Source organism: Rhinolophus sinicus, chromosome 1, assembly GCF_057876585.1.
Source record: "Rhinolophus sinicus isolate RSI-liver-muscle chromosome 1, RSI-T2T, whole genome shotgun sequence".
NCBI lineage: Eukaryota > Metazoa > Chordata > Mammalia > Chiroptera > Rhinolophidae > Rhinolophus > Rhinolophus sinicus.
Window position 1 is genome coordinate 205,569,622 of NC_142501.1, and position 72,089 is coordinate 205,641,710.

Consider the following 72,089-nt stretch of genomic DNA (forward strand, 5'->3'; position numbering starts at 1 on the left):
GGAGATTTCATTTTTTCCAGCTCCTACTATAGAATAGATATTGCCCCATTTACCAGTGAAAGACACTGAGGGCTAGAGTCTATAAGCTTCATACGATAATTTTCTGGAGGTTGAATCCATGGTTCATACACAATGAGTTCAATGTATTTTGTTTGGTTACCAAATCATAATTATCAAATCTTTACTAAAATATGAAGTTATTCAATTTATTTTTTTAAATTGTGTATACTACTCACCAAATTTTCATACTTTTAAAAAATATTTGGTGCTTTGCTATTTTCAAAACACATGTTAGATATTACAATCAAAAGGTACAAGAATATACTTAATTAAGAATACATGTCGTAATTTTACAAACTTAGTTGAATTTATATAATCATATTTATTATATTTCTATATTAAAATATAATTTTGAATATATGAATACCTTAACAAAACTTTCTTAACGCATTGAATTTTGTTTTTTGTTCTATGTTGTTTACACATAAGACTCTCATTCTCCTTCATCACTTTTCTCTATTGAAACTATTTCCCACCCATGGAGTATTTCTTTCAGTAGAAGCTAGTACAGTGACAGGCTGACAGCACACCACTCACTATTTGCTGAATTAATGTTTAAGTTGAATTACTATTAGCTCATTGTCATCTAAATCCTGTTTTTATCTTATAACTTAACTCAGAATGTTATTTGATGTCTCTTTAATGGTGAGGTTTGTTATGTTTTTGAAATATTCCTACTATTTCCTAATGGTGGTATTATAAATCTATGCCTCTACCTTTCTTTTTACAACTGATGTAAAGAACATTGTATCTTAACGGCTATTCATTTTCCTCAGAGAACTGCTGGTTCGTCTATGCTGTGTAACTCTTTCTTACCTTAAGATTATTTGGCACCTAATATTTTGAGGATTTCGAATATGGTAATTCCTCACTATCCACTAGGGATGGGTTCCAGGACCCCCTTGGATACCAAAATCCAAGGATGCTCAGTCACAAAATGGTGCAGGATTTGCATATAAACTACACACATCCTCCTGTGTACTTTAAATCATCTCTAGATTACTTGTGATACTTAATACAATGTAAATGCCATGTAAACAATTGTAATACTGTGCCATTTAGGAATCAATATTTCTGGATTTTTTTCAGTATTTTCAGTCTGAGGTTGGTTGAATCTGGGGATGCAGAACTGGTGGATATGAAGGGCCAACTTATTTGAAAATAATCTTTCCTAGATTCTGAATAACTTGCAATAGGTTGAATTAACTCAAAAGAAAACAACTTTTCACATCCAATAAGCAATCTGATGATCTAATCATCAATACCTATACAAGGGAATAGTGTTAATTGAAAAAAATTACTTATGTTAACATGTTTTAAAAATGTTTTCAGCATGTTGACTTCGTTATGGGTTTGTTTCATTGAATTGTTTCACCAAGTGTCATATAAAGTAATGTAGCTCCAGTGAAAAGACCCAGTTGACGAGAAACTACGAGCCCCTCAGCTTTCCCATGTCCACTTTGCTCCTCTTGCTCCCCGATACCTTCAGTAGCTGGCCTGGACCCCGCTGCTATCTTTCTCTCTTTGCAAATTATTTAAAAGGATAGACACAGCCTTTGGAACACAATGTCTTTCCACGGGCCTGACGTAGAAAATGAAGAAATCCATTCCTACAACTGGATGCCTGAAGAAACAGAAAGTCTGTTTTTTTTCCCTTCCAGATCCTGTGGCGTTAAAGGCAGGGGCAATAAGCCAATAAACTTGGTAAGACAGTAAATGGGAACTGACATAAATAAGCAATAAAACCCTACTTCCCTCTGGACAAACAATAAATAACAGAATGGGGGTGGTTTTACACTATAAAAGATTAGAGCATAGAATTTGAGCTGTAAGCAATGTTACAGGCCATAAAGTTGTCGGTGCCATTTGATTTTCAAAATAATACTTAAGATTTGCCCAGAGCATTTGTTTTTGATGGATTAAGGTTCAGTTTTGACCAAGTATAACCCACACAGAGAATTTCATGGAGGAGGTTGGTGACAGGAATGTTTGGAAACGTAATCCTGTGAAACGTTCCGTTTTATGAAGGATGAGGATTTTCCAAAGGTATGGTTCCTTTTTTCAAGGGCTAGTTGAGGGTTAGTTCCCAGCTGTGGGGCTCAGTCCATCTTGGTCCCTCACCACTGCTTCCTGCCCTGTGGTCAGACTGTCAGGTGGCTGTTCTCAGCATGCTGCCCAAACAGCCACTGATTTAAACTTGCTGCCAGTTTGCAACCGTATACTCACTAGTGTCAAGAAACACTCAGGGTCTTTTAATGAATCAACACGAGCTCGGTTTTGCCTTATGCAGCTTCTTCACATCTGGTTCTCAAGTTTAGGTCTAGGGAAGTTTCTAGGGAGGAATTACAGTTTTCCTTTTGTTAATCAAAAGGGCAACAGAGGGACAGGTGAGTTCTGAAGTTGGCATTCGAGAAACTGACATGCCACGGTTCGCCTAACTGGAGCACGCAGCAAATACGTGGAAAGCAGGTGACAAAGGTCCCGGGGCCGTCCCCATCACTTCTGCTATACCAGTGGCAAGCGGTCTCGACACCGCGCTCGGTGCCTGTGCCGGTGCCGGTGCCGGTGCCGAGTCACACGCCAGAGCTGCAAAGGATAGTCCGCCCCAAGGAAAGTGGACGCCCAGCTGATGGAGCAAGGGCCGCGACGGCCAAGAGCCTTATCCTAACTCTAAATCCGAAGGGCAGTCTAATTATGTCCGCTGGTGCGTTAAAAGCATAAAGCATCCTGCCTCTTGGGCTGGGTCCCTGAGGCCTGTAGCTTCCCTCCGCGCCCCCACCTGTTGGGGAGCATCCCCGAGATCATTCTTGCCCAAGTGCTTGGGAAACAGTCAGCGGAAACCCAGAGGCCAGGGAATGTGACAGGCGACCATAAACATGCAGAAGAGATGGAGCCCAAATAGCGGACATATGGGGCCGGGCCTGGCGGGGGTCGGGGATCTGGAGCCCGGCCCTCGCCGCCGCGGCCGCGCGGGCGGTGCCAAGGCCGAGCCGGCGGCGCCGACGCACTCCGGGCACCGAGCCTGCAAAAAGGGCCCCGGGCGGGCGGCTGGACAGCTCGCAGACCGCGGGCAGCAGGCGCAGCGGCCGCCTCCCCAGGGCTCCTTCGGCGACCCTCCGCCCGCCGCAGCTGCCGCGCCCGGCCAGCTCCCGCCCGGCCCCGGCCCCGAGCCCCGGAGGCGCGCGCTCTCCCCAGCCGCGCGGCCCGACTGCATGGAGCCCGGCGCGGGGCCCCGACCCGCGGAGCCCGCCTTGGTGCGGGAAGCCGCCGCGCGCCACGGCGAGGTCAGGAAGAAGATGGCGGCGGCCGCGGCGGCCTCTCACGCGCCGCTGACGCCAATGGCGCGCGCCGGCCGACGGGCCGCGGACGGCAGCGGCGGCGGCGGCAGCGGCGGCCTGGGCTCCGGGGAGGGGCGGGGCGAAGCCGGGAGGGGGCCGGCCGGAGGCGGAGGCCGCGCCGGAGTCTGGAGGGAGGCGGCGGCGATAGTTTGTTCTGCTCGGAACATGGCGGGCGTCGGCGACGCGGCCGCCCCGGGAGAAGGCAGCGGGGGCGGCGCGGACGGCCGGGAGCGGGACGGCCGTGGCCAGGCGGAGCAGCCGGGCGGCAGCGGTCACGGGTCCCCGCCGACACCTCAGCACACGGAGACGCTGGGCTTCTACGAGAGCGACCGGCGGCGGGAGCGGCGCTGCAGCCGCGCAGGTGAGGCGGGCGGGCGGCGCTAGGCCGCGGCTTGGCGGCGGGGGCCGTGGGACTGCGGGCAGCCCGGGCTGCGGGCGCGCGGGGGGGTTGCGGCTCCGGAGGCTCCCGCGACTCCGCGGGCGCTGACAGTTCCTCGGGCGGCGTCTGCGCGGGCACCGAGATCCCCGCGGCGCACAGCCGGCTGGGTGGGTCTCCGAGCGAGGGCTGCGGCCCGGGAAGTTCCTCCCCAGGTCCCTGCACTGCTGTCGAGAGGTCCTTTAAAAAGCCCCCGGGCGCATCCTACGCCCCGGTAACGTGGGCGAGCATCTGCCCTGTCTCAGGGAGCTCACAATTGACACGCTCAAGGCTGATTTCATTATCTTCATGCCAAGGTGACTTTTGTTGTGCATTTTAAGCGAACTTGAGCGGTAGAAACCTGTTAACTTGCTCTGCACAGTGTTTTCCGCTGCCGCAGCTAACAATGTGGTCATGACCGTGAAGTTCAGTACTTTTGCCCAGAACAGAAATATTTAGCACTCTTCAAAATGTTACCTGTGAACTTTTCCCATACTGGAACTTATGCCCCTTAAAAAAAGAAAAATGGCTGCAGAAGGAAACATGCACTTGTGAAACCTTTCAATGACTGGTTTTAAGCGTATTGTTATAATACCGTTTCTTTCAGCTATAGGATTTTTTGTTTTTAAAGCAGTTTTTAAAATTGCATTTGTGTTTATGTTGCAGTTGTATATTAGGCTTAAAAGAAAAAGGAAGCGTTTTCGTTGAATACAGAGTGATCGCAACATTTTAATTCTTACATAATTCTAAGTTTTGAAAAACAACCAAAGCATAATCCCAGTAAATTTCTAACCCCCCAAAATTGCTTCTGGTGCACAGTTAAGGGCTGTATTAGCCGTTGTTTTCTGCAGTTCATGCAAATGTTTAAGTCATGAGGTTTACTGCATCATTGATCATGCTGGGCTATTGAAAATGTAGAAGTGCTTCAGTGCCCCAGTGCTGATCAGGTGAGATCCTGAGTGATTTGCTAATTCACAAAACTAGACATAGTTTGGTTTTAACAAAGTCCGTATCTTTGAAAAAAGTACAGACTGTGCCTCGTTCTTTTGCAATTAACCACTTAAAAATTCTCAACTCTGGTTTAGTTGTCAGTTAAACGCTTGCAAGAGTATTTACTTTCTGAATTGGCAAAGTATTAAATCACTGAGCTGTCTGTTTGCTCACTTTAGACTTGAATATTAAAAGCACTGTGTTGCAAATAGAAACAAATGTGGCCAGATGTCACTGTAATTTCTTTAAAATATTGTTATTTCTTTAAAATATTTCTTGAGTTTCAGGAAAGCCAACATTTTTATCAAAAGCTGTTTGTTTGTTTGTTTGTTTGTTTTGCATGCACAGAGAATGAAGTTGTCAGGAGCCTTTTGATGAGCTCGGTTGTTGGCTCCTGGGGTAATCCTTAACACCCTTTCCCTGACCCTTCCCAGAGGGGTCTGGATCCCCGGTACTGTGGACTTAACCCAGACTTCATCACACCACTCATGCATTCTTTTCTTCATCAACATGGGTTACTGAGCAGGCTTTACTTAACATATTCGAAGCTGGACTTTTAACCTATAGTTGCAAAAAGTCGTTATCAGGGAGACAGACTCGTCCAGCTCTGATTGTCAGCTCTGATTGTCGGAGTAGTCCTCATTGTTTCCCCAGTTCCATCAGTTATCTATGAGGAGAGATGACAGTGTCGCACTTGGGGATCAGGACTTAGGTGAGAATCCCAGGAACAAGCTGGAGTTACCAGCCAGTGTTGTTCCATCTGGGCCTTTACCAGGTATCTGTCTCTGCTCCGCTCGTCACACGACTCTTGCCACTGCTGGTGCCCACTCTCCACCTGATGCCTCGCTGGTCAGAGACGTCCTCCCTGGAGATTAGAATTCTGTTGGCCCTTAAGCTCCCCTGCTGCTCAGTGACTTCTGTGTTCACCCTGACCCTCCAGCACTGCTCCCCTCCACTGCTCTCTGACCTTTCCTTCCTCTTCTGTCCAGAATTTAGAAAACTGTCCTTGGGGCTGGCCTAGGGGATTCAGAGGACCTTTGAGTGGCACCACCTAGGGTCATGTGAGAAGCATTTCTCCCTGAATCAACTGTCTTACCAGACTAGGTACTTGCACTTACAGTGTTACTAGTTGTTTTTTATGTTCTGGTACTGCCTCTGATACTCTAGTCCCCTTCCCCAAATTAGGGCAGCCTATGTCTTTCCTTTAGTGTCATGGTGGCCTAATCATCAGTTAGTTCCATTGTTCTCGATATCATTTCTCCCAAGGAATTTAGGGCTCTGATACATGTTTGTTGGCTTCTTGTAAGAGCCTAGGATTCTGTGAATGGATATGCAGATTAGGTGCTTATCCAAACCCTCCCCACCAGAGTGAATAATTCAAAACATAGTGTTTGAGGTTCATGTTTTTGTTCGTACTTGTCCTTGTGCATTTATATGTTTAGCAAATATATATGAATATTAGTTTGTGTACATACAGCTGTCTATACCATACACATGTATCTACATCAAGCGTCAGCTTTCCTTTTGTTTCTCTTTTCAAATTCTTCTAAGCATTCGGTTCTCTGAACTTCCTTTTTGACTTATATGTTGCCTGGCAGTGGACTGAAACTTTTCTCACGTGCTAGTACTTACACCATAACGTAGTTAGAAGTTTTTACCCCGCTCATCATTCTTGTTGTCGTTCTCTCTCTCAGAATGGTCAGTGTGCATTCCTCTGTTTCTTTTGTGGTCACTGGTCCTGGATTCTGGTTGTAGTGGTCATCAGGAACTGCGGATTCTTCTCATCTGTCTCTATCCCTACTCTTAATTAAAAATACTACCGACTTCTTTTGTAGTATTTTTGACATAAGACCAGATAATAAGTACATCTTACCATGTTTTTGTGCTTGTTCCCCACTTGGACTCATCTGGAAAAGTTCTCAGTGGGAGAGTGTCTGTGGAGCCATAGTCCCGTTTAGGATCTAGGTCTAGCAAGTCAACCTTGGACTGAGAATTAGGCAATCTGTTCTTGGCTCAGTTCGGTTGTTGATTTGCTTTGTAGACTCTGTTTGCTTAGACTGCTTGCCTAATCCACTTGGCTCTGTTTCATAACTCCAAGACCAGATACGTAGTATCTGAAGTATCTAAGTTGGCTGTCGGGACTCTGGAGACCTAACAGTAGAAGACTTGGTGTAAAATACGAGTAAGGGTAACACCTACTGGTGAGGACGAAACAATACCTGTATAATTCGTACATATATTGGAGTATGCCTAGGGGAGGGGAGTGCTTGGAAAACAAGAGCCTGAGTAAGGTATGGCTCGACAGGTTATTTCTGGCTGTAGCCATACCCTGGGCCCATTTTTTCCCTCAAGAAGTGTAGACTTCACTTCTACAGCGTAAGCTTGTTATCCATCTCTTTTGCTTCTCTTCTCTTCCTTTACCCATTTTAGACCTCTTGTTTACCTCCGATAAGAGTGAGCAGAGGCAGGGAGAAAGACTGAAACCCAGAAAAACCAACGGATCTCTTTTTTATCAATTCCCACAAAAGATTTCGAGTGAGGGAAAGGTTTTAACTGTTCGTGTTCTCTATGTCCTATATTTTGTGTAATTGAAAACTTAAGTTCTTCTTACAAATAAAGTGTTTTTATTAAAATATGTTTTCATTTAACCAGTTCTCATTCTCCATAGGATCTCTTACATGGTTACCCCTGTGGACCCGAACTTAACCTAATGGGTGATTAGAGGCTGTGATTCTGAAATTAATGCTAAAGGGTCCATAATTAACTTCTCATTTATAAAGAAAAATAAGAATAAAACTGGCTGGGAAATTACTTGGAGTAACCACAACCCTGATACAGATAAAGTAAAATTAGATTCTCTTCTGAAAACTTTTAAAATTCTCACTTGCTTTACCCAACTAGTACATGTAACCTAAACAAGCAGTGAAAAGGTATTCATTTTGATCTTTGACCAGTTCAATATCTTGGCTTTTTTAAATGTTTAACTTCAGCCTAATCTACCCTCCAAACTTCTGCCCGAGCAGCTCATTTGTGGCCCGGTTTGGGGAATGCTTGCATAAAAGAGAGCTTGGAAAAGACTATATAACATTGACTGTCAGAATAATGATATTATAAATTTATGACTATTTTAGCTACTCTGCTAAAGTAATGAGTCCGTAAATGAGATTATTTGTAAATAATTTGAGGGTCTTAAAAACTTGAATGGTACCTTTACTACATTTGAGTTGAGAAGGCAGAATTGTTGCATTGATTCCTGGTTGGCTTTGTATAAGGGTTTGCCTCTATATTGTGTCATAAACTTACAGTTAGTGTTTTAGCATAACCTTAGTAAAGTTTGTTAAAAATTTTATGTCATTTAAGACCATGGAGATTTGCTTGTTTCTTTATATTTTCCTAACAGTTAACCAATATTACTTTCCAATTTTTTTAATGGTCAGTGCTATTTTAAGAAAGATATATTTAGACATACTACTGAACATATAAATATATTTGTGATTACTCATTACTTTTAATTAATTCTTTTTTGTCCTGGCTTCTTATTTCTAAAGCAAGCTATCTTAGTAGGTAATTAAACATGATATTTCTTCTTTTAGGGATGAGGAAGAAACAATTTATTCTATACTTTTTCTCAATTTAAGATGCTGGATCACAGAGCATTTCTCGTAGGAGATGAATATTGATTAAAAATACTGTGGAGGAATTGATTTGGATTTATGATTGGTATTATCTTCCTTATATTAAATATTCACAATTGGCAGAACTTAGTTCTTCTAATGTAGAAACACTTGTTTATATTATAATTAAATAGTAAAATATTTTTGTTTTCAAAAGACTTACTGAATGATATTTCTTTTTGGTGAGAATTGGATAAATGAACTAAAATTGGTTGACATCTAAAAAGTCAATGTTTAGAAAATAAAAATTTTAATTATTTTATTTTGGAAAAGAATTTGCTCTTTAAATATAAAGACACATGTTTGGCATAACCAATGGGAGAGACTCATTTGCTCAGAAGGAATGGAAAAGTTAAGGTACACTTAGCTAGCAGAATTCTCGAAGAATTGTACCCATGGGTAAAAGAACAGTAGCCTTCCTAAATAATTGGTCAGGCAGCTATACCCAGTGTCACAGGACAAGTAAGTTCAGGTAAGTCTGTAGAATGCTGGCGAACAGTGTTTAAAACAACAAAAGCAAACACACACACTGAAACAGCTGCACTTTGGGACAGAAGATTAAGGAGCATCCTGCAAAATGTATCCGCAGTCCCGGAAAGGTGGGCGTGGAAATGACAAAGCAGCAGGGGAGGCAGCCCACTCCCCTAACTCAGTGTGACCCAGAGGGCTGTGTCTGTGTCATGGGTTGAAGCCAGAGTAGCGCTAGGTAATCTCTGTAAGATTGTCAGGTGATGGATGATAATTATGGTGTAGAGGAGAGCACGCTGGACTTGGAGTTCAGAGATCTGGGTTCTACTCCCAGTGTACCCCTTTTCAGTGACATTGGACCAGGCTCTTAACCTCTGTGAGCCTCAGTTTCTTCACTTGCGAAATGTGTACACCATTATCTGCTCTCTTTATCTCTCAGAATTGTGAGAATTTTATGAAGTAGTGTGTGCAAGACCTTTGTAAACGGTCTCTTACCCTAAAGGGAGAGGATCCTAATTCCTTAAGCAAGGCAAGTCTCCAGGAGGGTGGAAGGAGGAAGGAAGACAAAGCTTTGGAAATATTTCACCCCATGAAGCTTGGTTCTTTTGTTAGTATTGCTTTCCTGTATCTTCTAAACCATTCCCTAGCCCATTTCTGTGGTGTTAATTGTAGGCACACACTACCCTTAGACTGAGAACTCTGGGGGCTGGACATTGAGAGGATTTGGATGCGTTATACCTGCTTTCAGAAAGCTCAGGCTGGTGAGGGAGCCAACTAGAGTTAAAGTGTAACTTCAAGCAAACCCAGGGTGCCATGGGAGCACACAGAAGGGAGGTGGGGAGGGTTCCAGTTTTCCAGAAAGAGCAGTGGCCGGTTTACAAAAGCACTTGATGTAATGATAGTCAAAATAATCTAGTGCCAAAAGCACACACTGCATCGTGGCACCCCCGCCCTCTTAGGGGTGCAGGTTCAGGTGCCTGTTGGGTCACCCTTTACCGTCTCAGACACACACACTTGAGGGGTAGACTGCTGGATTTTGAATTCTGGCTCTACTGCTTGCCTCCTCTGTGACCTTGGAGGCCTTAACCTGTCTGTGCCTTGGTGTCTTCATCTACAGAACGGGCGTAACAGTAGAACCTGTCGCACAGTTACGAGAGCTGTGCACTCAAAACATGTTTTTATCATTTGATTTTTAAGTGCTTGCTTTTAAACTCTCTGTTGTGGAATGTAAACTGGTGTTTATAACTACTGCATATTTAGAGGTGGAATCCTAACACCCCCGTTTTTTATTTATAATATAGTTAAAACACCTTCGTAGGTTTATAGTGTAAAACTTTTTCTTTTAATAGAAAGTGAGTTACTTAGGTCATATAGTTTGTGAAACATACTTATTTGTCGTGTTAGCTGTCATCCATGGAAACAGGATACAGAAGTAGCATCAATAAATGTTAGGTAACCACCCACAGAACTGGTTAATACTACAGATCTTGTGAAATTAATAGTAAGTTGTTCAAGACATGGTGTCTCGGTTCGCGGTCTTCCCCTGCTTTCATGTAAATCCCCTCAGTCCCTCAGCCATCCTATGTGGAAGGCAAGCAGGGAGCAGGCGGGACAAACCGCGCTAAGCCTCGGTTTCTCTTCTGTGAAACAGATCTGTGGCTTGAGAAGGTCCTAGGGCTGATGTGTGCCTGCTGGTGCCAGGGCCCCTTCTGATGGCTGATCCCGTGCTTGTCTTGTGGGTCATAACAAAACTCTTATTATGATAAAAGCTCGGTCATCTGCTGTCATCAGGGAAAACACCATTGTGGAGGATACTTTCTAAATAAACAAGAGTATAGCTATCTTAACCTTTGGATTATGCTTTTTTAGATTTAAAATTGTGTGATAACCTGTTTCTGTATCTCCGTAACATGGCTGACATACTAGCAGGCTGCCCAAGTCCTCTGCCACACTTCCTGGGGGCAGTGCGAGCGTCCCCTCCCTGCACCCCAGGGCACTCCCAGGCTGTGACTTTATCATGCACCCCACTCTCTTAGGGGTGCAGATTCAGGTGCCTGTTGGGTCACCCTTGACAGTCTCTTAAACACACACACAGAGAAGAGGCCCCTTGTCTTCAATGGCTGGTGAACCCAGCGAGGCACCAGGAGCTTTTCACTCTCTCCGCTGGCTCCCCAGTCTCGGACAATTCTCTCTGTCTCTGTTCTTGAGAATCTGGTATTTTCTGCCTTTGCTACTTCTGACTTCTGATTTTATTTTTGTTCTCTCTCTGCCACACTCTTCTCTATGATTATTCTTCCTCTTCTCTGATCCGCACATTATTTTAGCAAACATTTGTTGAGCACTTATTATGTACTATGCCCCTAAGACGCAAAAGTAAAGGCGAAAACGAGACAAGAAAATGGGTGCAGTAGGACGCAGGGAAGCACGGGCGAGGGTGAGGCTGTGGGAACCGAGTCGGGGAGGATGGGTTTGCCTGGAACAGGTGGGGACGTCTTCGCAGAGCAGGCCGTGTCTGTGCATGTTCACCTGTGGAAAACTGGAACGGAATTCTCGGGCCCACGAACAGTGTGAACCGACTGGCATGTTTGCAGGAAATGAAAAGTAGTGTAACAAGAGGTTTGTGATCTAGAGCTTCAGAAGAGGCAGGTGTGGCGCGACCGGAAAGGTGGCCAGGGGCCGAGCTCTAGGGGATGTGGTCCTCACTGCTGAGGTGTACGGCCTGCCCTGGAGCTAACGAGGAGTCCTGCAGGCTGTCCATGGCTGGTGTGTGGGCGTGCTGACTCTGCCAGGCCAGGCCAGGACCGAGGGGGGAAGACTGGGAGAAGGCCACCAGGCAGGAAGCTGCAGAGAGAGGGTGAGGGCCCCATGAAGGTGGAGTATAGACAGGAGAGGGAAACTTTCAGTGTCGCAGAGCAAGAATCAGTAGGGCTTGGTGAGAGGACAGAGGCATCGTCAGAATCCGCCCTGAGCTGCTAGTGTAGAACTTTCTGGTGATGCTGTGAGCTAGTCAGGGCTGCAGGGAGTGGGGAAGTTAGTGCGTTTAGTTTTGCACATTAAAAGCATCTGGGATTTCCAGGTGGAGTTGCCCAGGAGTCCGAGCTGAAGATACGGTGACTTTCAGATTTTGATGATGGTTAAAAACTTAGACTGTCCAAGGAGAGTATGTGTAGAAAAATAAAGGAAAGAAAAAGAAGGTAACTGAGGACACCTCAGAGAATGCCGCCTGAAGGGACAGCCAGCACGCTCGCTGCTGGAACTATGTTCCTTAGGGCTTGGTGTATAGAGCACCAAACCCGCAACAGCTTCAGGGTCAGGCGGAGGAGCAGGAGCTGCCAGAGACTTCGCACAGAAAAGTCGGCCACTGGAGAGAGAAGTGCCACTGGTGGAGGGGTGGCGGGAGGAATGGGGAAGCCGCGGGGCCAGATGCTGCTCAGGTTCTGGTGAGGTGACATTTGGGGCTCATGACTCAACTAGCGCCCTGGCATCGGTGAAAATGTGTGTGAGTGCGTCTTTTCTGCTTTCTGAGTGTCCCGTTACTTCTCAGCGGTTACATGAAGAATTGGTATTTATGGATCTCAGCGAATCAGAACATCCTTTCCTTTCTCACTGGAAACCTGACTGAACGGAGTATGAGTATAATGTTTGCGCCTTCACGGGTTTTGGCTGTTCTTGTTTGCTGCTCAAAAGGCTTTTCTTTCTCCCCTTCTAACAGCAGGTCTTGTCCTAGTTCTAGCCAGCCTACAACGCATTAGAAAGTTCCCCCCCAAGATGTGCCTCAGTGGTATGCTGATTATTTTGAGCTAAAGCAACCAAGACTCTCTGGGCTTGAGAGAAACTTCTGCACCTCCCACTCCCCTCCCCCCAACTATCTAGAAGAATTTAAATTAGGGGCCTGGCCTATGATAAGAGTTACTCAGAAATAACTTCTTATCTACCTACATCGCAGGGCAAACTAATAATTCCTGAACAGGTGCTCTTTCTGCAGCGACCTTCTGAAGCCTCAAGGTGCCTAACCTCGTCCCTTGCTCAGAATGTCATGTATCCCTCATTTTCCCTTTCTGTCTCTGAACCTCTCATGTATGTGGGGTCTCTGACTCCATATGTGCACTGTCCCCAAACATATGTAGGGATTTGAGTTCGGTCATTTTCTCTAGTGACTGTCTTATGCGCGTTTGATTATTAGACTAGCCCGAAGGAGAACCTCGAGGGTAGAGGAAAGTTTCTTCCCCCACCCACACGATTATTAGCATCATGTTGGTAGTCCTTCATCTAAGGAAATGGCGTGATTTAGACACCTTTGCAGAGCTTCTGTGAGGCTGAAGATGTTGCACAGTATCCTTGTATGTACTTCACCCAGGATAGTTCTTAGACTGAAGCAATGCCTGTTAGGTGACTTGGCTGCCTTTAAAAAAAAAATTATACACACACACTAAACACTCTCTCAAACACACACCCGTTTTATGTATCCTTGCTACATACCCTTCTTACCTGCATTCGTGGTCCTGTATCACCTGTAAGACCCAGTACTAGGCTCTCACTAAACACTTTTCTGACTACTCTGGCTCATAGTAATTGTCCTTTCTGTATTCCTCTGGAATTTTCAGTTTATACCACACACACAGAGCAGCAATTTTCTCAAGAGTCTTTGGTGATGATTTGCGTGTCGTCACTTCTGGGCACAGAATTATAGATTACTTTGTTTTACTGTTGTTTTATATATGTGTTACCTGTGGCCCCAGCTAGCATGGAAGTTCCTTGATAAATACTGTTCTTTTTGTTTTGTGTCATTTTCTTTTCCTGTAGAGCTTTCATTGTTGAGGTTCCTCAGTGCTGAACTAACAAGAGGGTACTTCCTTGAACATAATGAGGCCAAGTATACAGAAAGAAGAGAAAGAGTATACACTTGTATGCGAATACCAAGAGAATTGGAAAAGGTACTTTTTTTTTTCTATTACCAGACATTATTTTAAAAGTTATGTCAATGTGTTAATTATTTAAAAAAAAAAAAGTATGAAAAGCCTGAGTTGAGCTTTTAAAATATTGGAAATAATGTGATCATAAATAAATACGTTGGTAAAGTAGGAATTCCCATACAGGAATAGACTTTAAAGAGTATATTTTTAGTGTAAGATCCAATGGTTCTGAACTTTGCTTATTATTAAACTTAACGTATTTCCTTTTATGTCCCATCCAAATAATTTTTTCCAAGGACTTAATCTCCACTTACTCCTTTAGTTCTCTTCAGTTTTGTTTTACCAAATGCAGTTTCTTTGTCCATTCAGCATGATAAATTATTTAATTTTAGCTTCTTTTAAGGTTTCAGTTTCTCAGAAAGCTCTCATATTTAAAAACATAAATGACAATCTCTTCAAAGAAAAAAAAACTCACTTTACCTTCATCACAGAAAACGTTACATTATAGGGTAAGCATAGTTATAACAGCACTAAAATTTTTACACGCCGTATTCCGTGATTGTCTCACTCTGTCAAGGCCAGTCAGGTAGGACAGGAAGGCCGCTCTTTTTCCTTTGCATTGCTAGGGTTTGTGACTAAGCAATACCAAAATTTCTTCCTAGACAGAAATAATTAAGAAATAATTCAGGTTTAGCTATATTAAACTATGTCTTCATACTTTTATAGTAACATGAAACAATATTTCTATCACTTCCTTGGAATTGTACTTTCTATCAGAGTGGCTTTCAGAAGAGTTGTTGGTTTGCTTTATCAGTGTATTATAATGACAAGAGGTGTGGAAGACAGAAGTAAGGATCTAGCTGGTTTGGCTGGTGTGCTTCCTTTTTTTGACAATCCATCAGTTTGGTAGGAGAAAGAGAGTTGGATTTAGAGTGACAACTTGAAAAATGTTGCATTACATAGGTTATTGGTGGCGTGCCCCGTGCTGAAGTTTTAGGAAGTTGGGTGTAGTAATTTATGTGGTAGGGTGAGGTGTAGAGAGCTGGGGAGCAAGCAAGGATTCTGGGAGAGAACAAATGTGAGGGGGCAGCCATTTGTCGCCTTTGTCAGGATCACTGAATATGCTGGGTTCTCACTGCGTTGTTGCTTTTCTTGCTTTTCTAGCGAGTTCTAGGGTTCTGAGGAGCCAGGGGCCTGGTAGATGAGAAGGGAGGAGGAGGAGGAGGAGGAGTGTGTGTGGCGCCCTCTGCAGCAACCCTCCTCCAATGCAGCACTGCCTTCGTTTTGTGTGTTGGAATGTATTTAAGATTTTGTTGCGGGGTTGGGTCATGTTTCTTCTGCTTGAAAAAAAAAATAATAATAATAATTCTTGTGTCTTTCTTAAAACACTTTTAACTTGCTTTGCAAAGTTCACTTTTTCTTCCAATAATAAGCCATGAGATGGATGTGTGGCCTGTGTTCCTGGATAGGACAATGCCAGCCACATGCAGTTTTTACTTACCTGGTCTGTACAGAGGAATTTTTTTCTTCCACCTGTCTGAGCAGTTCTGGACTCCCATTTTTCTCTAGGGAGAACACAGAGGGATTTGCCTGCAGCGCACAGCCAGACTAGGGACACACCCAGGGGACTGCTTCAAAGCGGGGAGGTGTCTGTGTGACCCCTTTTATTACTCCTCTTGTGGCAGAAATAATGAGCCTGGCATCCCCTCATAATTCCGTCACCTCATCACAGGCAGGTTCAATACGCATGTCCTTCTCTTTATTAGTCACATCGAAATAACAAGCAAGCTTCTGAGTAGATTTCTCACAGAAACTTGTAAGCATTTTATGTTTGTTATGGTGAGTATTAAGTTGTCTTCTGGGGAAAATGGCCACAGGTCTTGATAAGACTTAAGTATAAATTCATGTTTTTCAAATGATGGTCCATTATGGGACCATTGATGGGTAACCCGTAAGGTAAGTTGCCAAGTAAGACGTCTTTTTCAAAGAAAAGAATAGAGAAAGTATTAGAGAGCGTTGCCTGTACTAAGGGTAAGTGTTTTTTCATGGAACTTCGGTTTCATTTGTACGTATGTAAAATGTGTAATGTCAGAAAACTTGCATTAACACTGCTCACACGCAGTTGTAATAATTTTCTAATTCTGTTGCCCTTAAGAGAGGCTTTTGGCTTTAGGCCTATTTAGGGAAATTTGATTTAGTCTCTTAGAACAGTACTTTCAGAAGCTTTATTGCTTAAAATGTGTGACAGGATTTGGAGCAATTTCTTCTAAACTTCTAAGACTAAGTGCAACATAGAGGAAAGGAGAGGTAGATTTCAGTTGAATTATAGGCTTACATGTCTCTGATAACAGCATGAATTCACTCTGATACTCGGAGGCCTTTATTTCATATGCGTGGGGTTTTGCTCTCATTGTCAGAGTTGGGGGGCCAGAGATTCATCGAAATTGTTCTTGTAGGTTTGCTTTGTGTTTACACTGTCTATTCTATTAGATGGTACCTTACTCGTTGTTCTTGTGTTTTGGTGAACGTTATATTTTCACCTACCCTTTTGAGGAAGAGAAATTTGATAATTAAAGAGTACTTCTGCAAGCGTTGCAAATACTATAAAACATGTAACGAGTGTTCATACTCTAAAGTCAAGAGAAAGGTCAACTTAATATCTGTTACTGAACCTGTTTACTGATGTAAATGAATCCCAGGTATCCACAGGCTAGTTTTGTCATCTGTGTGAACCCAAAACTTCAGGCAATAGTAAAGAAATGCTTATTATAGTCATTTCTAAAATTGTCTAATGTATTTAAATGCTAATTTAGGGAAGTACCGATCACTTAGTCACATATTTACTTATTTTCTCCATTTTTGTCTTAAATACTTACTGTGTTCCTGGTAGTTGTGTATTGTGGAAGTACAGAGCTAAACATAAGACTTGAGATAGTAACAGCAAGTTGATGAGAAAAAGAGATAGATTTTGTATGTACATTGTAGGGCATATGTGTGTGTGTCTGGGGGGTGGTTATGCTAGAAAGATCCATATGGGAAATTGTTAGGTACGTACAAGAACGGACAGTACACTGGTAAGATAGGTTGGATCCAGGGTGCTTTTTGTGGTTAGGATCAGGAGTTTAGACTAGCTTCGGGAGGAAACTATTAAAATATATTTCTTAGGGATACTTTAGCTGTGTATGTAACAGAATACCTCACAGCGGCTTAAATAAGATTTTGTTAAAACAAGTCTAGAAGGAGAGCTCATTGTTGCAGCAGATTCATGAAGCCGGCAGGGACCCAGTCCTTTTTGTCTGTCTATTTGGCCATCGTTGGCACATGGGCAATTTGGTGCTCTTGCTCATTGCCTTTTAATAGAAAGATGACAGCTACAACCTCAGGCATTACGTCTGCCATGTAATCAGAAAAAAGAGGAGATGGCCAGTGCCACCTTTTTGACTGTCCCTTTTATAAACAATTGAAAACTTTCCCAGCATACTTCCTTCTGCTTCTGTCTTCTTTGCCAACCTGAGTTATATAGCCATCCCCAGCTGCATGGCCAACAAGGACGGTGAGTATTCCTATGCTTTTCCAACAAAAGGACAAACAGATCGAGAATGGTCATTGGGTTAGCCATCCCCAAGCTGTGCTTCCGAATAGTATAACAGTGTTCAATGTGGATTGGAAATAAGAGAAGCAAGAAAATCTCAGAAACTTTCCATGTGCGTGATCTTTCTTCAAATTAAAATCAATTGATCGATTGATTTACCTCTGCGTGTTTCTTATGTCAGATGTAGGTTGTAATTACTAGGAAGTCTTTAACAAAATTATGTCTTTTCTGTGGTTACATGTTTATGTAACCTTATCTATCACAGAAGTTAAAACTAAAATGAAAACACATTTTTGAATTTTCTTTACTTTGTAATTCTATGCTTTTCGGCAATCCTATATTTCAGTTACCATGTTTTGTACATTATAGTTATTTAATACATTTCAAAAAAAATTGAATTCAACTGATTAGTCTTAAATGGAACTATTTAGTTGCCTGGAAAATCTAGTGACTTTATATTTTTAAGCTTTAAATTTGTCAGGTTGAAGAGATACATGTTGCTATAGGTATAGAATTAATTATTTTTAGGCATAGACTATTGCTATTATTGAAAGAGAGAAAGGGTACTGTCACACAGTGGAAGATTTGGGGTCAAGATTCAGTACCCTTAGCTTCTCATCTCAGGTCTGCAGGTAATAGCCCTGTGGCCTGATCAAGGCCATGAGCCTTCTTTGGCTTTGACTTTCTTCATCTAAGATTAGACGGGTGGACTAGGTCATCTCCAGTGTGCTGAATCCCTGACTGGGTCAGTTTGCCTACACGCAACGGGAATAGGAGTGAATGGAAAGATTCACAGAAAGGGAAAGGTTCCATGTCTGGTTGAGGACCTTAGCTGTGCTCGTTTGAGGATCGGAGGGGTAGCATTCAGGACAAATCATTTAAGAAGTTCCTTTCAAAATAATGAACTTAATCAAAGTGTCACATGAAGCTTCCAAGTGACACTTAAAGAAGGACAGGAGATTGTTGTATTTCTCAAAAGGAAAACAGTGGCATATGACGGTTTCATTACTTTCTAGTCACACCTTGTATATTTCTGGAAATTTTCGTTAGACGTTACTTAAGACTGCTTGTTATGGTTATTTGGTCCGAATAAAAAGGAAAAAGTAATTGCCTATTTTGTCAAGGTGTCGTACAAATTATCTGAAGGTGTGAAAGTACACATTATTCTCATTAGTGATATATAGCAAAGCTTTTAATTCTGAATAACACATTTTCAAAGCTAAGAGTAAATCTAAATATGAAATTTTTATGCCTTTTGTAAGTTTGATTTATTAAATGCCTATTATTTCTGCATTTTTTTATGATGGTAGGCAAACTGGCTAAAAAGATGAGTTAGCACAAAGAAAATTACGTTAACCCCTTTGTCTAGTAAAAATAGTGAGTGAGATCTTTTTGTTCCGCTCAGACTGCTTCAAAGATGGTAGGGTCTTGGGTCAGACAGACCTGGGCTCGAAAGCCAGTTCCTCCCTCTGACCTACTGCTCTGGGCAAACATTCAGCGTCCAGAGCTGTGGTTTCCTCTTGTATTGAGCAGGGATGATTAGAAACTACCTCAAGGAGCTGTGAGGAGGATGAGGTAGTCAGCACTTACCACTGGCTTGGAGGGCCACAAGCATCGGGGATATTCTTTGCACAGCCCTTTCAGACTCCTGGGTCGCCGTGCAAAGTAAATGAGATAGATAGCTATTCCCTTACAGCTTCCGCGAGGGTGCCAGGCTGTCCTTACCCTGTGTGTGCTGCTTTACCTCCTTCGAGGAGGGATGAATCTTGTTTACGTTTTGAGGAAATTTTCTCATTTTCGTTTGTAAAGAATTTAAAATGCTGTATCTTACGAGAAAGTGTAACATTCTAACAATAGGTACAGTAGTTGGGTCACTTTTCCACATTTCCAAACCCTGGGAGGCATTTCTTTTGCTTGTGTGTTGTGTATTCTCACACCCACAAATGCCTTCTTTCCACCCGGTTGAAATTTATCAGATCTCAGTCACCTGTTTTCTTTCCATTTTAATGTCGAGGCCTATTGTATTGATAGAGTGCAGTGTGGGAAGATGATTGTGTTCCCTCTGAGTTTATTGGGCTGGTTTCAAATGTGAAGGGGCAGGCGCATTAGACTTTAGTTCCTAGTGTTTACCATAAATAATACTCGCGCAGATTCCTCTAAGCCAAAGAAAGGCGCCTGTCCTTCTCTTCTTCATAATTCTCTTTTCTCCTCTGTGCTCTCGAGAGCCCATGCTTCCTGCTCCTGGAGAGCTTCCTTCACCGTCCCTGCCGCCCCCAGCTCCCACCCACCCCTCCGGTGCCCAGTCCACCGTCTCCACGTGGCAGTGGTCCTCCACTTCTCGGATGTCGTTAGGGATGTCTTCTTCTGTGGAGCTTCTTCTAAATCTCCCCAAGCTGCTCCCTCCCTGCATCCTTAGTTCTGTCAGCACTGTTACCACGGCTTCAACCTTCTTTATGTACCTGCTGGTGTCTCTGCTGAAACTTGACTGAGCTTACTGAGGGCAGGACACCATCCTTGTGTCCTGCCTGGCTTTGTGCCCCCTGGACTGATCATGTGACATGGCTCATGTTAACAGCGTCGTGGACATAGGATGAATGAGTATTGTGTGCATCCCGGTGTAAGGTCGCAGGAAAGACAGCTGCTTACGCCCCTTCGCAGCATGCTGCATACACACTGAAACACCTCCTGGGACTGTCGGGTTGCTGGCAGTTCCTGCCTTTGGAGTGGAACAGTCCACCAGCAAACACAGAAAGGTTTCTCAGTGACCAGTGACAGGAGACAAATAAATAATGACCACTAGCTTTACGTGGACTGTGTTCAGTCTTCTGCTACACTCCGTTGTGTGTAAGTGTGTAAAACAAGGAAACAGACTCAAACCAACTGCTGGCGACAGACAGAATGACTCATTCTGAGCAGCTATCATGGGAAGACTGAAAACGTCATCTGCGACACATGACGATAGTTTAACATTGTACCAGGTGTGCTCGAAAAATATGGTGAATGTTTAAATAAAAAAAATTATTACAGTAAAAGACACATTGCCATTAATCCCCTTCAAAATGCTCGCCCTTGCTTTGAACACACGTATCTCATTGTTCTTGACACTTTCTGCAGCAGTTCTAGAAGTCCTCTTTCATAAGTGTCTTTACTTCATCCTCCATCTTGACAACGCTCCGTGTCACACATCACTTCTGGTTCGGCAATTTCTGTCAAATAATAACATTACGGTGTGTCCTCATCCACTTTATTCACTGGATCTGGCACCGTGAAACTTTTGGCTCTTCCCCAAAGTCAAAATGACCATGAAAGGTAAGCATTTTGACTCGATGCAGGACATTGAGGCAGCCACAACAGTGCAACTAAAGACACAAAAGAGGACTTCCAGAACTGCTTCAGAAAGTGGCAAGAACAATGGGATAAGTGTGTTTGAAGTGAGGGGGAGTATTTTGAGGGGGATTAATGGCAATGTTTTTTACTGTAATAATTGTTTTTATTTACACATTCACTGTAGTTTTCGATCATACCTTGTACTTTAATTGTTGTTCATGATGACCCTAAAAAAATTATTAGGGTCTCTGCATTCTGAATATATGTATATGAGAAATACATTTTTGAGGCATCTTGCAAAAATTAATGTGTCCTTTCTTTTAAAGGTGTGCTATTAGTTTGCTAAGGCAGCTATAACGAAGTACCACAGATGGGGTGGCTTAAAATCACAGCTCTGGAGGCTGGAAGTCTTAAGATCAAGGCATCAGCAGAGCTGATTTCTTCTGAAGCCTCTCTCTTTGGCTTGTAGGTGGCCGTCTTCTCCGTTTTTGTTTCATCTTCCTTCTGTCTGTCTCTGTATCCGAATTTCCCCTTCTAGTAAGGACACCAATCATACTGGATTAGGGTCCACTCTAATAAACTCATTTTTAACTGAATTACCTCTTGAAAGACCCCATCTCCAAATACAGTCACATTCTGAGGTGCGGGGAGGGGTTAGGACTTCAACATGAATTGGGGGTGGGGGTGCAATTCTGCTTGTTAACTGTGGATTTTAACTATTTAATATATCATACACGTATGCAGGACAGTTTATTGACTAAGGATACATGGGGTGTTATGTGTGAGGGAGGGCATATACATCATACCAGGCTCGTGTGTCAAACGTACAGGAAGTCACCGCTCTTACAATTACAGAGTTTGGTCACATGGGTGTGGCTACTTCTCCAAGCCACCAAGACTCCACCCTCCTTCTATGAAGTATAGTCGTACATTTAACGGGTGAAAATGTATAATGTTACAAAAAATAGGAAGGATGTGGTAAGGACGCAAGAAAGGGGGAGAGAGACAAACATTAGCAGCTACTCCTGCAATTAAGAATAACGTCTTCTGAACATAGCTAGTTGAAGTGCACATGAAATTGTCTTAAAAATAATCATCAATTTAGATATTTTAACATAAAGAAACAGTATTTTAATACAATGTGTATTTCAATATTTCCCAGTCATGAAACACTGTGAAAAAGAGGAAATAGCAAAATTATACAGAGTAAAAGTTAGAGTTAAGAGTTTTATCCAAAGGTTTTCTATACTATCTTTAAAATTTGAGGAAGTACTCAGAAAGCCATGGCAGACGTTGCATAGCTCTGGTTAAGGGCAACTTGTCTTTTGAGTAATCGACTTCTATAGGTGGTAAACCAAAGACTCTAGAAGAAGAAGTACAGGTTTATACTTTAAAAAAAGGATTTTTCATTAAAATATGGCTAATATACACAAGTAGGATTATTAACTTGTTATTCTCATAACTAAGTTATGACAAATGAATTTCCCACAAAGTTTAGAAATTCCTTGTTTAAAATTTTCATGTATAATTATTTAAAGAATATTTATTTTATATTTTGTTTCGTTTTCTTCTCTCCTTTTAAAATCCAGCTCATGGTTTTTGGAATCTTTCTGTGCCTGGATGCATTTCTATATGTGTTCACCCTGCTTCCTTTACGAGTTTTCCTGGCACTATTCCGGCTCTTCACTCTGCCTTGCTATGGCTTAAGGTAAGTTGAAGATCATGAACTATTTTAAGTTAAATTATTTTTACTGCTTGTAGTTGTTAAACTACATAATCACTTGGATAGGTTTTTCAGAATAGGGATAATTCATATACTTTCATTCACATTTTGGTCTTTAATGCATACACTAATGTTCTTTATCTTTGTAATGAATAGAATATAATATGTTTATATAATATTTGTACTTTGAATATGTGTATTCATTTTCTGAATGATTTTGAACCAGAGCCTTGCTTTGGCCAGTAAGTGAACGTTATTAACACAGGAGGCTGTGTACAGGGAGAGTAGGAAGGGCCTAGGACCTGAGAGTCAAAGACCTCGTTGCCACTGCGCCACCTCACCCTGCACCGTTATTTTCTGCAAGTCCCTTGGCCACCTGGGCATCAAGACTGGGTTCTAGGCTGGGAGATGGGGATGAGTGGGTGGTCTCAATCTACTAGGGAGTCCTTACTACAGGGGTTTCTCCTGCACCCTGTTTGAGAATCACTTTTTAGTGGCCTAGGGAGCCTTAGTAGCTGATTACAGGTGAGACTCCCGCTGATTTGTGAGAGGGGAAAACTCTCGAAGACTCTTGTCCCGAATGGGAAGGATCAGACAGCCCGAACCAACATGGATTAGCTGGTGAGCTGTGGGCCGCTACTTGAGTTCTTGAAGCCTGTTTCCCCATCAGTAAAAAAGGGGATACTGAGAACCTAGCATCTTTTACCGCAGAGATGGGGAGGAGTAAATAGAATACCCAGCGTAATGCCTGGTTCACAGTAGTCCAGAACAAATACTAATTTCCTTCCGTTTTTGCTCCACCAAAACTAGGAACAGTACGATGAAAATGTTAAGCTTACATGAATCTTGATGTGTTATTGGTCCTGAGGTTAGAAGAAGTTTCGATGTTACGGTTTTCTTTCTTTGTGTAGTTATGTCGACATGTCTCCACTCCGTGTAGTCACTCGCTATAACATTACATGGTTCTTAGCATAGTTGCCCAAGTGACATTTCTGACATGCATCACTTTTCTAAACGCATTTTATTCCAGAAACGCTTTGAAAAACGCTGAAATGCACAATAACATGTGAAACTTCATTTAACTATAAAGTAGGTGACTAGTCTGTGATATATAATTAAAATTATGATTAGTAACAGCCATGGAAACTGAGTTACAAAATTATTGGTTGATCTACAGACTTACATGCTGATTTTTTTTTTAAACACTAAAGTCATGGAAGATTCTCTTTTAAAATAGTAAATAAGCAGATACTTAATATTTAGTAAGCACTGAATAACACATATTGTTCCTTTTGTTTTTTTGGTTTTTTTTATATTGTTCCTTTTAAAAATGATCCTTAATCAGCTTTAATAAGGAAGAAGTCCTTTCAGTATATATGGAACAATTTATTGATCATGGTGATCAAATGGTGAAGAGTAAAAATTCTTCTTTGCATGATCACGCGGAGTAAAACAATTACGAGAACACCATTGTTATGTGTGATACTTGACACTCTGTAACCTTCCTCTCCAGAATGAGAGGATTGCGATATGTTTTTAAGTACGTGTTAATCAATGGGAAAATCTTTTTGGGAATTTATCATCAACTTTAAGATATATTCAAGTACATCCTTTATACTTTTGGGAGAATTTTTAAGAAGGCTTTATTCTTATTAGCAAACCTTTTTTAAAAGATGTTTGTAATATTTGTAGCACAGTTAATATTAACAAAGCCTAACCTCCGGTATTATTTTCTTTTATCACTATTGGAAGCTCAATAAAATCATGGTTATTTCAGTTACCTTTTCAGAAGACGATAAAAACAAATCTAACAAGACATTACTAAATATAAAGCTTCATGTGTGATTGCATAACAGGGGTGAACACATGGACGTGTAGGTAAAGCCAGGTGAAGCTACCTGACAAAATAACTGATGCCATGTAGGTGTTTTCACGTTTACACTATGAGCTAAGTTACCTTTTAGTTACTCTGATCTACCGTGAGGCAAATTGTGTTCTAGCCATCTTTAAGTGAATGACTTTTAAATACATGTCATGTTCTAAGTGGCCATTGGCATGAGGAGATAAGATATTCACAGGATATTATTCTGAGGCCTCTCTTCTTCTGGAGTGGGTCCTTCCTTGGGGATGTCAGCACATGGCAGAGTTCACCGAGTGATAGTAGGGACTTGCAGTGTTCCCCAGGGCCCCGTTTTTAGGCTCTTACTTGAAGAACCATCTTGTTGTTGTATAGGCATTTAACTGTGTCATTTCTTTGTGTTTCTTGTCACTTGGGGAAGCAGGGCACCAAAGTAGCATTGGAGAAGTCTTTCAGTGTTTGCAAACTAAGAGTTATTGTGGGGAGTTCAAAAATCTTCAGTCCTCTACTCCCATTTGCTTTGTTCAGTGGCTGATGGTCCCTGGAGCCAACGGTTTCTATATATTTTAAGGTTTCTTTAACACATAAAGATGATTGCTTTTGTATATTTATATTCTCAATCTAAATTAATTTCAGTAATATTTAAAAACAAAATTAAAGTGTGTTCTACTTTTAAGGTTTTATAACGAAAGTAACACTAGAGGGCAGCCTATTATGTTGCACCCTGCATTTCAGACTTAATTTTAAGTTTCCCTGTGCAAACAGTTCTTAACTATTTCTGCAATTTGGATCAACTGAAAAATTACTTTTTATGTTGTCACTAATAAATATATGTTATATGTAAAATGTGAAATGCAGTTAAAATTATGTAACAAAACTTCCCGCTATTTTAACTACCTCTGTGAGTGAGTATAGGCTGGGTTACACAGAATATGAAAACACTGCCTACTGTTTCAGTGCCTTCATACTTTATTAAAATTGAGTAATTTGTGCTTACAGTGATATGGGGTACAATTTGTATTTTCTTTGGTCATTTTAGTAAACAGTGTCTTTTTGAGCATTATTTTTAAAAGTACCAAACTTGAAATATTTGAAACTTAAAATATATTGTGAAAAAATGTTAAAGCTATTAATATTGTGTGTAAGAACTTTCAGATATTTTAAAAATATAAAAATACGTTTTATTTTTGTAAAATTATTATTCAGGAATAGCCAAATTTTGCCTTCCTATAGCTTTTCTCCCAACAGTCTCCACTCCCATTAAAGATTATCTAATTTCTCTTGCCTGTAGCTGTATCATGTTCCGTCTTTCTCAGCCAGTAAAAAGTGCTCTTTTCCTCAGTCTGACTTTATTTTTTCCAAGGGATAAGAAGAAATTAAAGAGACTAGCAAATAAGTTGATTATATTCTTTTTGTTTTCTTTTTTCACTCTCCTCTATTTCAGTCTTTTCTGTAAAAAACAAGTTACTCTCTTCCTTGTCTCTTAGTTCTTTGAAATTATTCCCCCAAAAGGGGGAAAAAGGCTGGCATGAAAACAGTAATTTGTAGTCTCTGCTATTGTTTGTTTCAGTATCATATCTGTAGGAAAATAATATTATTGCTGCCTTTTCATATTTGAGATTAGTGTTCTCACCTCCTCCTCTTGTAGTTATATCTGGTACAGAATCCAGGAGAGGCTTTTGAAAGCTGACACCCTCCGGGATTTTCTGCTTTAGAATCTATCTGAGCCTATTTCTGAATCTTCTGTAAACTTGCAGTGGCTTTTGGTGTCGGTTTTGTTGTTTTGCCAGCATGTAAGTGAGTGCGCAAGGACTCTGCCTCTCGCTAAAGCTGGGGCGGGGGCGCAGGGGGCGGGGGCGCAGGGGGCGGGGGCACAGAGGGCAAGGGGGCCTGGGCGCAGAGGGCCAGCAATTCTGCAGCTCTTTGGGAAACCCAGCCTTCATCGTGATTGCTCCACTGCTGGGCATCTTGCTGGCTGTTGACCGTTAAAATATTGTTCACTTTAAGATGTTGACAGGATAATTATCTTGACTCTGTAGTTGTGTGTGTTGTCTGCAAAGGATACACTGCTTCCATAAAGAGTGTGCATCTGTCCTGAGTAATCTCAAGAATACTGAGTTAAAACTATTCTAATAAATACACCTAGATTCTTTTTCTTTTTCCCTCCCTTCTTCCGCCACCTCCGCCGCCGCCCCCTCCCCCCTTCAAGCTGTTGTTTCTCAGTCTAGTTGTGTAGGACACAGCTCCCTGGCCCATGCTGGTATTATGAGCCTTGCCCACCCCCCCACCCCCCCAGCTGCAGTAGTCGGTAGGCCGCTCACAGCAGCTCACAGCAGGTCTTGCTGGCTGCTGGCCGCTCACGATGGCTGCTGGCCACTCATGCTGGCCACCGGCCACTCATGGCAGCACACGGTAGCACACAGCCGCTGACGCTGGCCGCCGGCCACTCACGCTGGCCGCCGGCCGCTCATGGCTACACAGTAGCCCAGGGCAGCACTCAGCAGCTTAGGGCAGCTTACGCCAACCTCCGGCTGCTCACAGCAGCCCAGCTCCAGGGAGAACTGTTGTTCACAATCTTAGCTGTAGAGGGCGCAGCTCACTGGCTCATGTGGGAATCTAACCTGTGACTTCGGTGTTAGGAGTATGGTGCTCCAACCACCTGGGCCACTGGGCCAGCTCCTTAGATTCTTTAAAAGCAGATGCAGTTAGGTATTTCTTCCCTTTCCCAAATAGGGTAGTATCGTTTTAGAAAAACATTCAGGATGCTTCTTGAATGAGGATAACTTTTTTAAAAATAAGTTTTGATTTATTATATGAGGTATCTGTGTTTCTCGGAAGAATGAAATTATTTTGGTTTTTTTTTAGAAAAGTAGACTGCTCTGTATTATGCTAAGAGAGGTACCAAACATGATTTTCCCAAGTTTACTTGTAGAATAAAGAATAACCCATTGTTGAAGTTTTTTCTAATTTGCCTGGCATTTTTGTAACTCCTCTTTCCTCCTTGAACTTGTGACTTCATGTTGTGTTTTAGAATTCTCAGTCATATTTGAGTTAAAAATTTAAGGGAGATTATAAAGACAAATGATACTATCTGGTGCTGAGAACTGATAGTTATTTTTGAAAACTTTTAAAACACTTTAGACCGGGGGTGTCCAAACTTTCTTCAACGTTTTTTACCAAGGACCACATGCGGTAAAATACACAAACAGCCAGGCCACTCACTCGAGGTGAAGTACGTATTGCCTCACCTGGTTTATTTAAGTAAACTAAATATATTTTTGGAATTTGCTGCGGGCCAATTAACAATGGATTGCAGACCACAGTTGGCCTGCGCGGGCCGCAGTTTTGACACCCCTGCTTTAGACAGTAACAAGTGTAGAGTAGGTTTAAGTACTAAATACTAGAGTATTTTTCTTTCATTATTAGAGCAAATAAAATATGTACAAGCAAATTTGCTGATATCTCACCCTGGTTTTAGGCATTTTTGAGGCTTCTTGGACTTCTTTTTATTTAAAGAAGCAGTAGTGTCTTTTTCTTTTGAGAGTTTACTTCATAGGAAAGCTCTTATCTTCCAGAATAATTATGAATTTGAAATGCTTGAGAGTTTCTTAACCCATTGGGTTACCTCTATATGCCTTACTTTCTTCAAAATAGTTCTACCTAAAATTAACCACACACATACAGTCGATTTTTCTTTTTAGACATATGCCTTAATCTTGGCCTGAGTGATTCATGCCGTCCTGTAACACATGTAGGGAGAGCTCTTGGTAACTTACTCTGGGGAAACAATTATGTCCGGTATGTCCTCTTACCAGGGACGATCTATGTGGCTGATTTGTAGAGAGCAGTATGTTTGTTTTATTAGAGAGTCTTCGTAACAACAGGTTTTGTTGTCCCCGTTTCCTCACCATGACGCTCTAAGCAGGGTAGCAACATTACAACCTTCTCTCTTTCTTTCTCTCTTGTAAATCAGACCGAAGGGAGGAGCACTTTCACTTCCTTTATAGAATGGAATGTGGTGTCACAGGGACTCCTTGTGGTGAGTAAACCCTGATTTTTCCTTCTATATTCTTGGCCAAATTGACATCAGTACAAGCAAATTATGAATTAAAATGCAGAAAAATAATAATAACAGCACAGGCAGATATAACCATTTGGGGATGGACTCATAGTGAAGTGTTACTTGGTGGTAAAGTTTTGTCCACTTTGTACAGGATTTCACATGATCTCACCTAACATAGGAAAATCACTCAGTAAAATGATCTTGGATTTAAACACGTTGGTCCAGATGTGACAGCAGATACTCATCCCCAATGTCACAGCAGTCCACTGAGGTTAGTCCCTTCCACATGAGCAGTTTTTATTTTGTATCACTCTCAGCACTCAACGTAGCTTTATAAAACTAGTTATTTTTGTTTCTAGTATCATTTGAAATTATTTTAAAGCCCAAGGAAAGTGTTAGTCATTCAGTTAAAACATCTTAATCTCAATACTTTATTCCAATTAACTTTAAAATTATAAAGGGACTTCTCTTTCCACAATGGGAACCATATTTAATATTTAACATTTTTTATTTCAATAGTGCTTATATTTCTTCATTCTTTCAATTGTACCACAAGTAGCTTAAAATGTTAAGAGAGAGAAAGAGAGAAAGAAACAAAGATCCAGCCTATGTATTTTATAATGAAATATCTCATGCTGACACTTTGGCATGTTTTAATACCAGTTTGAAAATGAACTAGGCGGGGGTTACCCCATTTCTCCTGCTCATTTTTGTATTGTCTCTTCTTCCTTCTTGATCTTTCTGTCCGAGACCAGTTTTTACTTTAATCTTGGCCAACATATATCTTCTGCTTAAGAGGGGGAGGTCGTCTTTGCTATATCATCTGTTCCCATGTTAGCCCTTTGAGGCAATGGGAACACTTCAGTTGATAATTGTGCATCCAGTGGAAGTATTTGAATGAGTAACATAAAATTTAGAAATGTAGAAAATTTGGTTTCTGAAAGAGTGGTTTAACTTGCAAATTAAAAAAAAATTTAAGTTCCGTTGAATGTCTTGTTTAATATTACTTGTTTTGCAGTAACTCAGAGCCAACCTGTAAAATAGATTCGTAGGTTTTCACAGCTTACTCCACTTGTTTATGCGTTCGTATAGGATTTTCAGCTTTTGCAAAATGAATTGCCAGTGACTGCTGTTTAACAGACATTTATAAGGAAGAGCTTTGGCCTGAAAGTAATGTTCAAAAGCCAATTTAGAGTTGATTGGCAGGGCTGTGGATAAGCTTCTTATGGTGTTGGAAATGCTTATCAGAGTGTTCTCTAAAAATATCCTAGCAGAGAAGAAAACAAATACTGGGACTGGTTCAAGTTGTTACAAACCAGATGAACTTATTTTGAGGTCGGGTGTTTTCTTATGCAGAGAGGCCATGGTACATACAGATGTCTTTAAGATGCCACCTTACAAATAATTTTTGTTTTGCAACTTTTCTTTTTCATTGACAGGGACATTTATATGAAAACAAGACCCTTGTTTCCTAAGAGTTGTGCTGCTTTTATTTGACTGATGGTGTGGGGACAGAGTCCCCGAGAGCAGCTTCCAGGCTCTTGGCCTGGAAAGGTGCTGGCTCGGTTATTAGATGGCCATCAGCTGTAATCAGATGGCCATGTGCTGTGCCTGGGTGGCCATCCGCTGTAAGCAGTTAGCCATTAGCCACTAATACAACTGCTGTGGCTGCGTTAGGGGGTTGGTTGGTTGGCAGGGAAGCGGATGGCGGATTGTGGCCAGCATATGCGGTTAGCATGTGGATTGTGGATTGCGGATCGTGTTGATCCTACTTCATGTGTCTCGTCCGGCACCGGTGAGACTGGGGTGCAGGAGGACCCCTCCTTGGGGTACTGGCAGATGTTTACTTTTGTATCTCGACCAGTCGCCATCGAGAATATAGTGGTATGACTCCCCTATGTATGGCTCCGTTGTTGTTCCTTTTTGGGCTCACCATACCCTGCGTTGTGGTGCGGGGAGCAGGAGCTGAGACCCTGCATGACAGATGGTCCTGATTTTGAAAATCAGAGTCATCTCTGTGGCAACTAATTATGATAGATTTTCACCAGAGCATCGAGTGCAAAGAAAGCAGTGGATCCAATGGGCAATAGCCCTATTTTTTCTCTTTTTAGAAATAAAGAGTAAATGTGATATGTTTTTAGTACAATAATTTTTCCAAATGAGATTACAACACAGTCATAAATTGTATTGTATTATGCTCAAAGATTATGCTCAAAGATTAAAGGTACTGAGTTGTTGATTCCTGTAAGTTTAAAATTCCTTTTAAGGAAAAGTGTAGAATGGCAGGTGGTGGTGAAGAGCATGCCACCTGGAGCCAGGCTGCCGAGGCCCATGTCCCTGCTCCCCCACTTCCTGATTTACTGACCACGGCTGCAGGCACACTCTTGATGACTGTTGGCCTCATCTGTAAAATTGGGATGGTGATAGTACCCTCCTCAGAGGATTATTGGGAAACTAACCTGAAAGTATGCAGGGTGCCCAGAATGATACCTGCCACATAATAACTGGATGGGAGGTCACATAAGGTGTTTCTACAACTTTTCTATTGTTTTTACAGCCCGGTTTAATCCTGGGCAAGATAAAGCTCATAAAATTTATGCAAAATTTTTAAAATTTAATTTATTATCATCTTGGTTCAGAATGTGTGGCATTATTTTCCAATGTTTGGTAGCTCTAATTTCTAACAGTGACTTGTATTAAAGATAATAGTTCATAGTTATACTAACACTTTGGTCCTTTGCTGCAAACGTTTATAAGGAATTACAGTTGATCTATACATTAAATAGCCCTTTATGTCTTAGATAGAAATGCTTTGACTAAGATCACTTAACTAAATAAATGCCAATCTAATACCAAAGGCTCTAAGTATAGTTTTCTACTTTAATTAGTTATCAAAATCATTTTGGTAATTAATGATGATTCATTAATACCACCTTATTTTTCATTCCTATCATTTTCTTTCATTCAGAAAGCATGACCTGTACTTAAATACAAAGGCCTACGACTATTGGTGATTTTCAGCATATGCCCAGCTGGGCCCACACTCTGAGGAGGAGGTGGCTGGTGTACTCGGTCCCGAAGCCACCTTCGTCCCCTGGCTGTCCCAGAGGAGACAGTCGCACATAGGCCTGGAGCCCTGGAGTGTTCAAAATGTCTCCTCCTCTCATTGTTTGAATTAAAAATGAGATTAGCTCCAATTCTCAGCAAATGTAATCCCTCTTCCATTTTCAGTCTTGTGGGGGTGAGGGCAGGGAATTGATAGTTGAATAGCCATTGGCAGAGATCTGTGTTCTGGGCTGGATATTTGGAGGCAGGAGACGCAGTTCACTCTGGGTTCCATGAGGAAGAAAGAGCCCGAGTCTGTCTGGGAGAGGGAACGGCACTGGAGAAAAGGGGACAGAGAAACAATGAGAGAGATTGTCAACTTTGTCCTTGATGCAATTTCTCCCAAAACTTCAACTGCTGAGAATAATTGCATTCAGTTTATGATGAGGTCTCAAGACTTGTCATCTGACTTGGACCAAGTCTGACCCGTCCCCCTTTCAGCTGATTGGTTCAGCCCAGTGTCTTCCCTGGTACTTCTAGCCTTTCCTGGACAGTCTTCACAGAACTTGCCTCTTTTCAGGACTATTGCAGTATCCCTTATTCTCTCTGGGGACAGATGAAATTCATTCCTTACTCAACCACATGCAGTGTGCCCTGTAGAAAACAAGAAAGGAGTTCTGTAGCAACTGCTCACAGAGTTGGCATTGCTGCATCATCGGTACCTTGTAAAACAGTGTTCCGGGTATCAGTTGGGAGACTTACACATTCCTTGTTGAAGGATCTTGGGAGGAAAAGAGCCCCTGACCCAAATGTGACAAGAGTTAGGAAAGCACTCCAGAGAGCAGGTAGCCAACGAATAAAACACTTCAGCAGGTAGCTCAGCTGGGAAGTGAGCTCACCCGTGCGGCGCTGTGACACTGTTGTCACGATGGTTGGAAATGAAGAGATTCTGCAGCTCCTACTGAAAATACGCGGGGCTTTCTGTTGATGGCACTGTACATACAAGCTGCCATAACAGGAGACAGCATTTGCTGTCCTGAGGCGTCAGCCCGCAGTGCACTTGGAGAAAACTTCCCATTTTTGTCACAGGAGTTTATATCCAGTGAAAGAAATCTTGAATTTCTTCTTACCTCCTATACTTTTTTCTGTGTCTTTGTAAGATGTTTCCAGTCACAGTTTAGGTTTAGCTCTTCATACTCTGACCTCAGAAGTAAGGAATGATTCTGCTCATATTAATTAGGGGAAAAACCTATTTTCAACTCATGTCACAGAGGGCTAACTTCTATAATGTAAAAGCTATCTTACAAACCAGTAATAAAAAAGTATGAGAGAATTCACAGAAAATATAAATAGTTTAAATACATTAAGAAGATGTCGGTCTCCTAATGACAGAAATTAACATTGGAACTATACTAGGTACCATTTTTCACCAGTAGTATTGACAAAGATCCATAAGTTGATCAAACACCGGATTGAAGCACATGGGCTGCAGGCTTTCTCATGTTTCTAGTGGAAGTATAGATTAGTTCAACTCCAGCAGAGGGCAGTTCAGATGCTTCACGCAAAATATCAAGTGAACATAAACTTGTAATTCCAATTTTAGGAATTTATCCTATAGATATACTTTCATATATGAGGCATGATATATATTTCATCATGGTTGATAGGTGCAAAAAACTGGAAATCTGTCAGTGATCTGTTAAATAAAACTACAGTACATCCACACAGAAGCTGTCGGACTTCACGATGAGGTAAAAGCTTATGTCATAATCTCGGAAAGCCATGCTTTAAAGCACTCTCCACAGACACCTGCCCTCTGTGCTCGCTTGTCAGGGCTGCCCACTTCAAAGAGTAATTCTGCTTTAACGTCTTTACATTCTGTACTTGGGCAGAAAATTTCACACCGTTGAGTAGTCAGTTATATAACGTTCCTTGTTAGTTTGAAGTTTTTGAAAGATCAGCCTAATTCTCATTACCTTTGTATGCCAGTGTATGTCCAATAAAGACGATTTATTTTGAGAATTTACGAAGTAAAACTCATATTTTTATTACTTCTCATATGTTGCAGGGACAGACGTTTGCTGCAGCCTGCCCAGGTGTGTGACATTTTGAAGGGTGTCCTTTTGGTAATCTGCTATTTTATGATGCACTATGTCGACTACTCCATGATGTATCATCTGATAAGGGGGCAGTCGGTCATCAAGCTCTATATCATCTACAACATGCTCGAGGTGAGTGACAGCCCTCACCTACCCGCCGGGTCAGCCCAGCCCCCGCCTGCACAGGCTTGGTGCGAGGCGCCGCTCAGCCTGAAGCCCGCCAGTACAGAGAACTTTCCTGCCGCTCTGGTCAGGGTGTCCTGGCCTTCCGTATGTGTCCTGTCGCTGGGGGACCTTGTTAAAAGGCAGATTCTGATTGAGTGGACCTGGGCCGGGTTTGGAGAGCCTGGCTTTCTAATGAGATGGTGCCTGTGCTGCTGGTCCTGGGACACTTAAGGCTGCAGGTCAGGGCCTGACATGTCCTCCAGGAGGGTAGAAGGGTTCCTGTTGCCTACACATCACTGCCCAATCGAGAATGTAAATTGTCAAATGGTGGGGAATTTGGCTTGGCATATTTGTTGGAAACCCATATCTACTTTTTGCTAGAACTTTGGAAATTATGTAGAAAATGATAGGATTATATACTACGTATGTTTGCTGTAATAGATTTATATTTAAATTGCTTTGAAATTTTTATAGAGAGCAAGTAAACGCGTTCCCCAATTTCTCTAAGTACTTAACATTTTTAATACAATATATCTCAGTTTAAACTTAAAGCAGTCAGCATGTGACACTCTGCATTTATATAAAAAATAAGCAGTTACACAAAGCAAAAAAAATGCTTTATTTATAGGCAGAATCTTAATAAGTTTTTTAAACAGTAAGCTACCCTACGTTGTATAATAAATTTGCATTTTTCTATACTACTTTTTAGGAACATAAGTAAGGTCTGCCTGTCTTAAATTAGCTAGGAAGGGATTTTTCCTAATGAGTGGACAGATGGGGTGACGTTGGGGCTGCTGGTCTTTGTGCTCTGAAGCTGCATTGCTGTGGTGCATGAGGGCTTCCCATCTCATCGCAGAAGACAGGGAGCCCAGGCCATCCTTGTTAGTCCTAAATGCATTCACCCCACCACCCCCAGCTTCCTTATTGTAGCTCCATGCTGTACACTTGCTTTGCCCCACCAAGTAGGATGCAGGCGGTGGGTGTGCATGAAGTCTGGGAAGCACCATAGCCATCCTGCTCCCTCCGTCCCCCCAGAAAGAGGCCTGGGCTTCACCTCCTCTTGTGCTGTTTGAATACTTCTTCGTGCCAGTGCCCTGCTAGTCTCCTTTACTGCCTTCCCTCTAGGCGATTACAGGTAACGAGGGCTTCTCCCTGTCCCCAAACTTGATGTGTATGCCTCCTGAGTCACAAAGCCCTCTACAATGTGGTATTATTACTATTACTTGGAAATAGGTCAAGGAAAGGGATCCATGGATTGCTGATCAAAATGGTTTTAATGTGTCCTCACTTGATAGACTGTAGTTGATGATGTGGTTTAAACACAGTGGACAAGAGGAGTCCAGAGAGAAACCATCTCCGGTCCTGCACACAGCTGCTGGTTGTTGAATGTCTCTAACCCTCGATTTCTCACCTGTAAAATGGAGATACTGGGGGAATTGTGAGGACTAAATAAGACGGTACATAGAAAGGGCTTAGCACGATGCCAAGCACGCTCCCTACGTGGTAGTTGTTATTCTCTCAGCAAGCATTTGATTGGCATTTCGTATGCCAAGCACTGTCTGACGCCCTGCAGATCCAGAGGTGAATAATGCCTGATCTCCTGGAGCTTACATTCTAAGGTGGGAGATAGACAGCCAACAAGGAGGAATCAGGAAATGATACCTACCATGATGGAAAAGAACAGGGTGATGCCTTAGAAACTGTGGAAGCCACAGGCGATCGATGGTCAGGAAAGGCCTCTCAGAATTGCCGTTTCAGCTGGGTCTTGGATGATATACCCTCGTTTTTCTTTTTTATGTGCTGCTTTTTATTACTTATGCTATATTCATGAAGATCAGTGCCTGAAAATGTCTTTAGAAAGTAAATCTGCATACTATATTCTATATAATAAACCTCAAACAAATTACAGCTACTGTTTACAAATATTGGATATGAACAGAATGCTTCAGATGATATATTTGTCCTCAAGGATTTAAGTTTGTGTGACGGGCCAGCCGCCACAAGTCGATCGGTTCCCGAATGGGGGAGTGGGAATGAATAAAAGACACTCTCACATATGATGATGGCGATCGCGGACCCCAGTGATGCTGGAGACACTAAGTTTATTTTACTGCACCTATATATGCAGTTTGAGTACGTGCAACTTAGCAACGAAAGTATGCATTATCTTAGCAACTGTAAATTCTTTAACTTTTACATAGGAGACACAAAATTCACTGAAACTCCCAAAAGTAATTATCTTATCAATTGCCCTGATATGCATCAGCTTCTGTGTCCGGGAACTGGCCGCTCCCACCACATACCTGAGCAGCTTACAAGCTTAAGCTCCCCCCAGGTGCAGGCAGAGACAATTGCCTCAGGGGGAGGAAACAGGTAGCATAAACCGAGCCATTCTGTAAAGCTCAGAGTTTCCTGTAACCATGGCTCCCCACAAGTTTGAATCCTGAATTTGAATTCAGAGAGTTAAAACAAGAGAAACTATAATTTTGATATATCCTCTCCCTTTTATTTTTGCCAGCATGGAAGACTTTCCTTGTTACACAAACATAGCTAATTAGACAAAGTCTCATTCAAATAGCACAAGAATTTGAGCACTCACTGTGTGTGAGGAAGAGACACATCAGTGAGTAAGTGACAAAGACCCTGCTCTTTGGAAGCTTACCTTCCAGTGGGATTTAAAAAGTCAGATTTCTAGTATTTGAGTTGCTTCTGAATTTTAGTAACATATTTAAATGGAATAGTAAGAAACACCTTTACAATATTTTTTCTCTTTAGGTAGCAGATCGTCTGTTTTCATCCTTTGGTCAAGACATATTGGATGCTCTCTATTGGACAGCAACGGAACCTAAAGAAAGAAAAAGAGCTCACATTGGGGTGATTCCTCACTTTTTCATGGCTGTTCTCTATGTCTGTATCCTTTTAGGCATATCAGAAATTCCAACAGCCAGCGCGATTCTGCGTAATTTTAATCTGGTTAACTGTTTCTCAGATTTAAAATTGCGTGTCTGTGTGTGTGTACCCTAAACAGTAATGTGAAATGTCTGCTTTCTTTTGAGAAATTAGTTATAATAGTGATTATAAATTAATTTAAAGAGCCTCCTGTATGCATGTTCCTTTGAACTGCTACAAAACAGTTCTATTCTCAGTGTAACTGATGATGTGGAAAGCTTTTTGAATGAAAGGATAGTGTTTATAGATACTTTACATTTCTATAGCTCTATGTAACTTTTTTGTACTTATATTGGATTTTTTTGAAGTTATCTTTAAGCCTATAAATTCTTTGTTACAACCTTGGGCTTAAAATGTATACAGTTCATAAAGAAGAAAAGTTTGAAATTGGTTGGGAGGAATTTTGGAGGTTTTACTCTTCCCCCTACATCCATCTTAAAGCTTTTCTTTTGAAGAGTAAAGGCTTTACTACTGTGTTTTCCCAAATATAAGACCGGATCTTATATTAATTTTTGCTTCAAAAGATGCATTCGGGCTTATGTTCAGGGGATGTCATCCTGAAAAATCATGCTAGGGCTTATTTTCCAGTTAGGTCTTATTTTTCGGGGAAACACGGAAGATGTAAATAGTATGTGTGTGTGTACCTGTTCATATATATTTACACACACATCTATACCTACATTTAAGTTCCATATAGGCTCAGAACCTGTTCACAGGACTGAGTCATGTGATTTTTTTCATACTGTCTCTTGATAGTATGAAAGAATTGGATTAATACTTGGAAAGTTAAGGGACTCAGTGGGAAGATTTCTATGAGTAAAAACTTGTTTCAAGTATAATGGACTAAAACAGTTACTGTTCTGATTTAAATAAACTCTTCTGTGTGTAATATGAATATAATTCTGCAACTTGCCATGTCTTCAAAAATGACATACGAAAAAGAATCTTAATTATCAGACATTTCTTACTGTCTTATATTCCCATCCCCTGAAGAACCATAGAGAAAGATCACTTCCAGACTTTTACTTTGTGATCTTTTCTGCTTTAGAATGCAAGTTATCTTAATACAGAATGTATACTGCTAAGTGTCTTCTTTCAGTATTTACCATAATTTATTTGTTTAACAAAAATTTTTAAGGACCTATTTCCCAAGCGTTGTGCCAAATTCCAGAGATCTAGAAAGAACAAGACAGGACTCCCAGTCTAAGTGAGTGGACGCACAGAGGTTCATTGCCGCTTTTATTTGTTTCGTATGGGAAGTGTAATCTTAATCCTGTCAAATTTATATCAACTGCAGCTAATAGAGAAATCATTAAGATAATAAAATACTATGTGAGACTTGTTTTAGAAAGCATGGTCATCTTTTACCCCATTATTCACTTTGAAAATTGTTTAGTATTATCTCTTAATATAATACGAAAACAGACTTAAGTTTTTTCTTTGACATCACTTACTGCTAGTTTTGCATGCAATTCTTATAATGGTTCAAGCAACAACTCTCAACGTAGCTTTTAACTCACACAACAAGTCCCTGCTTACTATCATGATGTCTAATAATGTAAGTATGAAATTTTTATTTTACATTTTTGAGGTGATACAGGCACTTTAACGCAATATTCTGGATGGGATAAATGATTTTTTCTAAATGTTATTTATTCTCCAGGAAGTTTTACATGTACTATATCCATTTTTAAAACTGTTTTAATGATAAAGATGCTATTTCTGTTTGCTGTTTCAGTTTGTTGAAATTAAAGGAAGCGTTTTCAAGAAGTTTGAAAAGAACAATCTTTTTCAAATGTCAAATAGTGGTATGTACAATTTGATTCTACTTGCAGCTTTGTTCGGTATTATTTTGCAGTTTATTCTGAAACTTGAGTGTCTCATTTCATTTGGGCTACTGTTACTTTGACTTTAGCTGTCCTTTTTCTTACTCTTCAACATCTTTACTAAATTTGCATATTATATTGGTTATTGCAATCTCAGGATATTTAAGATACAAAAAAATTATAAACATTTACATAGCACCTTACCATACTTTCAGAAACTTCTCATGAATCCGGAAATTTCTTTGTAGCAGATGATATTATTCTATTCTATTGATGTGGAAACTAAAACACAGAGAAAATGATTTGACTTTGCCAACTTCACTAACTACTAAGAGCAGAATTATGAAAGCTCAGATCCCTCACAAACAAAGGCTAAGAGCTGAGCTACCCTGGAAAAGGAGGCAGTGCTCCTGACTAGGGATTCAGGGAGACACACGTGGAAAATACCAGCTTGCTTACAGAGCCTAAGGTTTAGCTGTAGGATAAAAGTCCAAATCATTTGCTCTAACAGGGAAAGGTAGAAATAAGAGAAGCCAAGACAATCTGAGGAAAGACTTCAAGGTGAAATTGAAATGCAGAGAGCTATAGGGGTTCCCACAGATGGATGGCGTGGCGTGGCCTGGAATTGCCGAGCTACTGGAATATTCTGGAAACAGTAAAATGTGTACAGCCTTTGAGATGCATCACGTTATAGGAGTGATTGCTCTGGCCGCAGCCCGTACCACTCAACTGCATGCGCACACACACATGCACACATACCCGGTGGGTGTGCCAGACTTACTGCAGATGCAGATTTATTTCATTTTATTTCTTCATTACATAGTATCTTAGGCTGTAATAATTAAATAGCTTAAAAAGTGAAATGTGTCAACTCGCTGTAAGCAGGAATTTAGTTATTTACTTTTATTAAATAAATTCTTTCAGACTAAGCTGAGCATACTTAATAACTTATGATACTACATATCATTGTGAAACCTAATTTGGGGGATTATTTTTTCTCCCTAAGTTATATATACATCCTAAGAAATGCTATTGTAATACTGATCCTCTTAGCCAAAGGATTCATCAGGTCGGGGCACTTACTTGTGCACTTACTATTTACCAGATTGGAAATAGTCCAGGATACAGGGGTTTTATGTTCCTTTTTTACTCTCTGCTTCTATTTTTTCTTCTGTAAAATGAAGACAGTCGTCATATATCCCTAAAGACCATTGAAGGAATCTGACTCAATCTCCATCTGAGCAGATTGATGGTTTGAATATTTTTTGAAGTTTGTAGAAAACAGGACTTCTCGATACTAGAATTATGTTGGTGAAAGAAGTGGCTTACCAATATAATACCATCATATATATATGTGTATGTGTGTGTATATATATATATATATATATATATACACACACACACACACACACACACATATGTTTATATATATAATAGTATATTTATTTTATAGACATTTGTACCTAATATAATAGTTTCATCGTATTCTGACTAACATTTATTTTATATGTGCACTATGTTATGATATGCACTACAGTATTTATGTTAATTTTTTTCAGATATTAAGGAACGATTCACAAATTATGTGCTTTTGCTAATAGTGTGTCTGAGAAACATGGAACAGTTTTCCTGGAATCCAGGTAACTTTTAACAAATACAGTGGCTTCTAATTTTACTCTTGAACCCCAAATCATTCTTTTGCACAAGATAAATGAGTATTGCAGAAAACTTTAAAGCGCTCTAGCTGTTCTACTCTCTGGTATTAGAAATACCTGTCTCAGTAGAATGCATGGGGTATATTCTCTGTGATGTGTTGGGGTGTCACACCACATGGCATGACACCATGTCCCATAACCATGTGGTGTCTCTAGCACTATGTACTCAGTGGGTGAGGGAATCCTGCTAAGAACCACAACTCCTAAGCCTCTTTTTTTTTTTTAACTGTAGTATTCTGTAGTTATCTAAATAAGTTCAATTTTTTTCATTTTAGGGGCTCACCAGAACTTTTGCTCTTTCCTAACATTTGTCTTTTACTTATTAATTAATTAGCATTTTGAATGAGGATAAATTAAAGAAATACAATGTAAAGCAGTAAATTGTTACTTACACGCAGCTCTGAATTATGGCTGACAGGAAATTGTCAAGATTCCATGAACATTCACCATCCGTTCAGTTGACAGACATTCACTGAGTATGTGCTGTGTGGCACATGTAAAAAGTACTAAGACACATTAGGACTCACAGGCTTACAGAGGAAATAGACAGGTAATTACAGCACAGTCTAGTAATACCTAAGGGAGCTTGGCGGGAAACGATCACGTGCTTAGGTATCTCAAGTAATTTATTTAGAGTTTTCCAGTGTGTGACACTTTCATACAACTTTGTTCTTAAGAAATGAGATTGTGTTTTGCATTTTATTAATTACCCCCATACCATGCATGTTGTAGGCATTTAATAACTTCTTGTTAATTTATTTTGATTCATTATTGTTAGTTTTCAGGTACCTGTGAAAAATTAGAAACAGATGTAAAATGAGATGTATGATCGTGGAAGTATATTTCCAGAAGTCATTTTCTTGTCGAAACCATAAAATCAAACAGTGTGTCTTACAGCTTGAGTTCTAATCTGAATGGATCCAAAAGCTACCTGACTTGTGGAGCCAAAGCCCCTCCTCCACACACACACCTAGATTCTCTGTGTACCTGGATCCTTGGTTTATAAGTTAGTTAGCAGGGTGTCCACCCTGATGGCTGGTCCCAGCAGAGCCCATGTGGCTCAACGTCCCCAAGCAGGGTTGTTGTGCCAAAGGACAGTGTTCCCTAAGCCTGCTAACAACTGGATGCTTGAAGTCTTACTCTGTTTACACTTGACGTTCAACAGATTGTCTTACGTTTTTGTTATCATTGTGGTGGGTATGAGAGAGGAACACTTCTTTGTTGGTGAATTCATCATTCTTTTACTTCTTTTAGTTATTGTTTTTATTTCCTTCTCTTTTTAAACAACCGTACCATTGATGGAAGCTTTCCCTAAGTTCCCATGATTATGAATAACATAAAAATAGTACTGGCTCTTTTGTATGCCAGGCACATTGCTGTGCACTTTACATCATTCTCTCTTGTCGCTCACATCATGGTGAAGTACAGATCTTTTATTCTGTAGGTAAGAAATCTGGCACTCAGATCATTAAGGAACCTGCCCAAGGTCATACAGCCAGTTAGTGGCAGAGTTTATGTTTAAAGAGATCCCTTGATTCCCAAACCTCAACATGGTGACAGACTCGCTGAAACTGCTTTGTCAGCATATCTAGCCCCAGCAGCTGCCCAGGTCCTGAATTGCCATAGGTCATCGTCAATATTTCTGACTTTCTTCTTGTTCTGTCCCATTCTTACATCCTTCTTCAGGATCTTAGGAGGTTATCTGTTTGCATTTTTTAATTAGATACTTGATACTGAATTGACATTTTAATAAATGTAAAGGTGAGCAAAATTGACGAATTACATCTGTATGACAGTGAAATAAATGATTGATCTGTGTATTTGTCATAGTGATAAAAGAAGGGGAAAAAATTGTTCGGTTGACTTGTCCCTGGTGGCACATGTCCCTACTAGCTATTTACTGTCACACTGAGGCATCTATAGAATGAAAGGATTTTATAAGGAACCTGCTTAATTAGTCATCCCACCAGCAGTCCCATGTTGGCTCCAGGAAGGGAGACAGGGGCTCTGTTCCCCAATGGGTCTTCCCCTAGTAGTGCAGAGAAACTACAAGGTAAATGTTGGTTGAATGAATTATCCTTTAGCTTGGTAAAATATAGCTCCTTTGGTAATTAATTGAATGCAAGTTCTCTCTCTATTATCATTTTTTGAAAACATTATAGTTTTGCCCTGTGGATTTTAGATGTCTATGGTAGCCTCTGATATTATGAATTTTGTTTATATTAAGTGATTTGTCTTTTTTCTCCATACTTTATAGATCATCTCTGGGTATTATTTCCAGATGTCTGTATGGTGATTGCATCAGAAATTGCTGTGGATATTGTAAAACATGCTTTTATCACCAAGTTCAATGACATTACTGCAGATGTATGTATTTTAATAAACATTTCAGTGTCTGATGTTGACTTCTGCTACTTAATATTATAAAGTTGTAGAAGGGCAAGTTTAGGTTTACTGCATTTATGAAGATAATAGAAGAGTACTGCTTTAAAGTTAGAATTATAATTTTAACTTTCTAAAAATTATTACATTACTGAAAGTGTAATGTTTCAATATTAAACAGTTCTGGTGCCACGTTTTTGAGTGGCGGTGTGGATTGACGAGTAGTTGAGGTCAGAGTGTCACTAACTTACAATTAGTGCAAACTGTTAATACTACGTCATCTGTTTACTTAAACTTTTAAAAATCACATTGTTTGTGTTTAAAACATTAGACTGTCAAAACTTTTCTCTCTGGCTAGATTTTTAAAGACTTTATAGTTAAAAATTCATTTTTTTTTTTTTCCTGTGGGTATAGGTTCTGGTAAGTTTTACAAGACAAGAACCTTACATTTTTCTGGTGAAAACGTTTGATGAAACAGAAATGTGGTTTATATTGTAACCAGATATTCTGTACGGTTTCCAAAAATAGACATGTGGCTACAGGCTCATCTACCAAACGTGGGCGAGTTTTCTAGTGCATCCCTCATTCCTTCAGCAGTACCCAAATGAATAGTAATTTCAACAGTTTTCTAGATTTTATTTGGGTTGTACTTTGTCTTACTCTGCTACTTATTTCAAAAGGCAAAGATTTAAAGTCTGAAGCAGTTGCAACTGCTACAATATGATGATTTGATAATGGGTTTTGGAATGCTTTAATATATTTGAATAAAATACAATTTTACACTTTTCAGTAAAGCACTGATAAAGTAATTTCACTGTTTAGTCTCTTGGCTTCCTCAACATAGAATGATTCCCTTTTCATGGCATCATTTTCTCAACATCTGAAGTTGAAATTAATAGGCATGATTCAAGTACTCAGTGCAGCCTTCAGTGGAAATGGCAATTTACAGTACCTTCATGACTGCTGTGTTCTAAGAAGGCATTGTTATGAGATATACAGTAATAATAGTATTTTTAAACTGTTTATTTAATTTAAAATTTTTAAGTTGTTTTATATATATTACACTACTTAAAATACCCACTCTTCCCAAAATTCTAAACTCTCAGGATTATAATCATTGAGTATCCCTCTTTGAAGAGAAACTTTTAAAAGGCTTGTGAACATAACAGGTGGGGGAATTGAGGCTGTGTTTTATCCTTATTGTAGGAAAACAAATAGAGAAACACTACCCAGATGTCTGCTTGGTTCTTAGGACCTTTTTTCTGATGAAATAGCGAATATTTTCATCTACAAAGTCTTTCCACATGACGTATTTGCACTGTATTATTTAATATTGCCTTCTTATTTGTCTTTAGGTCTACAGTGAATATAGAGCCAGCCTTGCTTTTGACCTTGTTAGCAGTCGACAGAAAAATGTGAGCATTATATCCAAAACATAATCTGGAATTAATTGACAGTGATTTAATTTAGCATGGAATATTGATGAATGGAAAGCTACATAAACTTAAACTTCTTACATAAACTCTGTTCTTGACACTAAATGTTTACAAATTAATAAAAATAACACTAATACTTAACATAAATAGGGTATGATCTTTACAGCACTGTAACAGTTATGTAACTTTGTATTTAAAACTTCTTATAAACATTTAGATTTCCACATCGCTTTACTAAATTACATGGTAGATGCCTGGTTCTCTTCATGCTGGTAACCTCACCTGTTTAGAAAATAAGCTGATGATGAGTGAATAGCACTTTTACAAATGCAGTTTAAATCTCATAAATCTTTTTCCCCTTCCTCTGTCCAGGCGTATACTGATTACAGCGACTCTGTAGCGCGGAGAATGGGGTTCATTCCTCTCCCACTAGCTGTTCTGGTAAGTCCAGACTTCCCTCTTTTTCTAAACGTTTCGATAGCCATCATTATAGGATAGGAATAAATGGATTATCAGTAAGTTTGTTTCAGAAGGACTTGATATAAAAATGAAAGGTAAATGACTTGGAAGGAAATTTTGATTTAAATTATAGCATTATCCTTTTGGAATTTGAGCCATCCAATAGATAAATGATATTAAAGAACTGTTCTTATATAATGGCTTTTCTAACGGTGAGAACATTCTTTTGCCATTTGTCACTTGGCAAAGGTTTTGTTTTTTGAATGGAAATACCTGGTGGTAGGCATTGGCATGGCCACTGTAACCCATATTGGTACAAGTGTGAGTTGATCCAGCATTTCTAAAGGGCAGTTTGACAGTATTACGGAATAATTCCAGTTCTAGGAATTTATCCTAAGGAAATAGTTATAAAAGCCACTAGGCAATGATGATTTCTAGGCAAGGTTATACACTACAGTGACATTTATAGTAGTAAAAATTTGGAAACAAATGAAACAGATTAAATAAATTACAATATGCTCAAATGAAGAAATATTCTGTATTCATTTTCCAAAGTTTTTACAATGAAAATTTCTACTCCTATGTTTGGGAAATATATGTATGTGTGTGTGTGTATATACATACATATATATATATGTATATGTATATCTGTATATATGTATACAGGTATTAAATAATAGCACTGAAATTTATTAAATCAACTAAAAAAGTTATAAATTTTTAAAATCTTAATAAATTGCTCAGGATAGCCTTGTAAGTAGTTAATTACTAGCCACATCCAGCTGTAATAACGTTCATTAAGAAGACTTGCTGGCTGCACTTGTATTTCATTATATTCCTTATTGTGTCTCTGTTGTCCTCACTTCAAAACACATGCAACCATCTTTTTTGCTAGAGGTCATCTAGAGTTCTCATCTAGAGTTCTCCCTTAATGCAAAGTCTCATGGAAATCAACTAGGAGATGGATAAAGAAGTTGCAGGTCATACCAAACTATATTTTAGACCAGCTTGCCTGACTTTTTTAGAGAGTGGATGATGAATAGATTCAATGTCATTTAAATTTTAGTGTGACTCTCCAGATAACCACATCCTAAATGTTTTCAATTATATTAGTGGTTTATTATATAACAAGATAGCTTTCTTTTGCTTCAGAAAAGGAACTCCTAGAATTTTGGAAAAATGGAGGATTCTAAAGAGTAAAATAATTATTTAAGGTTTAAGAGATTGATAAAATAGAATATTAAATTTTTCTACATTTGTTTCCTATAGTTGGGAACAGCGTGAGGATAAACCTAGATAGCCTGTTTGATTTTTGTTTTAAAGAATTGGTTAGGTGATTGGATTTAAATATGGCCCTGCTTTGCCAAATAATGACTATCTAGTAACTTATTTACCAGAAAACTCTTATTCATGATGAGTATGAATTTTTTAATTTAGTATTTAAAGACTTTTTGTTTTTAAATGAGTTTTCATGGTTGTTATAACAAAAGATTTAAACTTAATTGGTAATTGATCAACAAAACACTCGTGGAAAACCTGTATTTTCAAAGGGGTTGTCATCACTATAGTTACACAGTGATCTATCTAGTGGGTTTTTTCTTTTTGGGTTTTTTGTTTTTGTTTTTTGTTTTGTTTTTGTTTTTTTGTTTTTGTTTTCTTTTCTCAAAATGACACCATAGTTTTGGCAAACATCTAGGACTTTTAGGCATATACTAAGGTCTCAGTAATTAGTTCTTTAATTGAGGCCCAAGAATGGCAATGCTTACTTCTAAATGTTACCTTAGCTCCTGAAATGAATTCATATCCAAAAATAGTAGAAGGAATCATGTATTAAGGTCTCATGGAAATTAACCTTTGTACTTATGTATCTTCAAGTTATCCAATGATATACTAGATAAAAATGAAGTCAGTTAAGCCTTGAATGTGATCATTGGTTTGCCTTTCATATTAACGAATAAAATCCTAGAGCCATATTAATTTCCAGCACAAATGTTTGTACAACAGGTCACTTCCCCGTTAGAGGAAATGATGATGACTTCCATATCGGTTTTCTCATAATGAAACTTGATTGAACATATGACAATCTATTCCCTCTATCTCCTCCCAATTGTTCTTTTATTAGCAGCATTTTAAAAGTATTGTTTAATGTATATCTTATGATGTTTATTTAGGATACCCTAATAAACTCTTCCATTTGATAACATTACTAGATAAGGTCAGTTATTTTCCATTTTAGTATAGCAGTCACCCTAGACCCTAATACAGGTTTCCCCCGCTGTCTGAAAGTAGAGCATTTCTGTGAAACTTCTCATAAGCCGACATGATGTAAATTAAAGAAGCAGTAGTTAATTTATGTCATTATTTCATTTACTATGATTAAAACACTTAATTACACCCAGTTTTACCCTAAACATAACCTTCCAAGCTATCTTGGACTATTCTGATACCTGAGGACACACCTTGCTAACAGGTGCACAAAATAAATCAAGATAAAGCCCAGATGCTCACACAGTTCACAGCTTGGGGGACCTGGTGCTGAGATGCTGAGTGTTGTTCCTGGGGAAGGAACTCGGCGGGCCACTCTCACTGCTGGGGGTGTGAGCTCTCTCCAGAACAGCTCACTGCAAATCAAACGCTGAACACTCTTTACACTTTTCGCATTTTGAAGTAAAAGTGAAAATTTCCTTTGGATTTCTTTGGCTAGTGAAGAAAACAGGTACTAATGTAGGTCTTTCATAAAAACAGTGGCATAAAGTGCTCCTTCAAAAAGCGGGGAATGCCTATATATGGGTATAAAGCTGAAGCTATAATATATAAACATTTTCCCCTGACAGATCCCACCAGATTCAGTCATCAGACTTCCAAGGGTAATAGTTTTACTGCTATATTTCTGTGAAACAAGAAGTAAAATAGGTGTTCAGCCATAACTATCCAACAGACAAATTTTCCGTTCTTTATGTAATTGATTTTATAATGGTATGTAGTTTTTTTAAACAATACAAACCTCTTATGGTTTCCTTTTCTCCCTGCTACCTACGAGTCACTGGGGGGTTCTTAAAAAGAGAACAAAGGACAGAAAAAGCAAGAATAGGGGAAGTGCCCACTAACTGGTTCTAGCTCTGGTGGGGATACCTGTAGCGTGATGAATTCATTTGTATTTTCCTGAATAATGTGTCATTTTCACAGTCAGCTGAGTTGCATCTCTATACGGTATAAGTAAACGTTTCATTCATGAACTAGATGTAGTGTCTGACTTCAGAGAGTCAACAGTTAAACGTAGCATTAGCTACAGGCGTCTGAGATTTGCCTAAACAACACAAATCTACCACAAAAGGTTTCACAAGCTGCCACAGTTTGATATGACTCAACAAATCTAGAACTGTTTACTTGGATTTAGACAACGGCCACAGGTGTGTGCCCAAAGTGTTAAAATCATCATAGAGAGAACTCTATTTAAATATTAACTAATAACTCTGTGGTTGTGTGTTTTGTTTGTGTGTTTTTTGTTGTTTTGGTTTGTTTCTGGCTAGCTCATCAGAGTTGTAACAAGCTCAATTAAAGTGCAAGGAATCCTGTCTTATGCCTGTGTCATACTCTTCTATTTTGGGTAAGATTAACTATTCTTGAATATGTTTTTGGTTATGCAGTAAAGTCTAAATGCAAGATGTAATTAATGGATGTTAACAGTGACCAAATCATACTCCACCCACTAACTGCCGGGGGAGCTCCCTACCAGCTCCTGCCTACAGATGTGTTTGTGACTCAGTTAAATATGCTGCTGTTTGGTAGCATTGATAGCATGGTAGATTTCATTTTAATCTTCAGTGAAATTGTTTTCTTAAAACCCTTTTGCTTAGGATTTAAGTTTCACTCATATTTTCTTTTATAAAATGAAATCTGCCGTTGCGTATAATTGCCTATGTTCAAAACCACTTTGAATTTCTACTGTTTGCCACATTAATGATTTAACACACTCAAGGCCTATGTCATATAAACCCAAAGAAGATGCAGAAATATAGTTTCTTTGCCTATGACTGGGTTGGGTGAACTTTTATCTGTAAATTTGTTGGTCTCGTTTAGCTTACTCTCTGGTTGGGAGAGAAAAATGGTAAGAAAATAACAATATAAAGTGATGTTCTTGCCATTGTTAGTTTTCTCAAGAAGTGAATTTGTGATAAAGTACCCTGGCCCACCTTTTGATTTACTTACTTAAAAAGAAAAAGGGACCCTGTCCCCACACTGGCTTCAGGAGTGCCCGAGGAGTTGAGGGTCTGGGAGACAGTCAGAGCGGAGCATCTCGAGGAAAAAGTGGGGAGACATTAAACAGAGTGGTCGTAACTCCAGCCGTAGGTTCACTCAGACTCTTCCCCTAGGCTGAGGCCAGCTTTCCAGAGATATCCCTGTTCCCTGTTTCCCATTTTGAGTGTGTCCTACATTGTTCTCTGCCTGGTGGCTGGCATACGACAGGTGCTCCGGAAGCTTCTGTCGCAGGTGCGCAGGAGCAGTCACTTCTCATTGTCTGCACCGAGCAGCAGGAGTGAGGTACATGCTCCCACACCTCCAGGGCCATGTTGGGGCCAATTTCAGTGATATCCTAAGCAAGGTATAATTCTGATCAGATTACATACCCTTTACTGCTTTCTGTCTGAATCAACACGTAAATGCTTACTGCACTGAGGTAACGCTTCAGGCTGTTGACATTAAAAACACGAGATCCTTCTTGTCTGGTGTACCTCCCACAGCGCCCTTCAAAGGTCTCAGCATTGTGCCTTGTTCTTCAGGCGGGGATGCTATAATTGCTCTCATTTGTTTCACAAGCTTGTTCTAGTGTTTTTCTTTTGATGTGAACAAATCGGGATGGGAAGCATGTATATGCTACACCTGAAAACCTTTGTTTAGTTTCAGCTGCCTGTGCATAATACACTGAAGTGTATGTGCTCCAATCTGAATTACTTCAAATTCACAACTGCCCCCCGCCCCCCACCCCATGTCACCTCTCTCCCAGCGTCTCACCACTTCTCCCTTCGATAGACCAGCTAGGCACATCTGCTCACTGACTTCCATTCTGTTGATTTACTCTAATAATCCTTGTATCAGGGTAATGCCCCAATTATCCTCTCCTCCTTTAAAAACTTTCTCCAAGCCACCTGATCTGCAAAGCCTTCTTTAGTCCTCAATCCCACCAAGCCCCGGAGTCTCCCTTCAGCAAAAGCAAGTCAGAGTTCAGTTGGGCCCCCTGACATAAAATGCTGTGCTTCTGCCGCGCTCTCCCGTCACCTTCCCCCCCAGCCTCTTTCCCTTCAGACCTGCTCTTGCCGAGCTGTGGAAGGAAGGCCCTCACTGATGTGTTCAGCACTCCTCAGCCACAGAAATTCTAGTGGAAAAATAACAACCAGAAAAACAAATCATTATACAGTGGTACCTCGGTTTTCGAACGTAATCCATTCCGGAAGACCGTTCAAGTTCTGAAACATCGAAAACAGCCGACAGCTAGGCCTTAGGATCTTGCACTCAGCAGAAGCCACGTGTTCGAAAACCAAAGCATTTACTTCCGGGTTTACGGCGTTCATAAACCGAAATGTTCGTCAAGGGAGACGTTGGAAAACCGAGGTACTTCTGTACAGTGATAGTTGATAGTAAGCGTCAGGAAATAAAATGTGGTAAGGAGATGAAGCATGACAGAGGCGATTCCTTTAGAGAAAGCGGGCGGGGAGGCCTCTCTGGTGAGCTGATATTTCAGGGAGGGAGAAAGCCATGCACGTGCCTGGGAAGAGAGCAGACCTGGCAGAGTGGATGCAGAACAGGCCCAATGCGAGGAGCAGTGGGGCATCAGGGCAGCTGGAACGCAGCAGTTCAGGCGGAGCCATGGGAAAGCCCGGGTTTCAGCTCTGAGGGAGGGGTAACCACTGAAAGCTTCTGAGCAGAAGAAAACTAGATCCCCTTGGCTTTTTGCCAGGGCCCCTCTGGCTGCTGTGCAGAGAATGGACTGGAGTGTAGCAAGAGGAGAAACAGGAGTCAGGCCAGGTCAGGAAGTTGGTCGTTGCAGGGCAAGGTGACTGTGGCTGGAATCGGAGCAGTAGCAGTGGGGTGGTAAGAGTTGGTCAGCCAGGGGTGTATTCTGAAAGTGGAGCCAGACAGGTCTGCTGATGAATTGACAGGATGTGAGATATGAGGGAACGAGGAGAAACTAGTGCAATGACAGAGTTTGGGGCTCCAGAGTTAGGGTAATGGGATTGCCGTTTACTGTGACAGGGAAGCCCGTGAGATACATGTGTGGGGTTTGCTTTGTTTTGTTTTGATTTGGGGGATGATTGGGGTTGGAATAAAAATTTCTGGTTTGGATCTTGTAAGTTCGCAGTCCTGTTAGACATCCGCTAGGCAGTGTGAGGAAGCAGTGGAAGGTATGAGCAAAGCTGGGGCCTCGGTGAAGTGGGGAGTGTGTGCCTGTGGGAGGGCCTCCATGTTTGCATTCCTGGGGTGCAGAGCCTAGGACATGCAGGAAGTCTTTTTGCTTCTGGCTTTGACTTCCCTCCCGGCCCCTCCTCAGACTTTCCCCCACTGACCTGTAACCTGCAGTTACCAGGATTTCATCTTAGACATAAGAAGCAGCACCCTGCTTATTCACTCACTGAAAACCAGCAGTGTGGCCCTTGGTGCCATGTCACTTAGGGGCCCCATGTGTGAGGCGATTCCCATGGGAAGAGTTGTTTGAGAACTTTTGCCACATTTGTGTGAAATACCTAAAAATATCATGTACCTTTTGGCCTAGAAACCTCACTTCTGTAATTATAGCAATCTAGGAATTTATTTTAAGGCAATATATAAGTTTTCCTAATTAGAACCTCTTTATAATAGAAGAAAAATATTCAAAATAATCTAAATATCCCAAAACTAAGGGCTCTGGGGGGCTTTGTTGTATGACAACTCATACTGTGAAGTGTTTTAAGTCCATTGAAATAATGTCAGTAAGGAACGTTAGATGATGGGAAAAATATTCCTGATACATTGTTTTTTAAAACAGCAATGATAATAAAAGAACACAATTGGTTGACATTTCTATGTGCCAAGCACTGTTCTGAGCATCTTTCCGAATCGTCTCCTTTATTGATTGACTTACTAAGAAACTCGTCAGGTCCACACAGCCTCTGAGCAGTGAGTCAGGGTTTGAGCTCAGACACTTGGCCCCCAGGTCTGTACTCTGGCCCCAAACTCCAGCCCCTACCGCCTTGTGAAAGAGACCCCATTCTGAACAGCGAAAAGGACAGGTGGGTGAATAGCTCATAGCCCAACGACTGAAGGTAACACACCACATGTCACAGTTATTAGCACCGGGGTGTGGAATTATAAGTTGTTTTATTTTTTTTGTTCATCTGCATTTCCTAAATGTATTTGGTTTGTAATAAGAGAATAAATGTTAAATAATTTGAAAGGTAAAACTTCTAAGTGATGTAAGAAGAGAATAAATGTTAAATAGTTAGAAGGTATAACTTTTAAATGGTATAAGTTCTTATATATTAGAAGAGAACTAAGGAATTTATCTTAAATGTCCTCCATGATAAAAAAAGCCCCAGGAAACTCAGGCTTGTCCTAAGAAACTCTCAGACCCCAGGCTCTCCCTTTCCTGGGCCTGTCCTTTTCACCACGCCCCACCGCCTTCCTGTAGTAGGTGGCGTTTGCGTGATTGAGGTGAATTCCAACAGTGGTCGTTTGTCTCTTTCTGGCTTTAGGTTGATAACCCTGAAAGTACTTAATAGCATTGTGCTATTGGGAAAATCCTGCCAATATGTGAAGGAAGCCAAAATGGAAGAGAAGCTATTTAACCGTCCCCCCACCAGCACTCCCGGCAAACCACCCAGCAAATCCCAGAGCAAGTGTAAACCCTCTCAAGGTAGGTTGGGCTCTTGTCATCACTTCTCTGCATCATTTTCTAAAGAGTTGTCTGAAGTCTCCCTAGTAAAAAAAATCACTGTTTCATCAACGTTTAGCCAAAACTTTCAAGATTTGATTTCACTTTGCTTAGTTGTTATTTTTAATGTTTCTATTTAGATCTCACCACAGATAAATCTAATGCAGTGCTGAGTTTTTAGTTCATTCGTCGTTCAGTAGAGGATCAGTGAGCGTCTGTTACGTGGGGACACACAGTGGGACAAAAAGGCAGGCGCATTCTGCCTTGTCAGGGAGAGGGGAAGAGCGCGCCTGAGGGGATAGCATGATGTCTGGTGGCAGTGAGTGAGTGCCCAGAGAGACTAAGGTGGGGTCAGGGGAAAGGAAGTGTAATGGGGCGCTGGGGCACTCCCCCACCCGCGGGGAGGTGGCACCTGCCTGGGAGGAGCGTCCCCGGAAGAGAGCCAGCATGCACGTACGAAGGCCCAAGGCAGGGACGCGCTCGGCATGTGGACGGACAGCAAAGACCAGGATGGCTGCGCTGGACTGGCCGATCCCAGGGGAGGGGCTGGAGAAGGAGTCAGAGGCCGCTGAGGGCTCTCGCTGACCCAGGGCCCTGCGGGCTGTTGTGAGGGACCTTGGCTGTTACTCTGGGAAGGGGCCACTGGGGGACTTGGAGCCGAGGTGTGATGTGATCCAACTGACATTAGAAAGAATCATCCTCAAGCTTTGTGAAAAATAGTCAAGAAGGGGGAGCCCAGAGGCCACGGCCGGGGAGAGGCGGCCTGGCTCCGAGCAGAGGTTAGTGGTGTGGGCGGAAGGACTGACCAGATTCGGGAGAATCTAGGGGAGCACAGGATTTGCTGATGAGCCTGTGCAGCGTGAGCAAGACAGAGCAGTTAGGATGATTCCAGGGTTTCCAGGGTTTCTGGCCTGGAAGACTTGGAGGAAGAACGCAGACACTGACTTCATTTTTCTTCATTAGATGGCAGCTCCCTGTTCAGTCGGATATTGGTGTTCATATGACTTACAGTTGAAATGGTTTCTTTTTAAATACATGGCACCACTGTGTGCCCGGAAGGTACAAAGGAAAATAAATCATGTTCTCAGGGCCTCCCAGACTGACAGGGAGATGACACAAGTGGATAATCCAGATAGGTGACTGAGGTTAGAGACAGGCCTGGAGGGGAAGGAGAGGTCCCTTCCTGGACGTGGTGATGCCCAACTAAATCTTGAAGGATGCGAAGAAGTAGGTGCAGGTGAAGATGGATGGAGAGGGCCCTTCAGGAAGGAGACCAGCATGAGCTAAGTCCTAGAGGCCTGAAGCATTCACTGAACTAACAGCTCCGTATTCTGAGAGTAGAGTCAGCTCCGGGAAGGTACCAGGAGATGAGACTTGAGTTAGGCTGGAGTCCAGTCAAGGGAGGGCTGTGCTCATCGTGTATGTTACAGGGAGTGGAAATACAGTAGAAGAAAACCTTGTATAATCACTGGAAATAATTTTTCATTGTAAAGAACATGTAAGTACTGTTGTTAACAGGATGGCCTACGTTTCAGCTAAGTGGATAATTCATAGTGGGTTCGTAGGTATCCCATTATGCTAGGCTCCTTGGCTCATTAAGAAATTAACAAGTGGCAGTCTTGTTTTCAAGGAGCCTCCAGACTAATGGGGGCATAAAACTCTAGGAACATACTGCAGTTCAAGGCCACTGGATCCAGAGCCGTGTATAAGAAGTGCATTTCAGACGTGGCTCTGGCTGTGTATAGAATGTCTTGGGGTGGGGCAGGAGACCACAGGCTGGACACCATTCAGGAAGGTATTACAAGTCAGGCAGCTCAGGCCTGATGCAAGGATGAGAAGAGGGACGACTCTGAAGACAGCATGGGGTTCATGGTGTTTTACAGCACAGCTGGGTTGGGGGAGCAGGGGGCAGGGTTACCAGGAGAGAGAAGAATGCTCATTCCCTCAGTGGTGGGGATGGGTTCAGCAGGTGTGTATGCAATGTCAACACTCATCAAGTTTTTCTTCAAATATGTACAGTTTGTGGTACATCTTTTTACCTTAGTGAAGCTTCTTTAAGAACTGAATGTGTGATTCAGAGATTGGTGGGTCCAGGTCCCAGCCCAGCTGTCCTCCAGGCCGGGTTCCAGGATCCCTGTGACCCAAAATAAACATTTGGGGTTTTCTTGGTTGGTTTGTTTTTACCTCTGATGTGGAATGCTCACTATGTCTAGCCAAGGTGACTACACATAAGAGGAGGAATGTGTTGAGAGTTTACAAAGCCCTGATGTCCCAACTATAGGAGCTAATGTTAGTATTTCAGGTCTGGCAACAATCATACTAGGACTTGTTTATATAGGAGGGAGTTTGTTATGTAAGAGTTCTGATCTTTCCAAGATCAGGCAATGGCGTTATTTGTGTGATATGATTCATGTAATAGCCCTTCTGTAAAATTTTGGGTGAGCAAACAGAAATGGCATAGCCTCTAAGTTTCGTTGTAAATTATGGCTGCTTACACAGCTTGCTTCTTGGTTATCATTTACACTGCTCTTCAGGACCACTGCATTGCTGAGCTCATATTTATTATAAGTTAGAGGGAAATCCTTTTCTAATTAAGGGCTCTGTTTTTCCACAGAAGAAAACCTGTCTGCCTCAGTCACCAGCCAGCCTACCCATCCAAAGGAAAATGTAATACCACTACTTGTGACAAGCAATTCTGATCAGTTTCTGACAACTCCAGATGGAGATGAGAAGGACATCACACAGGAAAACTCTGAATTAAAACACAGATCCTCAAAGAAAGATTTGTTGGAGATAGACAGGTTTACAATTTGCGGAAACCGAATTGACTGAGCTCTGTGGCTCTGTGTGCCCAATGCCACATCCCGGGGCAGCCAAGCTGTGCTACCAGGACAGACAGATGCTAAAAGGGGCACTAAAATATTTATTTAAAAACTTAAATTATTAATGGAAAGCAATTCTTAGTATCTTCCTTCCAGTAATGTGGTCTGACTGAAGGTCAGGTCACGGAACAGCAGCAACCTCCAGTCCTGACTATTTGGGAGCTTCCTCCTGCTTGGAGAAGCCGCAGTGTCACTTCCGGGCCGACGAGAACAACCTCAGAGTCACTTTGCTCTTTCCAGTCTGTGCTTCCAGAACATCGAACTTTGAGTCTCAGTCCCATCAGTATAAGAATATATATGTGGGAAACTGTGAAGCTTTCACCATGACGTTACTTTCCCTTCTCATGCTATTTTCACAAAGTTTTCAAACTCCACTTCATCTGCCAAAGCATTTTAAAAAAATAATTAAACTTAAGTCCAGATAAATGTTCTTATCACCAGAATAATCCTTGAAGATGTATCTGAATTAATCAGAATGAGGCTACCTTAAATAAGACAGATGACTGGTAGCATTTTATAGGAAAAAAAAAGCCCTAAGCCAGTTTGTCTGTTCACAAAATATTAATGAATGAAGGTTATGCATCACTCACAGGGGAAATGTTGCATAATTTTTCAGTTTACTCTTTAAAGCAAAATGTGAGCTGTGTATTGTTTAATTGCAGTGGCTAAAATAGAAATTCCCTTACAGAAAGTTACTTTTTATACTGAAAAAGCATAGCAGTGTTAACTTTAATGTATAGTTAACTGGTTTCACTTCAAAACTACTTGCATCATAAATTATTACAGTTAAAAGGATTTGATGTTCAATAGGCTGAAGAATTGTCCATGTACAAAATTCCAAGTTGTTGGCTGTAACTGGGTTTTTTAAGGAACAGTTTTAAAGTAAATATTTTAAGTGGATTGGGCAGGGTCCTCTTGCTTGGGCTCATAAAACACACGGTCCTTCTGTTTGGAGTGTCAGTGGGGCAGGGTCTGTTCTGTGGAAGAGTGTGTGGGAGGTGTAACTGAGGGTGTGCCTGTACTGGGGGTGGGGGGGAGAGTCCAGGGGTGTTCGGGCTTGTGGGGCGCCCATCTGGTGTGGGCGGATGTCTGTGTACGGATGTTGGGAACAACAACCAAAAGGTGCTTTTTGGTTCTTGTTGAGATAAAAAAAGTACATTTCTGCTTAATCACTAGTTGTGGCCTGCATCACAGGACAGATTATTTTCCACATTTTTTTCTTGAGAACGCCTTTCTGCATTTTTATAAAAATTTTACATCTAATTTCAGAGTGTCCAGATGTCACTGTTAACTGTTATTTCCTTTGATGTTTTCATTTTGAAGTTCAGCTCCTGTGCTACTATTTCAGGGATATGATATTCAGAGGTAAATTTTAGGTGATTTGTCTGTTTCCTGGGTGAAATGTAAAGCAAGCTTTAACGCATTGGCTTCTGCATTTGAAATACAAAAGTGAATTTTAATGTTTCGCATTAACTAAAGAAATCTGAAGGTTAATGTTCATATAGGGTAAAAGAGAAACCTGTATTACAGAAATGCTTTTGTGAGACCTGCAGTATTTTATGTTAAAAATGAAAAGACAATTGCATTGTGCATGTTTCAATGAAGCCCCATTTTAGAATTTTTTTTTTTTTTCTCATCTTCTCCACCTAAAAGGAGCAGTGTCCACGGTGAACGAGAATGAGTTTTGGGGAAAACTTTGCCAAGCATAGCCCTAATCAGAGCAAGAATAAGATGTGGGTATACCTTTCAATTCAGCTTGAGTTACTCTGTTATTGTGCCGTCACTTTTGAACATGGTCATTTCCTTTGCAAAGTACATTGGGAATTCAGAATGATGTTCATGTGTTCTGTTAAAATGGCATTCAGTACTAATTTTATAAGTGCATCTTGTGTGAAACAATAAATTCAATTTTATAATCTTTTTTAAAAAGGTCACTGAATTTCTTTTGATAATGTTTACTGTTACATTTTGTGGAGAGTGAATTTCCCACTCTATAAAAGAATTTATTTCTAATTGACAAGTGACAGGACTGTCTGGTCTTAATGGTGACAAAATGTTTGAGTTTTATTTTTTGGGGGGAGGGGGAAGGCCAGGCTTTGGTCATAGGCCATTTATTATCTCTCACCAAATCAAAGTATTTGCATTTTATAGGTTTTGAATGTCACATAATATGCTTTTCTTATTTGGGAGTCAAGTTCAAGAAAGTACTTTGGTCTTAAAAATAATCTAAGGCATGAAATAGGTCAGACCCTTTATTAGCTTTTCCTCGGGAACAGAAGCATAAACACCAGGGGTCATTCAGGAGCTAGTCCAGATTTCCTTTGTACTTTGTACTCTGACTAGCATTTATACTCTACACATATCCATGGAAGAAACTTGTTATAATTAGGTCCCCCAAATTCTTCCTTCCACTCTTGGTAGCTAAGCAGAGGAGGACATGCTCTCACACAGTAATTTAAAATCACATTATGTTTCCATTTCATCTGTCCTTTCAACAGAGATTTATTAACCACCTATGTGTCTGTCAGGCACTATTTTAGGTGCTGAGACCAGCAGTGAACAGAGGCCCTGTTCTGGGGGAGACCGATCGTGAACAGTCAGTGAAATAACATCTGCTGGAGACTCGTCCAGTGACCACATGATCTCTCTGGTTTATTTCCGTTCTAAAATCTAGTGCTCGCCCATTTTTGTGGAAGTCTGATTTTCTTCCTATTGGATTTGCTTAAAGTAAGATAACTGGGCAGCAGTTTCAAGTGCTTCTATGAAATAGAAATAAGGAAATGTTTTTTACTAAAGACAACTAGTCCGTCAGACTGTTCTGTTCCTACGCACAGAGTTGTAGCTGCCTCATTGGGAACTGCATTCCCGAGCCCATCTTGCTATTCCATGTGGCCAAGTGACCATTTCTCACCAAGGGATGGCAGTTGTAGGGGTATATGCCACTATAGGTCCCCTCCACCTTCTCTCCCTTTCCTTCCAGAGAAGGTGTGACCTCGCCCCAACTGTGCAGATGAATGGAAGCCCTCAGGATGGCATAGCCACCGGAGGAAAGGAACCTGGGTCTCCAAAGGTGCCCATCAACTTGGAACACTCAGTTCAGTCTAGACACGAAATAGAAATAGATGCTTTTGTTTTGGTGCCATTGAACATGGAGGGTCTGTATTACAGCCCACATCCATTTACAAGGACATCTGAAAGGGCCTCCAAGGAATGAGGAGTTAGACCTAACTCTAAAACACATGTTTCAGCGAACACTCTGGATTCTTACATGTAGTATTTGTTGTTTTTAGGGAAAAGAAAAGATGACTATGCCCCATTTATTCAGCAGTTAGCCCCCTAGCACTTGCGCCATCTATTAGGTTGGTGCAAAAGTAATTGCAGTTTTTGCAATTTAACCTTTTAAACTGCAATTACTTTTGCATCAACTCAAATAGAACCCAACATTAAACTTGTTCATAGTGGCAGAATCCTTTTTGTTCATATGTTCCACCAAACAGATAGGACTTGGCCCTTGTCTCTCAGGAAGTTTATGTGCACAGTTAAAAGCAGATTATTATCAGAGCCTAAGAGGCACAGAGAAGTAAAAGCAGAGTTAATATTATCAAAAAGGCAGCAAAAATGTCATCTGGGGCAAATTTGAGGCAAATGGGGCCGTACAAATGACTGCTGAAAATATCCGTATGTTACGGCCCCATGTGATAATGCGGCGTTTGTAAGTGCCAGAGACATCTAGGATGGTTTAGATTAGGTTCAGTCTGATGAAGGAGGAACGTGTACAGTGGAGAGGGGAAGTTGTTAAATCGGCGTTCTGAGGGAGTTGCAGTGATCTGAAAAGTGCCTACAGGGAACAGTTGATGCTCAACAGCCTTCTCTTCTAACTTCCAGTAGGAAAAGATAGTCGACACACACGGCAAATCAGTGAAAGACATGTCTTGGCGTCGTAGTCAAGTTGTACGTGAAGTTGTTTGATATTTAAAGTAACAAAAAAGGCTAGAATGTATTTTGCTTTTAACTTACAGCTTTCTTTTTGGCAGGTGAGGAAACTAAGGGGATCTTGAGAGTACACTTGGCACCTTTTTAAGGGGATAGATCAAGGATTAAGGAATGAAGTGTGTCACCTGCAAAGCGGGTGTTTTTGAAACTGCAATTTTTTTGTTGTTGCTTAAAATCTTTGTCTTGTTAATTTTCAGTTACAGTTGACATTCAATATTATTTCATATTAGTTTCAGGTGTATTGCATAGTGGTTAGACTTTTGTATAATTTACAGAGTGATTCTACCGATTAGTACCCACCTGGTACTATACCGAGGTCTGACAATTAAGTTCGCGACCTTGTTGCAATGATGTCGCTAACCTTTTTCAATATCGGAGGGATTCTTCATTATGAATTTGCACCACCTAGACAAACAGCTAACCGAGTTTACTATTTGGAAGTGCTGAAAAGGGTGTGTGAAAAAGACAAAAACTACCTGAACTTTTCACCAACAATTCATGGCTCTTGCATCACAACAATGCACCAGCTCACACGGCTCTGTCTGTGAGAGAGTTTTTAGGCAGTAAACAAATAACTGTATTGGAACACCCTCCCTACTCACCTGATCGGGCCCCCAATGACTTCTTTCTTTACCTGAAGATAAAGGAAATATTGAAAGGAAGACATTTTGATGACATTCAGGACATCAATGGTAATACGATGACAGCTCTAATGGCCATTCCAGAAAAAGAGTTCCAAAATTGCTTTGAAGGGTGGACTAGGCACTGGCGTCGGTGCATAGCTTCCCAAGGGGAGTACTTTGAAGGTGAACCTAGTGATACTCAGCAATGAGGTATGTAGCACTTTTTCTAGGATGAGTTCGCTAACTTAATTGTCCGTCCTTGTATATAGTTATTACTATATCCCTATGCTGTACTTGACACTCCCTTGACAGTTTTGTAACTACTAATTTGTACTTCTTAATCTCTTCCTCTTTTTCACCCATTCCCCCACCCCACCTCCCATCTGGCAACCATCAGTTTGTTCTCTGTATGTATGAGTCTAAAACTGCAATTATTTTCAATAAGCCTAGTGTCATTTCCTTTTAGATAGGTCTACATAAGAATGTAAATACTGGAGAAGGTCAGAAATAGCTAAATTGTGAGAGTTAACCAGGTAAGTGAAATACAACCAAAAAATGCATCAATATTGTGTCGGGCTTGGTCTAACAAATACCAATTGCACAGTCATGGTGCAAAGCACAGAAATGAATAAGCTTTACTCTCTGCTCATGAAGCTTATCTATAGCCTAGTGGGGGGACTGACAGGTGAGCTGACTGGGCCATTCCAGTCCCATGGGATAAGCGCTACCAGAAACAGGTCCTGGTTGTCGCAGAGCCACCATGCCCACCACTGGAGCCCTAGCATCTTGTACGTTTCCTGGCACGTGGAGGCGGCTGGTAAACATTTACTAGATGAATAAACACGGCGGCCATTGTGAAGGATGTGCACTTGGGCTGCCTTTCAAAGGCGCAGGAATTAAACAGATAAGGGAAAGGAAGGGCAAGCCAGATGTGAACGAGGGAGGATGGCACAGCATGGCCGCGGCATGGCCCCATCCACTCACTGGTTCATATCTGAGTGCCTGCCATCGTGCTGATGTTACAGAATCACTTCCCAAAATTCAGGGTAGTGTGCCTGGTGCACTAGTAAGTACACCAAAACACAGACGCTGGTGCTAGGAGACAGAAAGAGGGCAGAAGAACAAGATCTCTCAAATCTGTTCCTCGCAAAGCAAAGGTAGGGAGTTTGTTTGGAGCTAGGAGTTGGAGGGGTGGACTTCCAGGGACCAGAGAGAGGAGTCTGTTTCTTCAGTCCTAGATGATGCTTTTTCACATCAGAAGCCTGGGCGTCAGCAGCTGGTCCCATCTACCTCGGAGACATTCTTTTCTCCTGCAAAACAAATTCATAAATTCTCCTCCTCCGTGACCCTGAAGTTACCTCTTCCTGCTTGACAAAGAGACACCACTTCAGCAACTTAGGACTGCATTCGTGAGAACAGAAGGAGCTGAGCAGGGAGAGCAGTTAACATGCAAACAAAGGCCTGGTTACGAATTAAATTGTTTAATTCAAGCTGCCCAAAATACTAGGGGCATTACAATCACGAGGGGCTCGGCTGCACTGAGAATACAAGAAGGAATCGCATCATTCCAGGGGAGATGGGAGGAGGAAGCAGGGTTTAGACCTTGGCGAGCTTTGAAATCCTTACCAAGAACCGTGGATTTGATCCTGTAGGCAACGGGCAGAGCGTAAGTGGAATTTGAAGGTGGATTTTTTAATCAAATGAGAGGATAAATTGGGGGAGAAAGAAAACAAAAATATACTTGTCCAAGGTCACACAGGTAGCACATTGCAGGGCAGAAAGTTAAACCCCTTCTGTAACTGGGAAACATACTCAACCTCTACTATCTGCTGCTGGTGAGAGGAGGGAGAAACAGAGGCAAGGAGCCCCCCTGAGGAGGCCACAGCCATAATTCATGCCAGGGTAGCAGGACGTAAGGGATCTGAGCGGTGGTGACCTTTTGGATGTTGGATGTCTAGGACCTTTACCCCTCTAGGAAGCACGGGGAGGGCCCTTTGGCTGTGTGGTGTTGGAGTCAGGACCTTGCTCTGTGTGACACCGCAAACTTCAGTCTGCAAATCGTGTTTGATAAAACGCACTTCTCAGGGTTGTTGGGAGGAGCAGATGCCTGTAAAGCTCGGTTTGTGGATGGGAAAGCACTGTTCAAATCTCAGTCGCATTGACCGTCATTGCCTGATGCCTCGTGGCCCAGGTTAGTGGTCCTCACAGTGTGGTCCCCAGAGCAGCAGCGTCCCATCACCCAGGATCACGTCAGAAATGCAGATTCTTGGCGCCCACCCAGGCCTGCTGAATCCAGAACTCTGGGAGTGGGGCCCAACAACCAGTTTTTACAGCCCTCCAGGTGATACACTTGCATGCTCAAGTTGGAGAACTGCTGGCCTACAGCCATCACTCTGTAGGATCTGGACCTCAGCAAAACAACGCTGGCTGCGTTTCCCAAGGCCACGAGTAGAGAGACTGCAATCAAAGTTGCGGGCCAAAGTTCCTTAGCATATGCCTACATTTTATTTAAAATCTCTATCTGATGCCGCTTGCTCTAGGCAGGCAGCTGGATAAGGTGCAGCAGGGTTAGAACGCGGAGCTTCCAGATTTCCTCAAACCCCAGTGTTCTGCCTACGGGACCTTAAGGCCCTGCCCCTTCCCTAGCTGTGGAACTTTTCAGATGGGTCATGCAGAGGTCAGAAAGCACTGGGCCAAGATCCCACACAACTTCCAACATTGAGGAAGGGAGAAAGGACACACGTTCCAGTAAGTGGTGCAATTGAACACCAAAACCCTTGGAGCACCTCCACTCTTCCAGAGCCGGCGACATAGCAGGCAGGCCAGGCAGCGTCCTTGTCTTTGGGAGCTGACATTCCAATGGAGAAACCAAATCATCAACTTGGGAATGGTTGAGTATTGCGGAGGGTGACAGGTGCTATAAAGAAAACAAGGTAACGTGATAGGAATGTGATAGTTTCTTGAAACTGCATGGTCAAGGAAGTCCTCTAAAGGGAATATGTGAGCAGGGATCTGAGCTAGAAGGAACCTCCTTTAGGCAGAGACCCGCAAGTTCAAAGCCTCTGGGGTGAGAGTGAGTAGGGAGTATTACACCAGCAGAAAGAAGCTGGTGGTGCTGGGGCTCCTGGGAGGGGGACAGGCTGCAGACTGAAACACACTAAGGGGTGGAGAGCAAAGGTCCAGGTCATCCAAGCCCAGGGGCCGGGAGCTGGTTGGCTATTCCTGGTCCAAGGGCCAGGTAAGAAGCTGGATATTACTTCTTTCTGCTGTATGAAGAATGAGTCACAGGGCAGTGGGCATGGACTCAGGGGCACCGGTGCAGGGGCTGTTTGTGTGGAATAAACTGAGCTCGGGCTGCCTGGAGTCAGGCCACGTCAGTACCGAAGCCCCCAGGCTGACCTCACTCTGTCTTCGTCTCAGAGGGCAACGCAGCAGCTTCTGTGCAGGAACCTCTATACCTCCATTGGCAACACAGACACAGACAGGATTCAGCCTAGACGCCATCGCTTTGTTTCTGCAATGCTGACACCGCAGTGTAGGAAAAACTGCTTTTTGTCTGATTTTCTGTTTCCCACTGGAAGATGGATCTTGGTAATGAGAAGGCTCCAGATCTGCTCCCTTCAGAAGTGGGGCCCACAGGACCATGACGGAAGCTACATGTCCAAGAGGGGAAATGAAAAGAAGCGCCCACAAGCCCCACGCTGAGTCAGGAAACCGGCTCAGCTCTCCCACTGTCGGGACTGCGCAGAGAACTGGAAAGGTGAAGCAATTGTTGGTGAGGTGAACCATCATGCAAGGCCCTTTTAATTCATTCCTCTTTTAATCTGCGTAATGTCCTGCAGAGTTCCCATTTTACAGATGTGGAAACCGAGATGCAGGAGGCTCTTTTCTCAACAGTCACCCAGCTAGACAGGAACATGGCCAAGATTTAAACCCTGGTCCCTGCATGGACCTCAGGACAGCTCTGCACAGGAGTGCTCGCCAATTCACTCAAGATGTTTTCTTTTTTCCTATTTTTTTTTTAATAATTTTTTTTCAATTACAGTTGACATACAATATTATATTAGTTTCAGGTGTACAACTTAGAGATTAGACATTTATATAAATTGAGTCATTTTCTAACAAAAGCATTTGCAGTTAACAAATTTCCCATTCCTTCCGACCTCCTTTCGGTTGACGTTTTCCAGACCCTCATATGATTCTAATTCTCCATAGATTGGCTTTGCTGAGTGCTATTTTTAGAATTTGGATTATGAATGGATTGTTCTGGTTTTGCTTATTGTTGAATCACCTTTTTTCTCCCTAAGGAATCACGGCAACGAGAGGCATAACCACGTGGATTGATGTGATACCTGGCACTTGTCAAGTCTCTCCGTGGCTTCTCACATTCTCCCGGCAAGGTAGGTACAAGAGTATCAGGATGTCCTTGTACCAGCCAGGAAACCAAGGCCCTGGTTTTGTGAGAGTCTGGGTGCAGTGCCAGGGTGGGAGAGGAGGGCTCCGCACCATAGAGTGGGCACGTGCCTGCTAAACATCCGGTCCTAATATGCTTGGCACTGCTGTCCCCATGCTAAGGAGGGAGGGCACCCCCCTCCCTGCTTCGAGCAATGGCAAACACCACACATTTTCAAAGCTTTTATTAGTGTTGATCCTCACTAATATATATTCATTACAGAAAAGTCAGAAGACTATTAAGATCAAGGTGGGGGCAGGGAGAGGATTGCGTATAATTTTGCCTTCTAATTTGGTGCATGGTTTTCCCCACTGTTTCTGATAATATATGCACACGCATAGGTTTCTAGATGTAAATATATTTCAATGAGACTCTACATGCTTGTTTCTAACATGTTTCGTTTCCTTTACACGTGGTGGGAATTTTTCCGTATCAACAACTTAAAATATTTTCATTGGCTGCAGAGAATTCTATATATGGTCATATCATAATTTGTTTAATCAGTTCCTTTTTGTTGGGCATTTGTCTGACTGATAAATCCCTAGAACTGGAATTACTTGGGCAAATGCAGCAGACGACTTGGGATGTGCATTATGAAATTGCCTTCCAGAGACACGTACTACGTGAGCGTGCCTGGGTTGGACGATTGTCCTAATCCTTGCCAACCTCACATGTCTTTCAAAAAGGGTACTTGGTTTTAAAAGTGTAATTAACTATTTTTAATATATTTATTAAGTTTTCTTCCATTTTAGTGCTGTGTGTATTCATATCTTTGTTTTTTCTTTTTGGTGTAACCTGCAAGTGGGGTTGGGAGGTAGAGACCCAAAAGCCTCCTGACTGGCCTAGACCAGTGTTTCAAGAAATGTTTGCTGGAGACCCATTAACAGGACCTACATTTTACGTTGAAACCCAGTATACACACACATGCATAACTGAAAAGTAAACTTTCACCAACAACACTTCGCTTTACTGTGATTTATTCAGAGATTTTCTGTTTATATTCTTAAATGCTGTCCATGCCATATTAAATTGATTTCATAATCTTGTGAGGATTGTGTCCTATAGTTTAAACTGGCTTACACTGAGCATAATCAACTGCCTGGAACGTGCTGGCCCTGAGCAAAATCAGGATTTCATTAGCACAGAATAAAAGGGAGGTGATCTCAGGTACCCCCAAACTAGCACCAATATCAGATTGAAAAGGGGGAACAGGACCTGGACATGTGAAGACTGAGAGAGAGGCAGTGTGAGTGAAGGTGGAGGGGCAGGCAAGCGTCCGTGCGTCCAGCACCAGGTCAGCATGTGTGGAAGGAGGTGGGTTGGGAGTCACGTGAGCGCTGCCTGCCATGGAGCCCCTTGACGGCCAGGCTGCAGGAGAGTCCTTTCAGAGAGCGCCTTAGCTCGGGCTCTGTAACAAATGACCAAACACCGGTGGCTTAAGTAACAGACGCGGATTTCTCGGTTCTGGAGCCTGGATGTCCAAGAGCAGGTCGCTGGCAGGTGGGGTCTGAGGAGGACCCTCCTCCTGGTTTGCTGTCTTCTCGTGTCCTCATATGGCAGAGAGCAGAGAGAGAGGAAGCAAGCTCTCCTCCTCCTCTTTTGAGGGCACTGTGATGGTTAATGTTATAGGTTAACTTCACCGGGCTAAGGGCTGCCCGGAGAGCTGGTAAAACATTATTTCTTGGAGTGTCTGTGAGGGTGTTGCCAGAAGAGACTAGCATTTGACTCAGTAGATTAAGTAAAAAGATTAGTCCTTGCCAATGTAAGGTGGGCATCCAATCCGTCAAGGGCTCGAATGGAACAAAAAGATGAAGGAAGGGTGAATTATCTCTCTCCTTAAGCTGGGACACCCATCTTCTCCTGTCCTCAGACATCGGAGTTCCAGGTTCCAGGAGGGCCTTCAGACTCCAGGACTTACACGAGCAGCCTCCCCAGTTCTCAGGCCTTTGGACTCAGACTGAATTGTACCCCGCCTTTCCTGGTTCTCCAGCTTGCAGATGGCAAATCTTGGGACTCCTTGGCCTCAATAATTGCATGGGTCAATTCCTATAATAAATCTCCTCATAATTAATATATCTATATATCTCCTATTCTGTTTCTCTGGAGAACCCCGATAATACAGGCACAAATCCCATTCCTGAGGGCTTCACCCTCAGGACCTCATCACCTCCCAAAGGCCCCACCTGCTGGTACCCTCCCATTGGGGGTTAGGAGTTTGTGGAGGAGACGGTTCCATGACAGGATGACTGTCTGACCCGTGAGCTGGAGGAAGGGGGAGATTGCTTCGTGCAAACACCCCTTGAAGACTATCTGATCATAATAGCTGTTCACTCTGACATAAACCAATACGGCTCCCATCTCCCTCTATGCGCTGGTTCCTAGAAGGGCCATTGTCCTGACCTGATCAAGCATGTAACATCTCATACCTGGTATCCTGCACGTATGAGCACTGGTGACGATACCCCGCTTACCCTGTTCTTTGGCTCCTGCCAAGAGCTGCAGGCCTTCGTTCCATCTTGCAGCTGCCCAAGGCGTGCCATCTACGTAAGTTTCCCCTAATAAACTCTACTAATTACCAATTGGAGCCTCTTTCTTTGGTCTTTCCCTGCCCTCTGCTTATAGAGGTAGATTTTTTTGGTCTGGGTCTGTGTGTATTAACAGATTTCAACATATAAATTTGGTGGTGCATAGGGAGGGAACACAACCATTCGGTCCGTAACAGAGACAGATATCCTTGGGCAGGAGTCCTCAGACCCCCAGCAGCCTTTCTTCCCAAGTTCATTTCTTTAGCAGCAGACGACCACATCAGGGCTGTTCACCACACCCAGCACCATTTCTCCAGTTATTCTCAGGCGCAACTGTTTCTCTGCATTCTTTGTCTCCTGTGGGATCCGTTTTCCTAAGGTTTTTTCAAGGATACCGTCATGGCAAATGCTCCTCCAAGGTTCTGTCTAAACTCATCATCCAGATATCTCCCCAAATGGCTTTGGACAACTGTCATACCTGAGAACATGAGTCATTTTCAGTGGAGTCCATAATGGAGCTGCCGTGTATCGAGCGTCTGTATTGGATCCAGCGTCCAGGACAGCACTCAGCATCCGCTCACTTCCCTCTATCGTCGTCGTCCCAGTACAGTAGGCCCAGGACACAGCAACTGGGTATAATGAGCCCCATTTTGTCTACATTGGACACAAAATCCCCCCCCCAAAGGAGGGCTTTGCTCAGTCTCCTTTGTGTTCCGAAATAAAGCAACTTTGCATTTACCAGTGATTCTTTTCTGTCCGTCAAGGACTGCCTCACGAACTCTTTGATCATGTCATATCCTGATACTTATTTTAGTGGAAGTCCTGGCTCCTGTCAGTGTGGAGTGACAGCTTCCTTGTCATAAAAGTGATGGTCTGTGATGATGGACAGAAAAGGTGCCAATCCTATGAAGCTTTTGTGATGGGGCTATGCTTGTAAGGAGCAGATCATCTAACCGGTTATCATGGCCACTACAAAAATATGTACTCCCTGTATGAAGGGATCTTGCTGAAAGGGAATCTCAACATATTAATATTATCTTCCATTCATTCATTCATTCATTCATTCATTCAACAAACCAAGCAGGAAGAAGAATCCCAAAGAATTGCTTTTACTACAGTGCCTGTAAGAAATGGCCTCCTGAAACTCACTGTGGTATTTGCTGGAGTAATGTTGTACTGTGTATGTTTCTACGCGCTACCTTGAGTCCTTGTTGGAAAATGGTGGTCAATACAGAATTAATGAACAGAGAAATAAAATCTCCATTCTCAGGTAAATTTGGGCTCCCCGGACTGATAGCTGAGAGAAATGATATCAATGTGATAATACCAAAACCTTGCATTCTAGTAAGACCTGATGTTTTCTGGACTTTGTTCTCATCAATTATCTCGTTTAACGGAGGAAATCAGTTTAATTATACTCATTTTTCAAGTAGGAAAACAAGACCTGGAAAGGTTAGATAATCCTCCGTAGGTGACACCTCTGGCTAGTGATGGAGACAAGACTCGCTCAAATGCAGGTCTCTGACCCCCAACTCTGGGTTTGTCCCACCACGTCCCCTGAGGAGAGCACCCTACTGCCACTGCAAATTAATTTCCTATGGTTTCCTAATTAAAACGGCATTAATTAGTTCTGTCATCTTAACATAGATGACTGCTATTGAGGTAGTCTTTCCTCCACTTTGCAAAAGTCCTTTCACTTCCAACTATTTAATTAGGTCACAAGATAGCCCCCCTAGCAAGCTGATGACCCGGTTTGAAAAGCTGAAGCTGCATCTCAGTGAGAAGTAGGATCCTAAGTGGGAACTAGTATCTTCTCTCTCTTTTTATTCATGAACTTGGTCTTGAGTCACAAAGGCAGCCTCCCAGCCCCTGGGTTTCATCCTAGAGTGGACCATTTTCTCTTTCTGCTGTTTTGATCAAATGACAAAAGCTTTTATTTTTAAATAACCATTTCCAGCTCACCAAGAGCCTGCGTGCCATTATCTTATTGGATGCTCAGTGTGGCCCCGTGAGGCTGTGACAAACAATACTAGTTTGTGTATATGGTGTGCTTCTTGCCATGTCGGGACTCTCTGCTTAAAGTATGGTTGGTGTTCTAGGTCCCCCATTCTGTATGTACATTTTCGATCTAGGTACTGTTGCAATCTACTTTTGTAGATAAGACTCCAAGACTCAGAGAGAGGCAGCAACTTCCAAGGAGCACATTAAGAGGCAGAGGCAGGCTGCAAACCGGCAGTCTGGCATCAGACTCTTCTGGGAACCACTATTCTGACCCACTTCACCTGCGACCCTGGGGCCATGTTTGCCGGGTGGACTGTGGTCCTGGCCACAGAGCAGTGGAGGGTCATAGAATTGTCCTGTTTTCTGGGTCCCTCCAGGCAGCAGGGACATCGGCTGGTTCAGCACAGGGAGCCGAGGGGTGCAAAGACAGACCTGCTTCTGCTGATGGCATGTTTGATGCCAGCGGGAAGGCTGGGTACTTGCCACACAGTCTCAGTTCTCACATCAAGGAGGACAGTCTGATCTCAAGTTTGTAACTGAGGAGGCTGTGGTGACAGAGGCCAAGTGAACCTGCTAAGATCACGCAGCAGGTACTGGAGATGAGAACTGAACCCGGTTTCCTGACACCCGAATGTCCTAGGGATCCACTGAGGGGCGCCATTGTCCCCACCCAGCATCTGAGAAGACAACCTCACGGGGGCTGGTGCCAATCATGGAAGAGCCTGTTGCTGGCTGACAGGACTCGCAGTGTCAACCAGGCTCAGGCAGGAGTCAGCGGCTCCTGAGTAAAAACCTGTCACACCAGGTCTTTTGGTTCTCAAGGATCAAGCTCCAAGACATGTAACAGACAGAACGTGCTTTCCTTATGACAGACGAGAAGGAGTTGTTTCCAAGAAAAACATCTGCTCACATTGACCGTAATGCTTCCTCCTGGGTAAGAAGTGTGCAGTCCAGCCAGTTCTTTCCTGTGGGGAGATGGAACTGACTCAGGACCCATGGATGAGACCTGGACATCCAGCAAAGCTGGACGACAACACACACACAGAGGGACCTGTTTTCTGCATAGAAGGACGGTGGAGTTTCTAGTCAAGCCTGGGGCATTTGAAGAGGGCTTGAAGAGAAAAGAGACTGGGAAGAATGGGGGATCCGGGGGGACCCCCTTCTTCCAGATGCACTCGCATGTGAGGCTGCCACACCTGTTGAGTTAGGAAATGGAGGTGGCAGATGAGGTCCCCACTGCTGCCCAGGGCCACTGCACCCCTAGCCCGAGCGAGTGTGGGACCCACACGGCAGGACAGGAGTGGTGTGGGGTGCTGCTCAGATCAAATTACAAAAGGCCCAGGAATGGCTGCATTCTTCATACTCCAGCAGGAGGTTTTAAACTCCTCTGTAGAGCTCTAGGTTCCCTCTGCGGCCCACCCAGTACTTTAAGGGCTGCCGCAGGAGTGAGGAGGGGTGGGGGACACAGGTTTTCCAGGGACGAGGGAGTTCAGGTACCAGGGTGGAGGCACAGGAGTTCAAGGCACGAAGGTCTGGGGTACAGGGGGTTCAACAGGCAGGTTCTTCTTTCTCACAATCTCTTAAAAGGAGAAGTTCCACTTTCATCAGCTTGATTTGTGGCCATTCTCTGGGGGCTGCTCCTGGGGGTCCCCTCTCCTGGACACTCTGCCATCTTCCCATGGTCCAGCCATTCAAAGGGCCACTCCTGGCATAGCTAAGGCCTGAGTCTGTGGCGACGGGCCAGTACCTAGGCATTCTTCAGGAAGTGGCCAGAACAATGGGATATGTGTGTTCGAAGCGAGGGGGAGTATTTTGAGGGGGATTAATGGCTATGCGTCTTTTATTGTAATAATTTTTGTTATTTCAACATTCACCGTCTGTTTTGATCACACTTTTTATGTGCCAGTTTTTGTGTGGACATCAGCTTTCATAACTTTTTTCAAAATGACAGCTAAATTGAGATATAACTCACATACCATCCAAGCCGTGCACAGAACTGGGCCCCTGGGAGTGTTGTACGGATGGTTTGAACTCCAGGTGGCCCAGAGATAATCAAATGACAGGGACCCTTTTCCTTTTTAAGTGCAAACCGGAGGTTATGACCATGGTCTGTGTAGCCCAAGGCACGGGGTTCAGAACCATAATACAAATGGAGGCAGTCATGATGAACGGGGGCCTTAATACCGCGTATGTACATTTCCTGCACCCGGTTCCGCTCAGTCATTCAGCTTCCTCGTGGCCTCCACGTCCTCACCTTCCAGAATGTTGTTGTTCCTCACCCATTCAGTCGGTTGTGCAGTGATAAGGCGCTCACTCTTGTATTAATCATGTCTTTTTCTTCTGCATATGTAATGCTGGGTCATGCTGGGGCCTCGTTGACCCTGGAGGGACTGCCCCTCCAGGCTGGCTGATTCCTAGAGACAGCCAGTGGCTGGCCTGTCGGGGTGTCTTTCCTATGCAAACCAACCAATGCAGAGCCCGGTTTCCCAACCACCTCTTCTCCAGGCCCTCACTCTCCGGGCCACTGTCCTCCTGCCTTATTCATCGCAGGGCCAGGCACCAGAGAACCAGGGACCACCCCTTCGCCCAGGGCCCACTGAAATTGTCCACACTCACCAATCCCAAGCCACTCACCCTGTAGGAAGTTCCTTCCTGTGGAAACCGTGATGAGGGCTCTTGGCCACGTTTCTCCCTTGTTCCCTCTGCCTCCTGATTGACCTCAAGGCTTCCCTGTGTGACCTGCGTCCTGCGCCTCCAGTTTCGAGGGATCTGTGAGGATAACACATATCTTCCTTCACGACTGTCACTTCCGTGTTGGTGTTTCTTACTGTACCTGCCAGCTACTCTTTAACAACTTCTGGGATCCCAGGCGAGGGGCCCCTGCTCCTTAACATCCTTCAGACAATTAGGTAGGCCCCTGCTTTCTGGCAACATTTCTCCTTTGGCCTAGAAAGCAGGGTAAGCCGCTTTGCCCAGACCACACAGCTGGCTGGGAAGAAAGACCCACCATGTCCGCCCGCCTCAGGTACCTGAGCCCTCAACCAGGAAGCCCAGTTCTACTGATCCTGGCAGTTGTATCACAGCCTCCGGGCTCCAAAGTTTTCCTCTCTGGAAGCAAAAGCATTGCCCCAAACACAGAATGTTGCCCTGGCCATTATGTGATCTTTTTTTTGGCCAGCCTCCAGGCAAAGCCTTTGCCTAAACAAGTT

The 72,089-nt window shown here is 42.1% G+C and overlaps 1 protein-coding gene across 1 annotated transcript; it reads left to right on the forward strand.

Moving 5' to 3' along the window:
• The first annotated feature begins 3,480 nt into the window (after positions 1–3,480).
• TAPT1 (transmembrane anterior posterior transformation 1) lies at positions 3,481–57,214 on the forward strand. Its single transcript, XM_074321651.2, has 14 exons — positions 3,481–3,759; positions 13,749–13,879; positions 22,367–22,485; positions 33,535–33,697; positions 36,506–36,641; positions 38,140–38,237; positions 38,418–38,487; positions 40,065–40,145; positions 42,478–42,587; positions 43,958–44,017; positions 44,411–44,479; positions 48,028–48,104; positions 52,225–52,385; positions 55,018–57,214. The coding sequence occupies exons 1-14, from the start codon at positions 3,564–3,566 to the stop codon at positions 55,233–55,235; spliced, it is 1,689 nt and encodes a 562-aa protein (XP_074177752.2). The 5' UTR covers positions 3,481–3,563; the 3' UTR covers positions 55,236–57,214.
• The last annotated feature ends 14,875 nt before the right edge of the window (positions 57,215–72,089 follow it).

What these genes read in the sequence shown, in the direction of transcription:
- TAPT1 (XM_074321651.2), top strand. Translation starts at nt 3,564, where the DNA reads ATGGCGGGCGTCGGCGACGCGGCCGCCCCGGGAGAAGGCAGCGGGGGC. An exon ending in CTATCATGATGTCTAATAAT is followed by an intron (nt 38,238 to 38,417) that starts GTAAGTATGAAA and finishes TTGCTGTTTCAG; the next exon opens with TTTGTTGAAATTAAAGGAAG. An exon ending in GTCATACTCTTCTATTTTGG is followed by an intron (nt 48,105 to 52,224) that starts GTAAGATTAACT and finishes TTCTGGCTTTAG; the next exon opens with GTTGATAACCCTGAAAGTAC.